This window comes from Miscanthus floridulus, chromosome 16, assembly GCF_019320115.1.
Source record: "Miscanthus floridulus cultivar M001 chromosome 16, ASM1932011v1, whole genome shotgun sequence".
Lineage (NCBI taxonomy): Eukaryota > Viridiplantae > Streptophyta > Magnoliopsida > Poales > Poaceae > Miscanthus > Miscanthus floridulus.
This window is the reverse complement of record NC_089595.1, coordinates 82,028,045-82,098,849: the sequence shown is the minus strand read 5'-3', so window position 1 is coordinate 82,098,849 and position 70,805 is coordinate 82,028,045. Positions and strand designations below refer to the sequence as shown.

At 46.0% G+C, this 70,805-nt stretch overlaps 5 protein-coding genes and 1 pseudogene across 8 annotated transcripts; 5 read left to right on the top strand and 1 right to left on the bottom strand.

The window, feature by feature from the left end:
* The first annotated feature begins 7,731 nt into the window (after positions 1-7,731).
* LOC136510924 (probable E3 ubiquitin-protein ligase ATL45) lies at positions 7,732-8,606 on the top strand (annotated as a pseudogene).
* Positions 8,607-11,307: 2,701 nt separating this feature from the next.
* On the top strand, positions 11,308-14,733 carry LOC136511893 (actin-1). The gene is made up of 5 exons (XM_066505911.1): positions 11,308-11,457; positions 12,540-12,607; positions 12,688-13,081; positions 13,173-13,786; positions 14,305-14,733. Exons 2-5 carry the CDS (start codon positions 12,551-12,553, stop codon positions 14,368-14,370), a joined length of 1,131 nt encoding a protein of 376 aa, XP_066362008.1. The 5' UTR covers positions 11,308-11,457; positions 12,540-12,550; the 3' UTR covers positions 14,371-14,733.
* A 23,707-nt stretch (positions 14,734-38,440) lies between these two features.
* Positions 38,441-38,803, top strand: LOC136512639 (uncharacterized). The gene has a single exon (XM_066506599.1). The coding sequence runs from the start codon at positions 38,441-38,443 to the stop codon at positions 38,801-38,803; it is 363 nt and encodes a 120-aa protein (XP_066362696.1).
* A 9,086-nt stretch (positions 38,804-47,889) lies between these two features.
* Positions 47,890-49,997, top strand: LOC136512638 (hexose carrier protein HEX6-like). 2 transcript variants are annotated; one of them, XM_066506597.1, is made up of 3 exons: positions 47,890-48,155; positions 48,238-48,563; positions 48,669-49,997. In XM_066506597.1, exons 1-3 carry the CDS (start codon positions 48,020-48,022, stop codon positions 49,737-49,739), a joined length of 1,533 nt encoding a protein of 510 aa, XP_066362694.1. In that variant the 5' UTR covers positions 47,890-48,019; the 3' UTR covers positions 49,740-49,997. The 2 variants fall into 2 exon arrangements, with proteins under 2 accessions (XP_066362694.1, XP_066362695.1); XM_066506598.1 differs by having other exon boundaries at positions 48,025-48,155; positions 48,270-48,563.
* Positions 49,998-54,654: 4,657 nt separating this feature from the next.
* LOC136514415 (fructose-1,6-bisphosphatase, cytosolic-like) lies at positions 54,655-58,435 on the top strand. Of its 3 annotated transcripts, none has more exons than XM_066508382.1 (11): positions 54,655-55,258; positions 55,612-55,686; positions 56,234-56,338; positions 56,426-56,509; positions 56,872-56,985; positions 57,079-57,165; positions 57,276-57,346; positions 57,420-57,485; positions 57,686-57,772; positions 57,856-57,905; positions 58,049-58,435. In XM_066508382.1, the coding sequence occupies exons 1-11, from the start codon at positions 55,052-55,054 to the stop codon at positions 58,054-58,056; spliced, it is 954 nt and encodes a 317-aa protein (XP_066364479.1). In that variant the 5' UTR covers positions 54,655-55,051; the 3' UTR covers positions 58,057-58,435. The 3 variants fall into 3 exon arrangements, with proteins under 3 accessions (XP_066364479.1, XP_066364477.1, XP_066364478.1); XM_066508380.1 differs by having other exon boundaries at positions 54,658-55,258; positions 57,856-57,931; positions 58,049-58,431; XM_066508381.1 differs by having other exon boundaries at positions 54,664-55,258; positions 56,234-56,295; positions 56,443-56,509; positions 57,856-57,931; positions 58,049-58,428.
* Positions 58,436-59,291: 856 nt separating this feature from the next.
* LOC136510923 (uncharacterized mitochondrial protein AtMg00810-like) lies at positions 59,292-59,768 on the bottom strand. Its single transcript, XM_066505208.1, has one exon. The coding sequence runs from the start codon at positions 59,766-59,768 to the stop codon at positions 59,292-59,294; it is 477 nt and encodes a 158-aa protein (XP_066361305.1).
* Positions 59,769-70,805: the final 11,037 nt, after the last annotated feature.

The following is a 70,805-nucleotide window of genomic DNA, read 5'->3' as shown; positions in this document are numbered from 1 at the left end:
CTGACGCCTAATCCAAGCTTCAGTCTTCCCTGGAAATTTGGATCATAAGAACTCCTTATGTATCTCGATGTACGGATGCACCAATGACGAGTTCTGAAGAACTGTGTAGTGTGCTTTATTGAAATAATCATCTTCCATGCCGATATATGTTTTCTTCCCTAAAGTTCCTTTACCACTGAGTCGCCCCTCGTGTCGTGATTCGGGAACACCAATCGGGGCAAGGTCAGGAATAAAGTCAACACAGAACTCAATGACCTCCTCTATTCCATAGCCCTAGGCGATGCTTCCTTCAGGCTTAGAACGGACTTTCACATATTTCTTCAAGACTTCCATAAACCTCTCGAAGGGGAACATGTTATGTAAGAACACAGGTCCAAGAATACTAATCTCCTTCACCAAATGAACTAGGATGTGTGTCATGATATTAAAGAAGGATGGAGGGAACACCAACTCAAAGCTGACAAGACATTGAACCACATCATTCTATAGAGTAGCTAGTTCCACTGGATTGATTGCCTTCTGAGAAATTGCATTGAGGAATGCACATAGCTTCACGGTGGCTAGACGTACATGTGGAGGTAGAATTCCTCTTAAAGCAACTGGAAACAATTGCGTCATAAGCACGTGGCAGTCATGGGACTTTAAGTTTAGGAATTTCTTATCTGGCACATTTATTATACCCTTTATATTGGAGGAGAATCCCGATGGGACCTTGATGCTGCTTAGACATTCGAACATGTTGTCCCTCTCTTCTTTGCTAAGCGTGTAGCTAGCAGGACTTAAGTAATGATGTCCATCATCTGTCTTCTCTGGATGAAGATTGTCTCGTTCTTTCATGCCCTACAAGTCCTGGCGTGCTTCAAGTGAATCCTTTGGCTTCCCATACACACCCATGAATCCTAATAGGTTCACACAAAGATTCTTTGTTAGGTGCATCACATCGATTGCGTTGCGGACCTCTAGGACTTGCCAATAGGGTAGCTCCCAAAAGATGGACTTCTTCTTCCACATGGGTGCGTGTCCCTTAGCATCTTTGGAAACAGATTCACTGCCTTGTCCCTTTCCAAATACTATTTTCACATCCTTGACCATTGCGAGTACATCTTCCCCGGTTTGGTTATGAGGCTTCTTCCGATGGTCTGGCTTACCTTTAAAATGCTTCCCTTTCTTTCTTACTTGGTGATTCAACGGAAGTAATCGACGATGGCCAAGGTACATGACCTTTCGACATCTTTTCAAATATATACTGTCAAGGTCATCAAAACAATGTGTGCATGCATTATATCCTTTGTTTGTCTAACCTGAAAGATTACTTAAAGCAGGCCAATCATTGATTGTTACGAACAACATTGCTCGTAGGTCAAAGTGTTCTTGTTTGCACTCATCCCAGACATGTACACCTGGTTTGTTCCATAAAACTAGAAGTTTTTCAACTAATGGCTTCAGATAGACATCAATATCGTTGCTAGGTTGCCTCGGACCTTGGATGAGGATCGGCACCATAATGAACTTCCGCTTCATACATAACCATGGAGGAAGGTTGTAGATACATAGAGTAACTGGCCAAGTGCTATGACTAGTGCTCTGCTCTCCAAAAGGATTCATACCATCTGTACTTAAGGCGAACCTTAAGTTTCTAGCCTCATTTGCAAACTCTGGAAATTTCCTGTCTATCGCTCTCCACTAGGACCCATCAGCTGGGTGTCTCAGCATATTGTCTACCTTATGGTCTTCTTTATACCACCGCAACAACTTTGCATGGTCTTTATTTCTGAACAAACGTTTTAAGCGTGGTATTATAGGAGCATACCACATAACCTTGGTAGGGATTTTCTTTCTAGGACGTTGTTCACCCTCGACGTCACCAGGATCATCGCGCCTGATCTTATACCGCGATGCTTTACATACCGGGCATTCATCCAAATTCTCGTATTCATTGCCATGGTAGAGGATGCAGTCATTAGGACATGCATGTATCTTCTGGATTTTTAATCCCAATGGGCAGACAACCTTTTTTGCTTTGTACGTAGTGGTGGGCAATTCATTTGGCTTCGGAAGCATCTTCTTTATGAGGTTCAATAAATTCCCAAATGCCTTGTCGGATATACCATTCTTTGCCTTACACTGTAGCAATTCCAGTGTTGTACCTAGCTTTTTTTGCCCCTCTTCGGCCGTTGGGTATAGCAACTTCCTATGATCCTCAAGCATGCGCTCGAACTTAACTTTCTCTTTTTCACTTTTCCATTCTTGTTGTGCATCACGAATGGCATCGCCAAGAGCATCACCGAGATCATCTTCTACCGCTACCTCTTCTTCATCTCCCCCCATTGTAGTATCATCAAAGGCACCATACTGAGCAATAATGTCATCAATGTCTAAATCTTCTCCTTCACCTTCTTTCATCATGACCCCGCTTTCTCCATGCTTAGTCCAACATATATAGTTTGACATGAAACCTGACTTAAGCAAATGTGAATAAAGACTCATTGAGCTTGAATATTCCTTTAAATTCTTACATAGGGCACATGGACAGCACATAAAACCATCCCGCTTATTTGCCTCGGCCACACCTAAGAAATAGTGTAAGCCCTCAATAAAGTCTTGGGAGCGGCGATCGGCATTGTACATCCAATGGCGTGACATAATCTGTATTACACGACAAATTATGAAAACCTTAAACATAATTTAGTATTTTATTACACAACATAAATGACACACACACGGTTGATTAATTAACTAAGTCTGGCTACAACGTAAGCAATCCCAACTATCACTAAACAAACTAAAACTACAATGCACTTCAGTAACATAATTATTTCGTGATCATACGCAACTAAAACAGACAAATCATTCTTCTGTTGAATATCAATAAGCTTCTCCTGCTGGCTCACTGTCTCATCAGCAGCAGCCGCTACCTCAAGCGCACCCAAATTCTGCACGTATGTAGCATAATCTTCCTCCCAGTACCAACCATCGCATCCATTGCCCTCCCACTGTAATTAAAGCCAAAAAATATTTAGTCAAAAATATTCAAGAAAAGCAGGTCAATTAGCCATAAAGATAAAATGCATAAGAAACTCACATCGCGATCCGGGCACTTATAGAAAACATGGCCCTTGTTGGGTCCCTGTCTCTTGACTCGGTACTCTATCATAATCTTCTGCTTACACTTGCCGCAGATAATGAGAGGGAGTTCTGGCCTCAGTCGTTTCGCAACCGAACAAGAGGCCGATGATCCGGTACCAGTTGTCATCTACTTTCTATACTTATTTTTGCAAACTAGTGTAAATTTCATATTTTCTAAAATGATATATTTAAACAAAACTAGTACGGATTTCACATGTTTCAATAAATAACCATCCGTACTAGTTGACCTTGCTTACGTGATCATCTCGGCCAGCATTTCTCCACCGGACGGCACCGTACTTGGCCAAGGAAGAGCTCCGATTCTACGAGAAAGGGAACATGGTCTTCCACGACCGTTGTAGCTCTCCCTCGTAGCATCAAAGTTCCTCGTTGACGTCCGTTACCGCTCGGCAGAGAACATGTTGGCCGAGCTGAACACGGTCCGCAAGTTCAACTAGTACGGATTTTCTATAATTTTCTAACTATTTACTAAGTTTTTCATTTCATGGAAAATTTAATTCTAAAAAAAGGCATGATTTCTATGTAGTTCATTTCATGGAAAAAATAATTCTAAGTGACCTGCTCGATATCGGCGAGCTCGCGGACGTTTAGGTTGCCGAGGATAGTAACATTTATAGATGACATTTGTAGGTCTGAAGTTATCAAATATCCATCAAATTATAGCTCAAAAATATGTTTCAATAAATAACCATCCATACTAGTTGACCTTGCTTACGTGATCAACTCGGCGAGCATTTCTCCACCGGACAGCACCGTACTAGGCCAAGGAAGAGCTCTGATTCTACGAGAAAGGGAACACGGTCTTCCACGACCGTTGCCGCTCTCCCTCGTAGAATCAAAGCTCCTCCTTGACGTCCGTTACCGCTCGGCAGAGAACATGCTCGCCGACTTGAACACGGTCCGCAAGTTCAACTAGTACGGATTTTCTACAATTTTCTAAGTTTACATATAAAATCATAATAAAGTCCAACATATAAAGTTACACATGCATCTACATCGCAAAATGAGATAAGCTACTGATAAAACATAAGAGGATTAAGTTTGTTACCTCCAAAATCGAAGAGCAACACCAATAGAGGGGGAGAGAGCAAGAACAACAGCAAGCTGAAAAACAGAGGCAGTGAGTTTGAATGGAATGGCTCGGACTCGGGGAGGAAGAAATGAGCTGAATTATAGGCCGGGATTATTAGTCCCGGTTAGGGGTCCAAACCGGAACTAAAGATTAATCTTTATTTCCGGGGCATCACCCAAACCAGGACTAAAAGCTTTAGTTCCGGCTGGTATTACCAGCCGGGACTAAAGGCCCCTACCCCACGGACGATCGTTGGGCAGGGACCTTTAGTCCCGGTTGGTATTATCAACCGGGACTAAAGGGTCCTTTAGTCCCGGGGGCAAAAAATGCCGAGGCTAATGCCAAATTGGCACATCGTTCTAAAGTCTGTTCTCTAGTAGTGCAAGCATGAAGTTGATGTCTACAAGTGGTAATGGTCCAAAAAAGAGAGAAAAGTGGATTATGGATTAGACTAAGTAATGATAAAATTTATAGGAATCCATAATGACACGTAGGGACTTTTGTAAGGGCAAGATTGTCTTCGATTGGTATCTGAGTAGGATTTTCTAGCATCATATAACCTTGCCCTTTGCATTGCATCCTAGCAAGTAGGTAGTTTTTAAATTTCAAAATCTCTATCATTTGCTTGCTTTGGTCATGTTGTCATCAATCACCAAAAAGAGAGAGATTGTAAGGAAAATGGACCCTAAGCTCATTTACTTTGGATTTTGGTGTTTGATGACCAACACAACCAAATTGGACTAATGAATTTGCAAGTATTTGTTTTGTAGTCCAACAGGGTGCAAGACATGACTTGGACAAAGGCGACGTGATGATCAACACCTTAAGAAAGACCTTAGGAGCACAAGAAAATACTCAAGATATCAAGCAAAGTCCAAGCATGAAGATATGAACCAAGCCGTACGCAAGATCGCGAAGAAACGAGCTCGCAGAGGCGACCGGACGCTGGACCGGACGCTGGAAGCGTGATCGGACGCTGGACCGGTGGCTCGGCAGACAGGCGATCGGACGTGAGGACCGGACGCTGGCGGCAACCGACCGGATGTAGAAACGTAGCGTCCGATCGAGTACAGAGAGGTTCCAGGCGCGTGAAACTGCAACCGGACGCGTCCGGTGGCAGGCGACCGGACGCTGGCAACGTCTGATCGGTGGTTCGCGGCTGCAACGGTCGGGACGACCGGACGCGTCCGGTCAGGACGATTCAGCGTCCGGTCATTAGCAGATTTGCGGGAGTTCGACCCCAACAGCTACTTTCTCAGTGGGGCTTATAAATACAACCCTCAACCGGCCATTTGAGTAGTGTGGAGCTGAGGAAACATACCAAGGGTGTTGATACACCATTTTAGTGATCTCCACATGCATAGTGCTTAGTGTTTTATTAGGTGATTAGCATAAGTGCTTTGCGAAGTGCTTAGGTTGATTAGACCACCGCTCATGCGCTTGCTCTAGGTGTTTGCCTAGTGTTTAGTGAGGTTTGCATACCTCTTGCCACCCCGTGCTTGCGAGCACAAGTGTTGTATATCAGAGGGGCTTGAAGTCTTGCGAGATCACACCAACCACGTTTGTGGTGTGGCCGCCACCGTGTACCGGAGGGAACAAGGCCCGCGGCGTTTTGGCCGGAAGCTTGATAGTGAAGAACGGCGAGGAGCATCCGGGAGAGGCTTGCCGGAAGGCACGTCGGAGACCCACTTGCGCGTGGGGAAGGCCCGAGGCTATCCACGGAGTTACCCGACCGGGAGCTTGGCCCCTGCGAGGGATTCCTTGCGAGGGGCTCCAACAAGGACTAGGGGAAAGCTTGCGCGCTTCTCGATACCTCGGTAAAAATACCGGAGTCGTCGACGGGAGTTTGCATATCTCTACCTTGCTCTTTAGCTTCCGCATTTACATTGATTACTTTACTACGTTTGCGGTAGAGATAGCAACACATTAGCAAAACCATAGTTGCACATCTAGATAGCTTATCTATTGCATAGGTTTTGCTAGGGTTAGAAAAAGAGGCCATAGTTTAGAGTTATAATTTTAAGTTGTCTAATTCACCCCCCTCTTAGGCGTCACGGTCCCTTCAGAGATTAGTAGTTGGTTTTGTTCTATACTCAAGGACGCCTCTGGATGGTAGATCACCAAGCTTCGCTTCCATGATAGAATAATAGTGTTTTGATTATTGTTAATTGTATCCAAACTATTGTAATACAACTATTTGTGCACTCTGATGTTGTATAACTCTGTAATCAGCTGTAAATTGGGTGTCCGTGATAGCTGAGATATCCTAGGACTATCATAGAGGGGCAATAAGGTCAGAATTTCTATTTTTTGAAATCCCGGTCTGTTACACCTCCAAGCTCTATATTTGAGTAGTGAAGGGAAAAAACGCCTTTAGTAGGCTACCTATCTGGTCCCTCTTAAAATTTGTGGGCTATAAGGCTGGATAACGAGTCGGCTCGGCTAGGCTCGTTATCCTAACGAGCTAGAAAGCTAGCTTGGCTCGGCTCGTTAAGCTCGCGAGCCAGGTATAAAAAAATACACAAAATATAATATTTGTATTTATCTAAAGTTTGAGAATAATAATAATACAAAACAAATGCATCTAACAACCTTAAATCAAATAAAAAAATTAATATGTACTAATATATATACAAGTATAATAAAATATTATAGTATTTATGCATCTAACAACCTTAAATGATACTTTTTTTTCTGTAAGCTAGGCTCATTTAGCTCGCGAGCTGGCTCGAGTTGGCTCGTTATAGCTAACGAGCTAAAATCTTGGCTCGGCTCGGCTCGTTATCATAACGAGACGAGCCGAGCCGAGTCGAGCCAGCCACGAGCCGAGCGAGCTAACGAGATTCGAGTTTTTCGTCCAGCCTTAGTGGGCTACCTAAATATCCTCCCCCTCTACACATTCCCACGAGTGAGTAGGGAGGCAGGTCGGTTTCTTCCTGTGCCACATCCAAACCACCACAACTCCTTGGCCAATCACACATTTTCGCCGTTGTTGCCGCCATGCTCGCATCCCGCTGCTTCCCGCCTGATCCCGACTTCTCCCCAACCGATCCTGTCTGATCCCACCTTCTTCTTGCCCGACGCCTCCTTCGCATTAAATTATATTTCTATATAATAAAGGCATGGTCATTTTGTAAAGCACGGAATTGGTAGTATCCTACAACCAATAAATTTAACAAGATGTTAAGTGGATTGACCCATATTTCCCTCATGTTTTTGCTTTCTCAATTTTAAGATATGACCAGTACCATTCCTGATTCATGATTTGATATAGAAAATCTAAGTTACATTTTGCAGTAACATTTTAATATAGCCATTTGTTGTGAATTGGATCCATTTCTTATCCGATCTGCAGTATCTCCTCTGTCTCTGAAACTGACAGGACAAGAGACCCATTTTTGCATTACCCTGCCAAAAAAGAGATAGAGAAAGTTGAGGATGGTGTACCTTAATCTTGCTGCACGTCTGCACATCGATGAAGAGCTCTCTTGGCCCAAAGCGCTACGACGAGGATGGTGAAGGCAATCCTGGCGCGTTGGAAGGAGACGTTGCATGTCTCCCACTCCCAGGTCCCAGCCGTTGAAGAGCAGCACAATGTGGCCGCTGAAGCTGCAGGTGAGGCTGCCTATGCGAGCCCCACTCCCCGTACGCAGTAGACACCTGCCAGCCCAACCAAGCCGCACAGCCTGAAGCCCAAAAGGAGGAGTACGGTCTGGACTGCCTGATATGGCCGGAACAATCCAGCCCCACATTGACCCTGTTTACGAGCCATATTATTTTAGCGAACAAATAATATTTTTCTCTCATAATAAATCAGTGGAATATTTTTAATCATAGCTTTTCAGCAAAAACAGGAGCATTGACAAGTCACTTCCGTGCCGGCCACGTGCGGCCCCGTCATGTGCCGGCGAGTCGCGGTTAGTGGCGGGCCCCAGGGGCACAAAAACAGATTTTTTTTTTAGTGGCGGTTAGTGGCGCGTGCTGCGGCGGAGCCGACCGCGCAGAACGACGACGACGACGACCTCGAGGAGCAGGAGCAGGAGCAAGAGCAGCAGCACGCGGGCGGAGGCGCGGGGCCGGCGCAGCAGCTGCAGGCCTCGGCAGCGCGGCACGGGCACGGGAGGAAGCAGCCGCGGCGGCTCCCGGAGCTGGTGCAGGCGCTGCCGTGCCTGGCGTTCTCGGCGGGGCTGGAGCTGGCCGGGTCGTCGCGGTCGGAGTGCGCCATCTGCCTCGCCGAGTTCGCGCGCGGGTAGGCGGTGCGCGTGCTGCCACGCTGCAACCACGCCTTCCACGCGCGCTGCATTGACCGCTGGCTCGAAGCGCGGCCGACGTGCCCCACCTGCAGACAGGCGCCGTTTGCCGAGCCCACCGCGTTTCTGTAGCCAGACAGCTCTGGCCTCTGGCCAGCGTCGTGCTTGTGGAGCCCGTATCACTTGGCGATCACGTGCATGGCCCGCCTTGTGCTTGTGGTGCCCGTATCACTTCCACTTGGCGCGATCGTTAGTAGTGTTTGTACATTAGCAGCGTGCTAACGGAATATTGGCAGCGTGTTACATGGTTTAAGACCTTGTGAGTAGAATATATCGGTGGTCTTAAATTTGAGAGGCAGTATCATTCAGACACTAAAGTTTCATTTTTGATTTCTAGGTCCCAATTTGTCTCAGGCTTCAATATTAGTCCATATAGGTTTTAACTCCCTCTTTGATTCGAATATGGCATGTTGGGTTCAGTAACTACACTTGCATAGTAGTAGTCATTTAGGTAAGTTTCAAAACTTGCTACACGAGATACTAAGGCCCTGTTTGGTTCCAAATAAGTCACCTACTTATAAGTTAAAAAGTGAAAAAAAGTGACTTATTTTGTCAAACACCACAAACTTATAAGTCACCCCTGCTTATAAGTTTTAAGTTGGTTCACCCCTGCTTAAAACTTATAAGTCACCCTTTTTCGCGTGGGGCTCACACCTTTAATGAGCTTATAAGTCATCTACAACCAAACAGGCATGACTTATAAGTCACTGATTTTCAGTCACCTGACTTAATAAGTCACCTGACTTATGGAAACCAAACAGGGCCTAAACTTGCACACTCGTGCTATATGCTCGTGCTATATAGGTTGATAACTTCCAAAAGTACAGATCTAAGTCCCAAACTTGTTAATCGGGCCATATGATGTCTAAATTATCGTTGTTTGCGATAAACCGCTTACATGCCCACATTCATCCCTCTCTCATCTCTTTCCCCATTCCCTCCTGTGTAGGCCCCCATGTCATCCATTTATCTCATCTCCTTCACCACTCCCCTCATGTGCTAAAGCAATTTCTCCCCCTACTACCACCGCCCCCTCCCCTTGCTAAGAACAATCTTTGTTCTAAACCAATTCCTTCCTTTAATCTCTCTTTTCTCTTCTCAATTCTTCCCCCCAAATTCCCCTAAAAAAGTTCAACATGTCGCCTTCCGCTTGCCAGATTGGCAGTAGAACCCTGCCGCCGCCTCTTTTTCCCTTCCATTAGAGGGCCAACCCTAGTGCAGCCGCCCTTTTCCCTTTACTCTCCCCCAACACCCCCCCCTCCCCAATTCTACCTCTAGTTTAGGCGGGTGACAAGACGCAAAAAGGCAAAAACAAAGAGAAAGGACAAAAGATAAAAAAAACGTATAAGTATTCTATTTCATTGGACGCTCTCAACTGACTTAGCCTTGTATATGCCTTCAATGGTTCATGATCCTTTATATTTATAGGATAGGTGGACTTATCCCAAGGTGATCGAAACTCTCACCAAATCCCCATGCAAAAATATAATTTCAACTCGGTTTTAAGTCGTCCAAACCGCTTAACCAGAATAGCCGGTTTTGAAAACAGGTTTCCACGAGGTTGATCTTCCTGAATACATAAATTTAGATTTCTATATATTCATTTTCAAACGTAACATGTGCAATACAGTCACTCCAATGCGCACCAAATCAACCGAGTCCACCGTGCAACGCAAATTCACTCCAATGCGCGTCGCGTAGTATGTGCCTGGAAATGTGTGTTTTTTTTTATTATCACAAAGCACCACGTGCATTGCACTCCATGCCTCGTCAAAATCGCCAGATTCAAGGTTCATTGCATACGATGGCACTTGGCTCATTAACAGTCCAACGCATAAGCTCCATAGAGAGTTAAAATCTGCAACCTTACAACAGGATCCATTATATATCGCGACAACAAACAAGATAACTCTGATTGCGAAATGTCTTGTATCTGAAACACCAGAGCACCAATTCGGTCTAATCTTAACAGCTTGAGAGCATTAGCAAGCACCATGGAATCCGTCTCTAATATGATTCGTGACATGCTTAATCGTGCTGCATAAAGAACGCTCTTGTAAGCAGAAATCGCTTCAACAATATGCAAGGCTGATGAAGCATTAACGAATGTTCCCTGCCCCAGCCGCAAGCACGAAATGTACTGACTGGGTCCATAAGCTCTGATCAATCATTGATCCAAGTGATGTTGGCCCTTTCTGCCTTTCCCCAACTGAGTGAGTGAGCCCAGCAAAAGGCCACTTCATCGGGCCATCGGACACGCCGAATCCTCCGTGCAGTGCGAGAAGTCGATGCTCCCCGAGAAAAATTGTCGCGTCAGCACTCAGCCGGCAGCGACGGACCAGCAGGCCGTAGCAGTAGCCGCCTAGCCGGCGGCCGCTAGGCGCCGGCGTTGGGGCCCTAACACTTGCCAAATTCTACGCTGGCCCTACCACTTTGGGCACCGAAAGGTCCCTGCGACGGCGACGGCGACGGCCGGACTGATTGAGCCTTTCGGGCCCTTTCTCTGCCGTCCCCCGAATGGCCGAATCATCAGGCCGGACCGCGGGCCCAGATACAGAGACGAGTCCTGCACGTCTCAAGCTGCGGGTACGCTCCGACGTGTCGATCGAGAACAACACGTGCCGATTCCTTAGCGTTACGTGGATACAAGCGGCTTGTGGGAGCAAAAGGCACGGGACCGGTCCCCGCGGGCCGTCACGCTCGCAGCACCGGCCGTTTTCTACGGGCGGTGCAGTGGACGCACCCTTTGACGGCCGCGGCGTGTGGTATAAACCCCCCCGCCCGTCACGCCGCCCCGTCCGTGCGTTTCCTTTTGTCTCGCTTGCTTGAGTTGCTTCCTTCCTTTCGAGTCCTTGCGGTCACTGCTCGCCGATCGAGTTTCTCCGGATTCCAGAGAGGCCGAAGCGATCGCCGCACCTCTTCGACCAGGTGATTCTCTCCCTCTTGCTCTTCTGTTCGATCTCAAATTGTCTGCGGAATCGTACTAGTTTTTATCCCCCGACAGATCGCCTCGCTCACCAGTCACCAGGCCTCCGACTGGTGGTGTCTGGTAACTTTTTTTTTGTGGTTTCTGCGTCCGGCGCTGCTGATTTTCCGTGGTTTTGTTTGGTTTGTGGCGATTTCGTTGGAGGGCAAAGGAATTCGCTGGGATAGTAGGATTGTGCTAAGGCTTGCTGTAGGCTATGGTAGGATTATGCTATTGCGCCGTGCCACCGATCGACCCACCGTCAGTACTGACTACTGAAACACTACTAGTAGGTTCACCCGCTGCCAGTGGTGTCGCCTGTGGTAGGATTATTTTTTTGAAACAACAGCCTACGAATTAACTGGCTACTGAAATACGTATCTTGTAGCTCTTCGTATTGTTACTCCCTGCCCAAAACCAAGAAATCAGGATTGACTTCAAATCGTAGAAACCGCTGCCATGGAGCTTTTCGGTTCCCCGTTGATCTCTAGTTGCCTGGGATAGTAGGAGTAGTGATTTTTATTTTTTTTATATTAGAAATGCCCGTCAAGAGTTATACGGTTCTACCAAGCATATGTTGATGGAGCAGGGATAATACTAATTTTATTGCGTGGTACACAGCAGCAGCAAGGCCAGATTGTGTAGAGACAGTTCTTGTTGTTTTGGCAAATATCCCAAAAGAAGTTGGTTCCTGTGAACTTATCTGTGACCAATGGTGATATATGCTTTATTTTAGAAAACTGAGATCACCGGAGAGCATAATTTGTCTGACTCCGCATCTACATTTATACGCAAATACTGCATATAGAAGTATCTTAGGCTGTTGTACTCCCGTAGTAGCTTTATAGAAGTCACAAGTAAAGGAAAGACAATTACAGAAACAGAAGGCTTTTCCTTGAACCATGAGCAGAAAGTGTATTTTGATTCCCCTGACCAGGCTTGATAACTATAACTAGTACTCAATTACTGCAGTTTTCTCTGAATGTGTACTCAACGCTTTCTCTGAATGTGTACTGAACGCTGAACATTGGTCTCTTTGTTACAGAATAGTTGAGAATGGCTGACGAGGATATTCAGCCTATTGTATGCGACAATGGCACTGGAATGGTCAAGGTTGTTATCTCAAAAGTCTTTTCAACAAAGCAACTCTACTCCTGTGACCTAATTGTTCTTCAACTCCTTAATATTTACAGGCCGGTTTTGCTGGTGATGATGCACCAAGAGCTGTCTTCCCCAGCATTATTGGAAGACCACGCCATACCGGTGTCATGGTTGGCATGGGCCAAAAGGATGCCTATGTAGGTGATGAGGCTCAGGCCAAGAGAGGCATCCTGACACTGAAGTACCCGATTGAGCATGGCATTGTCAACAACTGGGATGACATGGAGAAAATCTGGCATCACACCTTCTACAACGAGCTCCGTGTTGCGCCTGAAGATCACCCTGTACTGCTGACCGAGGCCCCTCTCAACCCCAAGGCTAACAGAGAGAAAATGACACAGATTATGTTTGAAACCTTTGAATGCCCAGCAATGTATGTTGCTATCCAGGCTGTTCTTTCCTTGTATGCTAGTGGGCGAACAACTGGTAAGATAGTTGCCGCCTCAGAAATAGTAGATGCACTACAAATATCATACCGTAATCCTGACAAACCTCTTTCTCAAATATCTGTGTGCAGGTATTGTGATGGACTCTGGTGATGGTGTGAGCCACACAGTTCCAATCTATGAAGGATACACACTTCCTCATGCTATTCTCCGTTTGGATCTTGCGGGGCGTGACCTCACCGACCACCTAATGAAGATCCTCACAGAGAGAGGGTACTCCCTCACTACGAGCGCTGAGCGGGAAATTGTCAGGGACATAAAGGAGAAGCTCGCCTATGTTGCCCTTGATTATGAACAGGAGCTGGAAACTGCCAGGAGCAGCTCCTCTGTTGAGAAGAGCTACGAGATGCCTGATGGTCAGGTAATCACCATTGGGTCAGAAAGGTTCAGGTGCCCCGAGGTGCTGTTCCAGCCATCTCTTGTTGGTATGGAATCGCCTGGCGTACATGAAGCCACATACAACTCCATCATGAAGTGCGATGTTGATATCAGGAAGGATTTGTATGGTAACGTTGTCCTCAGTGGAGGATCTACCATGTTCCCTGGGATTGCCGATCGTATGAACAAGGAGATCACGTCCCTGGCCCCTAGTAGCATGAAGGTTAAAGTGATTGCACCACCTGAAAGGAAGTACAGTGTCTGGATTGGTGGCTCTATTTTGGCTTCTCTCAGCACTTTTCAGCAGGTAGGCTTTTTTCTTTATTACTTCCTTTTTTATATAAGTAGTAGGCTTTTATCATTCAATTATTCATGAGAACTTACAGCAGCCTTGACCATGTGGGTTTTTTCCAGTTAAAGTTGAAATAACCCATTATATATACCAACTCAATTTAGGTTAAACTTGCAGGGTATGCACTTCTCTTTTCTGAGAAATGCAATTGGAATACAAATATATTCATGATTTAGTCAATTACTCCAGTTGTCGAGCATAGACGATCAACTTCTCTTCATAGGCACTGCACATGTTGCTCCATCCTCCATGTGGTTGTTTAATCAGTAGACATATATTTCAGTTGGATAGTAACATCTTTTTGAGGAAATGAAAAGATTTAAGGCCTTTTTCTTCACAATAGATACAAGTGGTTTGTGGAAATGGAATTACTTGTGTGATAGCACTGGACATTTTTCTTGCATTGCCATTACTTCCACTTGTTTTTTTCATTCCATTTTCAACTCTTTGACAATCGGTAACTGTGTTGGCAGATGTGGATCTCCAAGGGAGAGTATGATGAAACCGGTCCAGGCATTGTCCACATGAAGTGCTTCTAAGTTTTTTTGTTAGAGTTTTCCAAAAAAAAAAAAGTTTCTGGGGAAGTTCGACATAGTTCGTATATCGTAAGGCGCTACCGGCTCCTGTGAACCAATACATGATACTGCCATGATAAGGGTTATAAGCAGTCAATCAGAGTAAGCAGAAATATCAGTAGCAGTGACTCCGATTCGTTACCTGCTGTATGAAATGGGTCACACTTGTATATTCGTTACCGCGCCGTACTGGTGTAACGTGTTGCCTCAGAGTTTGTCTTTAGCTGGTTCCGTTCTAAAAAATAAGTACTGTTTTTGGTTGGTTGCAAGTCATTTTGAACTTTGGTTACAAATTATTTTATGTTGTGCTTGACTATTTTAAATTTTTATTTAATGTTTGCTTTTTTCATAGTTGCAAAATGATACAAGTGGCGTGTAGAGTTTTGATATATGGCTCTGTTTCCTAGAGCTCTAGCACTAGATGGAAATATGTGGATTTCTTACAACCGATCATAGGTAGCTCTAGAAAATCTTGGATCCGTAAGTATGTCATGTGCACTTATATGATCAATTTTGTTTATAATTAGATTAATAAAAATATTCAAACCACTTTAATTTAGTCTATTAACTAAGGGTCTGATTGGTTGTATGCACAACTCTTCTCCAGGCTTCCATGATGCAAACTGGATTTGATTTGTTGCAGCCATGAGGAACGTCTATGTTAAGAGCGCAAGAATCATGGATTTATTTGAAAAACTCTGCTTTGGCTGTTGTTGATCTTCGAAATTCAAAAGGAAAGCGACGAGTGGGCCAGCATTTTTTTAAAAAATTACACAGTACATCCAGTGGCAGATGCACGATGCGGGACAAGGGGGGCTAAAACAATGGAGATGTTGATTTATATGAAGATTTAATGGTGAAATCAAGCTTTTGCTACAGTAATTATGCTTAAAATCAAGCCATTAGGGGGGGCTGGAGCCCCCCCAGCCCCCCCCCCCTTTGGATCCGCCGCTGAGTACATCGTATGCACACAACACGCACGTATACTTACTTCTATGAACACACGTACGTAAATCCTACCCCTATGAGCACCTCCATAGGCAGCAATTGATTGGTGTGCAAATTTGCTTTTTCTCTTCATTGGAGTAAAAAAGACTTTTTGGTAAATTGAGTTAGTTGTACATGTGCTAATTCGCCTGTTTGTAGGACTTAAAATTGTCTGAAGTGTAGCGCTGTATGTCTGAAATGTTACTGGGAACTTGCTATGTATGTGTAGGACTCAATTCGGCTGTATATGTTGCTGGCAGCTTGTGGTAATAGAAAGCCTAGGAACACCACTTGTGAAGTCAAGCTAGAGATGGGTTAAGAGGGGTGAGATATACCTGAGGTAACCCAAAACACCACTTGTGCAGTCAACCAAACACACATATTTGCACTCTCCTGTGCCTAGGCATGGAAACCAATCACGTGCACAACAGTATACATCTATCTATCCAGTCCAACCAAAAACTGTAAGTTGCATGTAAGGATACGTTGCATAGGGTCTACATGCTATGCAAGTTTGTGCGAGCAACCAAACAGACCCTGCAGACAGTCTCATAGTACAAGCAGACATGTACAGACCCATAGAAAATAAGGGCCAAGACAATACTTACCTATTTATGTTTTATCCTTCTATAAATTTTTAAAGCTATAGTTTATTTTAAGAAGGCTATAACATCCATAATATACAAGCTAATGTTGGCAATAATATGACAATCTCTTATTAAGTATTTATCAAATTTAAAATACAATCTTGATAGATTTTTTTCTCCTATTGCAAAGCATGAACATATTTAATTATAAAATATATCATAATTTTAATTTCATATTATCTATTCGTTTGTATAGTTCAATATCGAGTTCTGATGACTTTCTTTGTGTACCCATAAAATTTTGTAATTTTATTTTTGAATATAAATAGTTAGCAGGAGTTAGTTGCCGACATGTCAAGGACAACTGGCCTATCTGCTTTTGATTACAATAGAGGAACCCTCCCAATTTTCCACATGGTAGCCCTCGTCACGTCTTTCACGGATACATGCATAAAGTTTTAGAGTCACATTTGTCTAGACTAATCTAGGCAACAAACTGCTCAAGATTTTAGTTTACAATTTGATTAATTGGACCCTGGCTATATCATGCTATAATAAGACAAATTTTGTTTTAATTTAAAGCTATATCAATGATTTACCACATCAATAATTTAGTGGTGAAAATATCTATTTTATTAAGAAAGAGGTCGAGTGCTCAAGTATCATAATATCTATTTATTATTAGTTTTTATATTTATGCTGAAAATAAGAAAAACAGTAAATAGAAATGGAGAAAGAATATAACATAAGACATTCGGTAAATAATAGAAATGACTGAAATTTTGACTCTTTAATATTAGATATAGATTATACATGGATTGGAGCTCCAAGGCTATCCTTGTAGGACTTGTTTGAATCCGAATATTTGATGTGAATCCTGATGGAGCCTTCTACCATTGAATCAAGACAAGAAACCTTTTTAGGTAGAGATGGATAAGAAAACAGATATATGGAATATCACACATTTTTCTTTGAATGTTTATCAGTAGTGAACTGGTTCTTTCTCACAAATCTAACATAGCTTATTACAAAACTATCACTGAAGCAATTTTTGCCATATATATATTTTTAAATAGTTTCAGCACCAGAAAAACTGCTCCATGAAAAAAGTTGGACTGCCAAACTGTGACCCTTTTAATCACGGCCCAAGTCTTATTTTTGAAATCATCACAGGCCAAGTCGGACGCCTCCCATCGGGCTACTGCAGCCAATCGGAACGAAGGAAACCCCCACCCATGGATCGCCCCCCACGATCCGCGTGCGTCCCACCAAACGCAATTGCAACCATCCATCGGCCACAGATCCAACGCTTCAAACCTCTCTGCTCCTCCCGAAAACGAAACCCGCCGTCGCCGAAAACACAAAAATTTTGAGCCTTTTAACTGTAAACCATTATGAAAGATGCTTCAGGCTTACGTGTCACTAAAAAGTTCAAACGCATCTTGGTGTTATAACACTTTACTTTTTTTTGTCCTTTATGCTATTCCGTCCACTTTTAGCTCTAACGGTGTCAAACTGTGCTGAAAAATGTCTAAACTACCCTCAGATCTGCTAGCATAAGTGTATGTGATCTTTTAATCTTGGCCGCAGATCCAGAGAGGAACGGTGCAGGTTCATTGCCAGTATAAGTGTATTTCTAAAGTATTTCCGAATTTATTCTTCTAAAAGAAAATGGCTGTATAAGGTGTAAGCATGATTTTACGGTGAGGTAATCAAGCTAGCAAGGCAGAGTTCCCTCTGTTGTTCGCTCCGGCCGCTCACGCGGCGTTGTGCGCGTGGCGTTGTCGCAGAAGCCAGCGAGGACAACAAGCCACGTAGAGCTGTGCCACCCCATCCCCAGCCACCGATGTCACCGCGACAGAGTTCGACACGCTCATGGACGTCCAGTTCGGCGACCCCAACGGGAACCACGTCGGCCCGGATCTTGGCTCCATGGTCTCCGCCGCGTCCGCCAACCTTGGGGACGACACCACCAGCGGCGTCGACCTCACCTGTGATAGGACCGTCAATGCCTAGATCGACTACTGTCCCTCCGATTCCAGCGACGGGAAAGGAGGCGTCTTGGAGGTGTTCGTGTCCTACGCGCCACAGGCTTCCTCGTGTGGCGTCCGGAGTTCTGCTCGAGCACGGCCATGGCAGGGACGTGCGCGCAGCAGTGAACGAGGGAGGACGACTTTGGCAAGCAAGCACTTGGTGCAGAGGAGAAGAAGGCGGAGCCAGCAGCGGTTTTGGTTGGGGCAGAGGACGCGGCAGGCAGTGGGACACGGCGGCACTACGAGCTCTACTCGCCGGCCATGGTGGTTGCGGCGGTACTCTGTGGATCTCTATCCCTGAGCTATATTCGACCAAGGTAGGTAGTCCATCAGAACCCCCTTGTCCTCCTCTCCCTCCCCATGCTCTTGGATTCAAAAATGGTGAAGCTTCTGCTCGCTGGCCATGGTGGTAGCGGCGGCGCTGTCGTGCCCGTGACTCTGCTCTCTCCTCTCCCTGTTGCGCGGCGGGTGGCGGCGTGGCCGCGGTAGCTTTGCTCGCTCGCTCATCCAGACTGGCCGAAGCATGCGGTGGTGGGGGGCGCATAGCCAGCGGCGGCCTCGGCGCATACGTACGCGCCACGCGCGAGGTCAAGGTGGATGCGCGCCAGTGCTAAGCCGAGGGGTTTGGCCTAGGCGCACGGCGTCGCCTTCGCCAGCGACAACGCTCGCCGCAATAGTATTGTTTGACGTCAGCTTGCGGTATGGCGTGTTGCACATGCCAGCGTTCATGCTCGATGAGGGCACCAAGGTGCTGCTCGCGAATCTAGTGGCGTTTGAGCAGGGAGGTGGCCGCGCGGCGTGGCAGCTGGCCACGGGCAACCTAGTGACGGGCTTCGCGGCGCTTGTCAGGTCGCTCGTGAACTCGAGGAGGGACTTGGAGGAAGACGGTGACAGGGTCACTTACAGCTTGGCCTCACCGGCCAGAGAGATAGGGAGAGGATATGGTTATGAGAGAAGAGTATTCTGGACGTTAGGATATTTAACTTTTTACCATCATAACGGATGGCGCCTCCTCAAATAACAGCTTTAGGTTTGGCGCTATGTTTTTAGCAGCAGAGAGAGAAAAACGATACACATTTACCATTTTTACTCGCGTGGCACGCCAGCTCTGCTTTCTGGCTTGAATCTGACTCAGCATCCTCAGGTAAAATGACCGCCCTTGCCCCTAGCTTCTCCCTCCCCCATTACTGACACACGGGCCCCATAAGTCAGAGTCTTCCTCCACCTCCGGCCATCACCACACAATGAGGAAGGGGAGGAGCTTGTGCAGTCCATGGTGACACCGCCCGTCTCCACCCGAGACGCCAGTGACCCCGATGAGGCCGCGTCCATCGCTAGAGCCAGGGTCACGCCAGACGGAGCAGACCGCGCTCGTTAGCCGATGCATGCATAGCAAATAGTTAAGGTCACGCCTAATCGAGAACAAATCTACTAACTAGCATCCTCCAATCTACAATGCCATCAGTGGGGATCGATCGGATCCTTACAGCCATAATAGTGAACTATAGACAAGATTCAACTAACCAGCAAACCTCTTCAAGATCATACACGCCTTAGCCGCGTACTATGCACGATCAAGATCGAAATAGAACAGCCGATGAAACATAACCCGCCGCTTAGAGTAAGAAACATCATGTTGTGACAAAGCAAACGACGAACTAACAGAATATGAGGCCGATCTAGATCGATCTCGATCAGGCAGATTGATGTTGCTGCAAACTAATATCAATAAGAATATCAGCAAGATTGGTAACTTAATGAATCTACCCGAAGGACGCCACCCTTAGGTAGAGCCGATAACTTGACCTTAATCTAATTCAAGCAGTGGAGATCGACCGGATCGATGCAGCCGTACTTGAATTAGATAAGAGTCGATAACTAGCTTATACTAGAGTTCACAGTGGAGGTCGAACTTAACCGATGCAGCTATACAAACAGAAGTATAAGCCATGACGGTACTTACAGACAAGCCGGAGGTCGGTCAGACCGATGCAGCCCTACTTGTTGAAGAACTCATCGAGATCTACTCTACTCCGACTCCTAAGAGTTGGCATGGAGCCAAAAAAAGTAAATTGTATTTGATTGATTGGATGCCCCTTTTACAATAGCCGAGGTCCAATATTTATACCCGGAATCTAAGTATGAATCCTACCTACGCACGACTCATTACAATCTTTGGTATAAAAGAAAATATTCCTATTTTAAGATAACTTGGACCCTAATCTTTCCCTTTTTGTAGAGTCTGACATGTTTCTCCCGACGCCAACCACAGCTTTTGTCATTATCTGCTGGCATCATCTGAAGAGAGCCAATTTCAGTGTTGCATTTGAATCAGCTGATATCGACCTTTATGCAATCGATTCCACGATCTTTGGGAGCTTCGAGTTCCCACATTCTTCTTCCCAAATTTTGGTGTAAACACATGCCCCCTAATTTTGGGATAAAAGTAATTTTATTCCAAAATTATCATGCCTGTACCCCCAATAGGTCTGTAGTCATGGGTAGAGAATCTTGATCTGGGGTCTATTGTCTGTCACCGTCTTTGCCTGCTTATGAGCCCATGCTTTAAAGCTTTACAAGAGCATCATTGCTTCACAGGCGCTTGGATCCATCTTTCCAGGCCGACTATAAATGTCTATCCGATTCTAGCGAGAGCAACTCAACAACTTCAGTTATGTTTCTCCTCTGTTTGCTTCGTCGAGTGCCCCTGTTTCCGCCAGACCCTCCATGGTCTAATTTCTTGCTATGAGGATCTTGAGTTGTTAGAAGAATTCTTGTGCATAGGGTTATTGTGTCGCTCATTTTAGCGCCTTGTTGAGCCAGAGGATAAGCTACTACGGTTAGAAGAATTCTTGTGACATCACCTGAGTTTTCTCACCATGATCGTAGAGCTGTTCTAGTGTTTGCAAGGGCTAAAATGTGTGGACACCTTTCCCTTGTTCACTTCATCAAATACCCATTGAGAAAACCACAGACTTCTTTCCCATGGTTTTCCCAGCCACCGATAAATGGGCATCTCATAATAGGTGGCTTTCTTTCCCATTATTTCCCAGTCACCGAGAAATCGATTGGGTATACGGGCATCTTTTAAGCAGGCGGCCTTTCTTCTTCCCCTGATGCTATTTTATCAACGGTCCATGATGACCTTTGACCTTGTAGGGATCCGGACTCCCTTCAATCCAAAGAAGTTTTGGTGGGTTGATCGTCAGTTAATGTAAACCCTTTGTATCAATCCCATGATATTTTGTAATTATGGGAAGTAATAAGTCCGAATCTGTTGTCTCTTCATGATCCGTCCCCTAAATTTTTGGAGTGTTGATCCGTTTCCATATCTGACTTTAATTCCACAACCTTGGCGAAGCCTATCTTCTTATCTCCCGGGCTATATATACGGGCCACGGTTGTGGATCAAAAAATAACCTACTTCATCCCAAACCTTTTCTTATCTTTGGTGTGGTTCTGCTTTCTCATAGTTTTGAAGGCATGGAGAACGGCAAGAGGTCTGCTAAGGAGGCCTTCAACGGGTTTATGTCACCACGCCAGCGTCTTTGTCATCAGGATGGTGCAACCCGGGATGCTCTCATTGTCCCAGAGCATGGGGCTGACTCTGCTCAACTTCTGGGGTCGTCCTCATCAACAATTCACCGCCAGCTCCCCTGCTACCCAAGGAGGTGGATCGACAACGACAATCTGATTGCTTCCATCGATCGGGCTGGCTAGAAGCTCGTCAAGTGTCTCCATCGCAGAATCGGCTCTGGCCATGGTTCAGCGTCGATCACCCTCCGAGGCTAACCAGGTGGAGGAGAGGTTGGCCAAGGCCGAGGCCAAAATCACGGGTGAGATGCCTACCACAATTTTCTGTCTCTCCTTAGTTTTTGTCTTCAAGATCTTGATCATCCCTTCCTCGAATCTTTTTAGATCTATCGGCCTAGCTAGAAAGCCTCCGATTAGCTACGAAGCACGCAGTAGGATTCGTTAACGCTAGGGGCGTCATGCTGGTGGTTCGCTTGTATGATATCCCAAACCATGTTAGAGAGGTCGCTCTTCATGGCGTTCGCCATGGTGCTGCCATGGCACTGGCTGCTGCGCAAGCTCGCTCTGGCCACGAGCTTTGACTTCTTTCCCATGGTTTTCCAGCCACCGAACACCCTAGGGATCATGAGCGCCTAGTCGAGGATTTCTTCGACGCCGCCAACTCTGTAGCCCTTGCTACCCAGGCTGAGGACATAGTGAATAAAGTGTTCCCCGACCTTTAGCTTGTAATAGGAGAAGCTGGCAAACAATTTCTTCGTTTTAATTGGTTTCTTGTGCTCATATTCCATGTACCAATTTATCCATGTTTGTTTTGCTCTTATAGGTGATACATATCATACTAGCTTTTACCCCTTTGGGTTTATTTTTGAACTAGAGGTGACACCCTTCTGGTATCGGCTATTAGAGTCGATGATCGAACAAATCGGCTGTTAAGTATTAATCCAAACGCTAGGATAATATTTCTTTAGATATTTTCCATTGATTGCTCTGTCAAACTCTTCTTCTCCTCCTAGTGTTTCCAAAATATAAGCATTGCCAGGCGCACAACGTTTAATCCGATAAGGTCCTTCCCAATTAGGTGACCATTTGCCAAACTTGCTGTCCTTTGACCCGATCGACAATTTTACTTTCTAGACTAAGTCTCCTTCAGAAAATTGTTTGCCCTTGACCTTTTTATTGTAATACCTTACAATCCTCAGTTTATTGGCTTCGATATTCTCAAGAGCACGCAGCCGATGGCAACTCAAGTCCTCTAAGTCGTCTATCATAAGATTCTTGTAGACTTCGGCTGATAAATTATTTTGCAATGTGACATGCCTCGATCTAGTTTGAATTTCCCAAGAAAGGACTACATTATGACCATACACAAGTTCATAAGGTGACATTTTAATTGATCCATGACAGGCCATTCTATATGCCCATAGTGCCTCATTAAGCGTTGAATGCCACTTCCTTGGCTGCTCCTCAATCTTTTTCTTGATCAGCTTAATCATAATTTGATTGGACACCTCTGCCTGGCCATTAGCCTAAGCATAGTAAGGAGAAGAATTTAGCAACTTTATTCCCATACTGATAGCAAAATCTTCAAACTCTTCTGATGTGAACATTGTCCCTTGATCGGTAGTGATAGTTTGAGGAATCCCAAAACGGTACACAATATGCTCCTTGACAAAGTCAACCATGTTCTTTGATGTTACCGTCTTCAAAGGAATTGCCTTAACCCACTTAATGAAGTAATCCGTAGCTACCAATATGAACTTATGTCCTTTACTTTAAGGTGGGAAAATCTGGCCAATTAGATCAATTCCCTAACCTCGAAACAGCCATGGTTTGATTATTGGATTCATAGCCGATGCAGGTGATTTCTGAATATTACCAAAACATTGACAGTCCTGGTATCCCTTATAATATTCAAAACAGTCTTCCAGTATTATTGGCCAGAAATATCCAGTCCTACGAATAATTCATTTCATCTTATAAGCCGATTGATGAGCTCCACATATCCTTTCATGTACTTCACCCATGACACCTTAGCTTCTTCTTGATTTAAGCATTTAAGCAACACCCCATCGACTGTTTTATAATACAGCTGATCATCTAGTAAAACATACTTAGTTGATTTATACCTTAGTTTCATTGTAACCTTCTGTGATGGATTCCTAAGGTAATCGGTTATTTCAACTCTCCAATCATTATTCGAGGTTTCACTACTTAAGACTTCTTGAAACACTCGATAACCTGACGCACTTTGACCTAAACGATTAGCCTCTTGATTCTGTGCTCTTAGAATATGTTGAAGAGAGACATGAGGAAATTCCTTGAGCAATCTTTGGCACTCATCATAATATCCCCTCAGAGTATCATCTTTGCACTCATATAGGCTGATTAACTGATTAATAATTAACTGTGAATCTCTAAATATTTCAATTGCTTCGGCCTTTACTTTATGAAGAAGTTGAAGCCCCTTAAGAATAGCTTCATATTCTACCTGCTTGTTGGTAATCATTGGCTCTATTGGAAAAGCAAACTCAAAACTTGTCCTCCGAGGCAAAATAATAACAATACCAACGCCACCACCTTGCTTGCATGATGACCCATCGAAGAACAACGCCCAAGGTACCGGCTCTATGTAGTCAATACTTGGCTTATGATGCTGGGTGATAAAATCCGCTATTACTTGCTCTTTGATTACTTTAGCCGATTCGTATCTCAAGTCAAATTCCGATAATGCAAGAATCCACTTCCCCGTTCTTTCATTTTAATATTGGCATTGATAGCATGTGTTTGATTACATCAGCCTTGGAAATAACTGTACACTCAGCCGATAACAAGTAATGTCACAACTTAGTGCAAGAGAAATATAAGCACAAGCATAACTTTTTGATGGGAGAATATCTTGTTTCTAGATCCAAAAGTCTTTTACTTAGATGAAAAATAACTTGTTCTTTTCCTTCAAACTCTTGTATCAAGGCCGATCCAATTGTCTGGTTATCGGCCGATATGTACAACTTAAAAGGCTTACCTTACTAAGGACGGACTAGCACAGGTGAATATTTCATATATTCTTTTTTCTCCTCGAACGCCTTTTGTTGTACGTCACCCCACTTAAACTCTTGATCATTTTTCAACTTCAACAAGGAAGAAAATGGTAGAACTTTTTTTGACAAATTTAAAATAAACCTCCTGATAAAATTAATCTTACCAAGCAAAGATTGTAACTCTGTTTTAGTAGTCGGGGGTACTGCCTCATCAATTGCTTTCATACTCTTTTGACCAATTTCGATTTCTCTCTCGTGGACCATGAAACCCAAAAAATTGTCTAGCTAATACTCTAAAAGCACACTTATTAGGATTCATTTTTAGACCATGTTTTCTTGTGCACTCCAAAGTCTCTTATAAATTAGCTAGATGCTCCTTATACCCCTTGGATTTTACCATCACATCGTCAATGTAGATTTCAACAATCCTACCGATCAACTTGTGAAAAATATAATTCATTGCTCTCTGATAAGTTGCACCGGCATTCTTCAAACCAAAGGTCATCACAATCCATTCGAACAAACCGATTGTGCCAGGGCATCTGAAAGCTGTTTTTGCTATGTCTTCCTCAGCCATGAAAATTTAGTTATATCCTGCATTATTGTCCATGAAACTAATAACCCTATGCCCGGCTGCTGCATCTACCAACATATCGGCTATCGGCATGGATGTAGCTTTGTTTAGATCTCTGAAATCGATGCAAACTCTTAACTTCTCATTTTTCTTATACACAGGAACAACATTCGATATCCATTTTCATATCGGCACGGTCAGATAAATTTCACTTCTAGCAACCTTTCAATCTCCTTTTTGATATCATCAAGAACGCTTGGGTTAAATCTCCTCGGAGCTTGTTTAAACGGCTAATATCCAGGTTTGATTGGCAACCGATGTTCGACAATCGATCGGTCCAGACCAGGCATCTCATAGTATTCCCATGCAAAATAATCTTTAAACACCTTTAATAGATCTATTAACTCTTGCTTATACTTAGGATCTAACTTGGCACTTATATACGTCGGCCTAGGCCTATCTCTAGAACTAATATCTATCTCTTCTAATTCATCAGCCGACGTAAAGCCATGTCCTAGTTTACCATCTGTACCATTTATTGGATTATCCATTAAAACAAACTCTCGGAGCTGATTGCTTGGATCGACTGTTGGCTTTCATTACTGATCTTAATGAAGCCTCCTTTCCATAGTTTGCCAAAAAACACTCAAAGTCTACCAGCTCCCAAAATACTAGATCGGCTGTTGTGATATTTACAGAATCATCAACGCGAACCAGCTCAACATCATCTCTATGCCATTGAATCAAACATTCATGCATGGTTGATGGCACACAACGGTTCGCATGAATCCAGTCATGACCAAGGAGCAGACTATATGACCCTTTTCCATCAATGATGAAGAATGTAGTGAGCAAAGTTTTACTTCCGATTGTTAATTCGACGTTCATTGCCCCTCTGGTCTTAGATGCATTACCTCCAAAATCCTTAAGCATCATATCAGTTTCAATCAAATCTCCTGGTCCCTTGCCAAGCTTATGAAAAGTGGTATAAGGCATAAGATTGATAGAAGCACCTCCATCCACCAACATCTTGTTCATCGGCTTCCTATCAACAAAACCTTTTACATATAAAGCCTTTAAGTGCTGATGCTTGACTGGCTTATCGAATATAGCCTGCTGTATAACTATCAACTTGGCAACTATTTCCTCATACTCTGATTCATCAAAATCTGAATAAACTTCTTGGTCCGCGGGAGCTCTAAATTCTGATGGTAATAGAAAAGCCATCTGAATATTAGCCGATGATTGCCCCCTATCGGCTATTTGCTTAGCACGCCATACTTAAGGTTTACCAGACGCCTGAGCCTGTTCTAGCTCTCTGTTCCTTAAGCATTGCACTCTTCTTTTCTGGCTTCTTGTCAGACCTCCTGGACACCATTGGCCTTCCTGCCAAACATATTCTTCATCATTACTTTCTTCTTCATAATCAGCCCAATTTTGATTAACAACTCGTTTCCCAAGCCGATCATGAACACTTCTATTTTTTAAGCACCAATCTATATTATGATGATACGCATCTCAATCATGGATAGACCGGCGGTTGGCTTGAGATTGCCTAAACTCCCAATATTGCTCACTGCACTCCGGGCAGTTATTCTTGGTAGGCAATTTCAAACCTTTATTTCAGCAATGCCTGAAGAAAGGACAATTCCAATGTGATTCAGCTTACTTTCTTTCATACATCTCTTTTTCCTATTGACGCTGGTATTCTTGCTCTTCTAACCAATGCTGATAATCCTTTTCCTTCTACCGCTGCCATTTGTTCAACAAAATTCGAGATGTAACACGCAACCTTGTCGCCCCATCCTTCGACGTTTCTCCCTGCTCATATCAACTCTTTTGTTGGTCATGATGCCTTCTAACTTTTCTATATTCATCAGCCGATATTTGCATCTCGGGATCGACTGTTCCAGTTTCTTTTGATCTAACTGATGTTAGGACTTTAGTCTTCTCTTTGAGCAGACTAACATCAACCATGTTCTGATCTCTTGGGAAAGGATTATCATCAACTTTCATCTTTCGAGGCGTATCAAATTTGAGCCTTCCTTGCTAAATAGCCCTCTGTATATGTTGTTGGAAAACTCTGCACTCATTAGTGGAATGAGAAGTGGCGTTATGAAATTTATAGAACTTCTTGTTCTTCAACTGATCACAGGGCAACATAACATGATTATCGGGCAACTGGATCTGTCCCTTCTCAAGAAAGAAATCGAAGAGCTTGTCTGATTTTGTGACATCGAAATCGTAGCTCTCTTCGACTCCTCTTCCCCAAGGATTTGGCACTATTACTGTCTTCTTACCCCAATTCCATTCGACCGCAGCAAACTCTTCTTCTTCATCGTCTTCATAGCCATCATCAACTGAATATGGATTATAGGTTTTGGTAATTGCGGCATTCTTCTAGAATCGGGTATCTCCGTGCATGTTCTGAAATTGGCTATTGAGCGCTGTCACTTGTTGAGCCAACTAACCTAAATTGTCAAACTCTTGTCCCACCAGCTTCTCTCTCCATGTTGGTAATATTCCTTGAATAGCCAAAGCAGCCAGCTGATCATTAGTTAAGTTCAGTGAGAAGCACAAATTTCTGGTGTCTCAGAACCTCTAAAGAAACTCGATGCCTGATTCATTAGTTCTCTGCCTTATAGTTGTCAAATTGGTAATCTTTTTTTCTCCTGTCCTAGTGTAAAAATATGTATGAAACTTCTTCTTTAGGTCAGCTCAATTGGCAATGGAGTTAACTGGCAGTGATGAAAACCAAGTGAAGGCTGGCCCCGATAGGGATAAGGAGAAGAAACAAACTCGATGGGCCTCTTCAATGGATGCTTCACCCAACTATGTAAGATACCGACTGACATGTTCTATTGTGCTTGTGCTAGCTTAGCCAGTGAACTTGGCAAACTCTGGAAGCCTATAATTTATAGGAAGAGCGACCAAATCATACCATTCTGGATATAGGCATTTGTACGAGAAGGTCTCCCATTTTGGCTTCAAACCGAACTGATTCTTTGTCATCTCGGTCACTCTAAGCAACAATTCATCAGCATTTGAATTTGGATTTCTCTGTAATTGCTGACCCATCTGTGGATTAAAATTTCGAGTACCTTGATACCCCAGATTTGGAATCATGTGAAGGGTGTTGTAATCTGTGCCATAATGATACCCTTGTGGAATCTCTATCTGCTAGGTTCTTTGTTGGTTTGCTGCTTGAAGTCTCTGGTTATAGATATTAGGATCTATATCTCTACGAATCCTTTGAACTAATGGCGCTATTTTTTGAGCCGACGACGATATCTAGCCTAATGTGCCAAAATTGACCATTTGATTCCAAACTTGCCCCGTCGGCTATTGCACATGTTGTTATGACGATCCAGGATTATATTGTATCTGATTAGTAGTAGCACCCTGAACTTGCTCAGATGAGCCCTAAACCACCTGGACATCATCATTACTAGCTGGTGCTGCTTTTAATGGCTAGTATCGGCTTGATTAGTCCCCTAAGTCGATAGATGTGGAATGTTGTTATGAGCCAGCCCAACCTGATCAACTAGAAACCCATGAAACACTTCTTTCATGGTGTTGTGGAATGTGTTCAAGAAAACTTCATTATGATTCGACATGGCATCATGAACAAACTTATTTACAACCTCTACGAAGAAACACATGTCTTCAGCTTCATCTGCATCTGTCTGCCCATGCAACAGAACTCTCGATAGTGGATATTTCTAAACAATTTTATTGTCACGTGTCTTGATGTAGGACAACAAACATTTGTTCTAAAATTCTTCTATAGCTTTGCTGATGACATCTTTATCTTCATTAGGTAGGTCTTCATAAGGCACCATAAGGATGTCATTGTTGTTGTAAGTCGCCATAACGATTGTGGTGTCCCACTGGGCGTGCCAAAACGTGTGTCGGCACGAAAATGTCAACACACAGCAAGCCAGAAGGATCTGCTTAGGATGAGCCTGGAGATCTGCTTGGCTTCAATGCAGGGTTAACCAATCCTGCGAATTTCTCCTGAGACATGCCAGTCAATTTAACCTACAATTGATAAGAAAAGAAAGTTTATCAGTAATTTAAGGTGGAACATGCCGGTCTTTGCCCAGACAGTTCCAAGTGTGTAGCTTCAGAAGCAGCCAGACGAGAAAATTGACTAAATAGTCAATACGTGCAGAAATCGGCTGTTACGAACTGCAAAGCTCGTGGGTAGCAATTGATTTTATGCCAATAGGTATAGTACACGTAGATGTAAGTGAGATCATCAGCTAGGTGGATATTATCAGTATAAAGCATTGAGAATCTAACGGGAAAGGATATAGCATGCGAATAAATCGACCGTCTAGTACAAATGATCCTCCAAACGCTCTGAATCTAATCTGTTACCATCAACAGTGAGGTTCGGCTGGATCGATGGCAGCTATGATGATAATAACAAACTAAAACCGAAAAATCCATAAAACCATTCATACTTCGATAGGCTTTCCGAAAGACATGATATACGTGAAGGCTTAGGTGAATCGACTGAAATAGCCGATTCAGGTGAAAAGATACTACATCATGTGAACAATCGACTATTTCACATGGACAAACCTATAGACTCATCAGACCTAACCTGCTATATCTAATAGTCAGGGTCAACTGGATCGATGCAGCCATGATAAAAACAACAAATCAAACCTTTAAAGTAGACAGATCTATTCATGTTTAACAGAATCATGAAGACACACCGTAGGCGTTAAAGCGTAGGCGATCGGCTATTTAGCCGATGCAGGCATAGCAAACAGTTAAGGTCACGCCTAATCGAGAACAAATCTACTAACTAGCATCCTCCAATCTACAATGCCATCAGTGGAGATCGACCGGATTGTTACAGCCATAATAGCGAACTATAGACCAGATTCAACTAACCAGCAAACCTCTTTAAGATCATACACGCCTTAACCGCGTACTATGCACGATCAAAATTGAAATAGAACAGCCGATGAAACATAACCCATCGCTTAGAGTAAGAAACATCATGTTGTGACAAAGCAAACGACGGACTAAAAGAATATGAGGCCGATCTAGATCGATCTCGACCAGGCAGATTGATGTTGCTGCAAACTAATATCAATAAGAACATCAGCAAGATCGATAACTTAATGAATCTACCCGAAGGATGCCACCCTTAGGTAGAGCCGATAACTTGGCCTTAATCTAATTCAAGAAGTGGAGGTCAACCGGATCAATACAGCCATGCTTGAATTAGATAAGAGTTGATAACTAGCTTATACTAGAGTTCGCAGTGGAGGTTGAACTTAACCGATGCAGCTGTACAAATAGAAGTATAAGCCATGATGGTACTTACAGACAAGCCAGAGGTTGGCCAGACCGATGCAGCCCTGCTTGTTGAAGAATTCGCTGGGATCTACTCTACTCCTACTCCTAAAGGTTGGCACGGAGCCGAAAAAAGTAAATTATATTTGATTGATTGGATGTCCCTTTTACAATAGCCGGGGTCCAATATTTATACCCGGAATCTAAGCATGAATCCTACTTACGCATGACTCATTACAATCTTTGGCATAAGAGAAAACATTCCTATTTTAAGATAACTTGGACCCCAATCTTTCCCTTTTTATAGAGTCCGACATGTTTCTCCCGACGCCAATCATAGCTTTTGTCGTTATCTGCTGGCGTCATCTGAAGAGAGCCGATTCCAGTGCTGCATTTGAATCAGCTGATATCGACCTTTATGCAATCGATTCCATGATCTTTGGGAGCTTCGAGTTCCCGCATTCTTCTTCCCAAATTTTGGTGTAAACAATACTGTATCAATGTTATGTGTCCTGTGTTGTTAATTAATCAGAGGTAGACCTTTTAGCTATAAGGATGTCCTATTTGATGTTGCATATGATCAGACATCATATTTTCTCATTTTTTCAGAACTATAGAATTTTGGAGAGGTAATTTGTGATGTTTGCGTAGTGGAGATTTGTAGTAAAGGTTCCTAGATCTGAGTAGGCTTCATCTTCATGGCTGCATGATGTTAAATTTGAGCTCTTCAATACCTCTTTATGTTTGTGCCATAGCCTCTTATTTCAATTAACTACTTCGAGTATTCCCTAAGAGTAAGGTGCATCTCCGGTCCCTAAACTTACGCCAATGTGTCATCCCGATCTACAATCTTGTAAAACACAGATTTAGGTCCCTAATCACACAATTTGGGTCTCATCCCCATCCAATCGGGTCTGCACGCACGTAACCAGCTCGTGATTTTTTTTCACGGAGACCCCCGAGCTCTCTCTCTTATCTATTCTCGGCCCCATTGCCCTTCTCCTTCTCGATTTCATCATTTCAGACGGACGCCTCTTTCCCTTCTCTATTTCGGGGCGCACAGCGGCGAGAAAATTGCTATAATGGGACTCCAAAGAACTGGCTTCGCTAAAATAGGAATCCTAACATTTGCTTCTCTAAAATGGGACTCCAAACATTAACAATTTGTTTTCCATGACATTTTGATACTTTTAATCATATTTGGGTTCTTAAATACGTGTATTTTTCTTTAATGACCGTATTACCCTTTTGTCTAATCTCATCTATCGATTCATCTACCTGTACGGAAACAAACGAGACCGACGTCTTCCTCTCCGTCACGTACGAGATGCGCCACCGCCCGCTGCTCGCCCGCCAACTGCCGGCCGCCGCCCGTCCTTCCCTCCCCACGCTGCCTTCTCCTCTCCATGGATGGAGAGCCTCCACCCGACGGAGTCAATGGAGGGCCGTCAGCCATGGCCAACGAAGCTGCGCCTGGTGCCCTAGACGAGGCTGCGCCTGGTGCCCTGGTCGCGGCGGTGCGTGGAGGGCTCAACGTCGCTCCTGGTTGCCATCCCGTGGTGCTCGGAGGCCTCGCCGCCGCTCCTAGTGGCCATCTCGCGGCGCTAGGAGAGCTGGCCGCGGCGCCTGAAGGCCATCCCGTCGAGGTTGGTGCTGGAGGCCTGGCCGCGGCTGATGGTGGTCTGGCCACGGCTACTGGTGCCCTGGCCGTGGCTCCTGGTGGCTTGGCCGCCCAGGCCGGATCAGCTGATGGCCTTCCACAGCTTGCCATGGAGAACACCAACAATGATGTAGCCCTAGCAAGAGCACTGCTGCCTGCTGCTCCTCTTCCGGCAATAGAGTACAACCTTCCTGTTCTTCAAGTGGAAAGGTAGTGATAACTTATTTATTTGGGATACATGTGAATTTATTAGGGCGTTAACCACAATACTCACCCATCACTTTTTTATATGACATTAGGTATCAATTTGCCACAATTTTAGGGCTATAGTGTGAAGGGTGTCGTGTATGCAAGCGTAGTGTAGTGTATACATAATTTTTCTTGAGAGCTGCTAGCTTCAGCTTGTTGGTGCACAGCTCATAAAAGTAACTTGTACTTGTAATATGTTTGCTTATCATTTATATTAAATAAAATCAAAGTTGTTGTTGGATCTGAAGTATTTATAGTTATCTTCTTCCTGTCTACTTTATGTCGCTATTATGCAGTTCCCAAATAAATAATTAGTGCACATCATTTATATTAAACATATAATTAGTGCTTGTTTTATTACACTAATATGTCCCTATTATGCAGTTCCCAAATAAATAATGTGGAAAATATGGAAAGAGTTGATTGGGCTACCATACAAATAGTTGAGACTCATGATGATGAAGGTCGAATTCAACTTATGAGTGAGAGTAAGATGTGTGAGATTTTAGGCTTGACAGATGAGGGCACACCAAATATACCTATACAGGGATTTGATCGTCGAATGGATGAACAAGGCAATGATAATGACCGTGGGGAAGATGTTGATGGTGCTGCCATTCCTACTAATGACGACGTACCAGGTGAGATGGTCATTTCATATGACAAGAACAACCCATGCATGGAGGTAGGGACACAGTACCCAACAATGGAAGAGTTCAAGCTGGCAGTTCGCCAATTCGCCATCAAGAAGGAGTTCCATTTAGGAGTAGAGAAGTCATGTAAGAAGAGATATAGGGCTTATTGCAAGTCTGGTGATGAGATGACTGGCCCTTGTCCTTGGAAGATAAATGGCAACAAATTGGATGGTTGCGCAACTGTGGAGGTGAATAATTTTTTGTATGACTTCATTCATTGTTCTTGTTATGTAAATTAATATCATTTTTTTTTGTTTTGCATGTAACCGTTTTAGTTGATAAACATGAATGTGTGTCTAGCCAGAGGATGCAGGTTACAACTCCAAGTTGCAAGTGGGTATGTAGCAAGGCTGTGGATATCCTTAGAGTTCAACCAAACATTGGTACTAAGGAACTGCAAACGAGGTTGGAGAATGATCTGAATAATAAATGTACAATTGGTTATGACACCATATGGCGGGGTAAACAAAGAGCTCTTGAGCAGGTTTATGGCAAATGGTCAGAAAGTTTTGAGCTATTGTTTAGGTGGAAGGCCGAGGTGATGAAGCGGAGTCCTAGGAGTGTCGTTGAGATTGATGTTCTTGAGGTGGATGGTGAGGTATATTTCCATCGTTTTTTCTGTGCCCTTAAACCATGCATTGATGGTTTCTTGGAAGGTTGTAGGCCTCATTTGAGCGTAGATGCTACAGCACTTAATGGGAGGTGGAATGGTCACTTGGCTGCAGCTGTAGCAGTTGATGGTCACAATTGGATGTATCTAGTGGCTTATGGCTTCATGGCTTCCAAAAAAAGGTAATAAGTTTTTTTCTTTATCAAGAAACAAAAATGAACATGCCTATACTAATTTAATTCATTACTTGTAGCAAGCGTAGGCAACCTTGGAAGAATGTGACAAAAGAAAGGCCCGTAGAACCTAGCACCCCACGAAGGCCGACTAGGGAAGAAATCCTACAGGATAGTCCAGGAAGAGTCACTAGAAGGTAAGGAATATTAACACATTTACTATACAGTTATTTTTCCATACATCTAATTGTCGATCTTATTTTTGTGCAGCAAGCTTTCGATGTTATTTGGAGAGGGCACATCTTCACAAACTGACAACATCACTAGCCCCGTGAGGATGCCTACCGTGGTGCCGCCAAAAAAGATGATTCCAAAGAGAAAGCTACACATTGGATGATGAGTTAATTTAGTTGTGATGAGATGTAAACTCAAGATTTATTTCATATGACTTTGATCTCGTTTGGAACTACATTATTGTCTTCTGAGATGAACATGTTTATGTTGTTTATGCTACAAACATGGTTTTACGAGATGAACTTGTTTGTGCTAAATTCTTGTTATTATATATTGCTTGTAATTGTGTATGAATCACTTTGTTAATTCATGCTGTTATATAACTGTACATGGCGGCAAGCCAGCCATGGTCACGGCCAGCCAGCCTAGGCCAGCCATGACCACGGCCAGCGACCCAGGCCAGCACGGCCGGCTAGACAGCCACCACGGCAACCAGCAAGCCAGCCAGCACGGGCCAGCCAGCACGGCAACAAGGCAGCTAGCCCAGGCCAGCCAAGTAGCGGCAGCTAGCAAAGCCACGCACGGTGTTTAATGACTCAAGGGTAAAATAGTCATTTCAAGAAACAAATACATGTATTTAGATAAGAAAAGAGATTAAAAGGACCAAATGTCATGAAAAACAAGAAACAAATGTTTGAAGTCCCATTTTAAAGAAGCAAACGTTAGGATTCCTATTTTAGCGAAACGACTTCTTTGAAGTCCCATTATAGCAAATTTCTCCACAGCGGCGGCGAGGGTGTTATCAGAGCCGACGATCGGGGGCGGCACTGATGCTAACGAGGATGGTGTGAAGTGCGGTGAAGGCTGGAAGCAAGCGAGGAACCTGGACGCCGGTGCTGCAACCGATGATGGTGGCGAGATTGCGAGGAAAAAGCGAAGCGGTGCCCATGTATGGTGAGTTCATCTTTTTCATCCATCATTGCCATTGCAGGTTATGTTGCTGGTCAATTTTAGTCTTGCTTGTATGAAGACTTGATCTTTCCTACGGAAATCCTTAGGTTGCTTGTGATTGGGCTTGTGCAAAATTCATAGGGTTAGGTATGGATTGGTTGTGATTGGGCTTGTGGCATTCTTTTGAGAACTCTATTCTTTTTCATCTAACGTAGGTGCTGGCACAGATGAGTTCACAATTGAGGTTCACCATGGGGGGTTCTTTGTTGGTCATGATCATATGAGGACTTATATGGATGAGAGGGTTAACTGGTTTGATAATGTGGAGGCTGAGACATGGTCACCACTGTGGTTTGAAGATTTCGCTGAGCAGTTAGGTTATGAGAAGGATCAAGCCTGAAGTTTTACTTGTTGCTACCAGGAAAGGGATTAAATGATGGGTTGAGGGTAATAGTTTCAGATCATGACCTGGTTATGGCCTCAGTAGCGGAAGAGCATAGGAATTTGGTTGTGTACTTTGATCATGAGGATATAATTGCCAGTGCTAATTGGGATGATTTACTAAGTAATCCAATTGCTGAATTGCCTAAGGTTCTTAGCCCACATAAGATTGTGTTTATGGACAAGCAACCAGGCGAAAAGCTTCCAGTTTTCTACACTGATTTCAGCAGCAGAAGAGTTGATCAGGTGGTTGTTGATGGGGCTCATGAAGATGAAGCAACCGGAGCTGATGGCAGTGCCTCTGAACAAGAGTTTTTAGACAGTGACTATAAGATAGAGGAAGGAGATGACAATTTGCAGGAAGACAATGTCATAGAGGAAGGCATAAAAGTGAAGGACAACAAGAAGGCCAAAGGTAGTAAGCTTAGGACATTGCAGACAAACAGACCAGTGCAAGCTGTTGATGATGAGGAGACAGATGATGATGGCTTGGAACTTCCAGAATCAGATGGTGAAGGAGAAGGCAGGCTCAGGTTTAATTCTTTCAGTGAGGAGGACATGAACAACCCATCTTTTTCTGTGGGACTTGTTTTTCCATCTGTTGAGAAACTAAGAAAGGCAATAATAGAGTACAATGTGAAGAATAGAGTTGAGATCAAGCTACCTAGGAATGACCAGAGAAGAGTAAAGGCTCATTGTGCAGATGGATGCCCATGGAATTTATATGCTTCACTGGATACTAGGGTCAAAACATACTATGGGGGACACAACTGTCACAAGGAATGGGTTCTGAGAAGGTGCACAGCCAAATGGTTAGCTACTAAGTACTTGGACTCCTTTAGAGCAAATGATAAGATGAGCATAACCAGCTTTGGCAGGACAGTCCAAAAGGGGAACCTAACACCTTCTAGGAGCAAACTTGCAAGAGCAAGAAGGCTAATCATGGCATCCATACATGGAGATGAGGTGCAGCAGTACAATTGCTTGTGGGACTATGGTCAAGAATTAAGGAGAAGCAATCCTGGCAGTTCATTTGTCATGGTCGGGCGCACGTATACACGTAGACGCCGGGCCCGTGACATCCGGCGCGACGCGGAACGCGCCGAGCGCATGCAGCGCGCACGCGAGGAGCAGCCACGCGCGATCACCGCGAGCAGTGGCTGACTGGAAGGCGATCGGAGTTTCCTTTCTTTGGCATAGCTTTCTGTTTTGTTTTGCATGGGCCGGCCTTGATTGTAGGAGCGTGGCTCCCGGTTAGTTAAAGCCGTAAGGCTATAAACTCTCGGTATCAGCGTGTTAACAATTAAGCAAGATCAATTACTCCAATCTCTTTCTTCCTCCTTGCGCACTCTCAAGCCCAGGCGTTGCGAGGGGTATAACCTCCACTCTGGAAGACACGGCACGAGACTACGAACTACGTAGTCGAGGGCCAGCTACCCTAGATCGCTACGCCCTTGACAAGTCTGTGCATTGATGTCAACAATGTTCTGGTAATCCCTGTATTGCACTTGGAACACTCCTTGACCTGAAGGCACAGCAAAGCACATATTTGCAAACTCAGCATTTTTGTTCAGTTTCTTTCTTATCTTTGGACAGAATGCCCCCTGCATCTCCTCCGTCAGCTCTTTCTGCTTGCTATAGTGCCTTCTCATTAGCTGACATTTGATTCTCTCAAACATGGTAAGGATAGGCAAATCTCTTGCATCTAGAATATATTTGTTGAACACTTCACAATTGTTATTCAACAAGATATCACATTTTGGGAATTCAGAGAAATATGCTCTTGTCCATGTATTTGGAGGCATCTTCTCAAGCCACTTGTATGCATCTACATTTAAACCTTTCATCTTTTCCATGTTTCGGGTCCACTGGGCAACAGAAGATGACCTTGCACATGCCCATAACTGCTTCTTCAATATTTCTCCCTTAAACTTCTCTTGGAAATTGGCATAGAGATGCCTGACACAAAACCTGTGTTCTGAGTCAGAGAACACCTTTTCACTGCTGGGATTAGTCCCTGCAAGCACAAAATAGTAGTGAGGTCACAATTGTATACTAATTAGTCCCTGCAAGCAGAAAATAATAGTGAGGAATCAGCGAGTACCTTTTGCTTATCTGTCATAATTGTCCAAGGGAATGTGTTGTCGATTTTAAGGTCATCCTTGAGTGTTTCCAAGAACCGTACCCAAGATGCATAGCTCTCCACCTCAACAACAGCCATGGCAATAGGATAAATGCAGTCATTTGGATCCATTCCTACTGCTGTCAATAGTTGCCCTCCATACTTTGTCTTGATATGGCATCCATCAAGACAGATTACTGGCCTGCAACCAGCTAAGAAGCCTCTCTTACATGCATCTATTGACATGTAGCATGTACTGAACATATTACCAGTGAGGTTGAGGAAGAATGATGTCATGGTCGGGCGCACGTATACACGTAGACGCCGGGCCCGTGACATCCGGCGCGACGCGGAACGCGCCGAGCGCATGCAGCGCGCACGCGAGGAGCAGCCACGCGCGATCACCGCGAGCAGTGGCTGACTGGAAGGCGATCGGAGTTTCCTTTCTTTGGCATAGCTTTCTGTTTTGTTTTGCATGGGCCGGCCTTGATTGTAGGAGCGTGGCTCCCGGTTAGTTAAAGCCGTAAGGCTATAAACTCTCGGTATCAGCGTGTTAACAATTAAGCAAGATCAATTACTCCAATCTCTTTCTTCCTCCTTGCGCACTCTCAAGCCCAGGCGTTGCGAGGGGTATAACCTCCACTCTGGAAGACACGGCACGAGACTACGAACTACATAGTCGAGGGCCAGCTACCCTAGATCGCTACGCCCTTGACAACTTGGTATCGCGATCCACTCGATCCTCGTCATCATCCGCCGCCGCGCCGCCATCCCCAAACCCTACCTCATCCACCACAGCACCCGCAGCCGCCACCCCCACCTCGCGCACCATGGCCGAGCCAACCCTAGCGGAGATCATGGATATGCTCAAGAACATGAACTCCAAGATCACCACCGTGGAGTCCGACTTGGCCGCCATGAAGGACAAAACGGAGTCGTCCTCCGGCGCGGGCGACGACCGCCGCCACGAAGGCGGGCGCGGCCAAGAGTTCCACCCCAAGCACAAGAAGTGGGATTTTCCCCGCTACGATGGAACGACCGATCCGATGCTCTTCCTCAACAAGTGCGACGCATACTTCCTGCAGCACCGCACTACGCCGGATGAGAAGGTGCGCATCGCGGCGTACCACCTGGACGACGTCGCGCAACTTTGGTTCACCCAGGTCCAGGAGGACGACGGCACCCCCAACTAGGCGCACTTCAAGGAGCTCCTGCACGTGCGGTTCGGACCTCCTCTACGTTCCGCTCCGATGTTCGAGCTCGCCGAATGTCGCCGTACCGGGACCGTGGAGGAATACTCCAATCGGTTCCAGGCTCTACTCCCCCGAGCCGGCCGTCTTGAGGAGAAACAGCACGTCCAGCTATACACAGGGGGGCTGCTGCCACCGATCAGCAACGCTGTACGGCTTCATCACCCGACGACCCTCGCGGAGGCCATGAGCCGGGCCCGACAGGTGGAGTTGATGGAGGCCGAACGGCCAGCGCCGGCTCCTCCCCGGGCTCTACCGCGCGGGGCTCATGCAGCGCCACCACCGCGTCCTGCCCTGCCGGCACCCCAGCCCTTGCTGGCCTTGCCCGCGCCACCGGTGGCCTCGCTACCGGGACGCACCGAGGGCCCCCAGCGGCGCCTCACGCCCGAGGAGATGGCCGAGCGACGTCGCCAAAACCTTTGCTTCAACTGCAATGAGAAGTACTCCCGCGGCCACAACCGATTCTGCAAGCGTATCTTCTTCCTCGACGGCGTGGAAATCGACGCCACGGACGACAGCGCGGCCGCCGAGGACACAGGCGGGGCGGACACTCCTGCGTTCTCCCTCCACGCGATCGCTGGCGTGGCCGTCGGCAAGACCATGCAGCTGAGGGTGTCCGTGGGCGCGACCTCGCTCACCGCCCTACTGGACACAGGCTCCACGCACAGTTTCATCGCGGAGGCGGCGGCGCGTCTGACCGGGCTCGACATCCAGACGCGCCCACGTCTGACCGCTACCGTCGCCAATGGTGAGCGAGTCCACTGCCCGGGTGTTCTACGTCGCGCCCCGCTCCACATCGACGACCTCCACTTCGAGGTAGATTTGTTTGTCATGCCCCTTGCAGGCTACGACCTTGTCCTGGGCACCAACTGGATGGCCACCTTGGGCAAGCTGGTGTGGGACCTGGCCAGCGGGACCGTCGCCTTCCAGCACGAGGGGCGCTCCGTGCTCTGGGAGGGCGTTCCAGCCCCCAGTGCGCCGAGCCTTCGCACCACGACAGCCAGCGCCTCTCTACTTGAGGAGCTCCTGGCCGGTTTTGGTGATGTCTTCGTCGAGCCGACGGGCCTTCCCCCGCCTCGAAGTCGCGACCACAGCATCACGCTCAAACAAGGGGCCCAACCGGTTGCTGTTCGACCATACCGGTACCCGGCTGCCCACAAGGATGAACTTGAACGTCAGTGCGCTGCCATGATGTCCCAGGGCATCGTCCGCCGCAGCGACTCGGCGTTCTCGTCTCCGGTCCTCCTCGTCAAGAAGCCGGACGGGACATGGCGGTTCTGCGTCGACTACAGGGCGCTGAACGCACTCACGGTCAAAGACGCTTTCCCCATCCCCGTCGTCGACGAGCTGCTGGACGAGCTCCACGGAGCACGCTTCTTCACCAAGCTGGACTTACGCTCCGGGTACCACCAAGTCCGCATGCGCCGTGACGACATACACAAGACGGCGTTCCGCACCCATGACAGACTCTATGAGTTCCTCGTCATGCCGTTCGGACTGTGCAATGCTCCAGCGACGTTCCAAGCTCTTATGAATGATGTCCTTCGAGCTTTTCTTCGTCGCTTTGTACTCGTGTTCTTTGACGACATTTTGATTTACAGCAAGTCTTGGGCTGACCACCTCCATCATGTCCGCGCCGTCCTCGCCGAACTCCGCACCCACAAGCTGTTCGTCAAGCGCTCCAAGTGCGCTTTCGGTGTCTCCTCCGTCGTCTACCTAGGCCACATCATCTCCGAGGCGGGGGTCGCCATGGACCCGGCCAAGGTGCAGGCCATCCACGACTGGCCGGTCCCTCGTTCGGTGCGGGCGGTCCGCGGCTTCCTCGGACTGGCGGGCTACTACCGCAAGTTCGTGCACAACTACGGCACGGTGGCGGCTCCGTTGACAGCCCTCCTCAAGAAGGACGGTTTCTCGTGGGGGCCGGAGGCTGCCGCGGCTTTCGACGCCCTCAAGGCGGCAGTCACCTCGGCGCCCATCTTAGCCATGCCGGACTTCTCCAAGACCTTCATCGTCGAGTGCGACGCATCAACACATGGCTTCGGGGCGGTACTCATCCAAGAGGGCCACCCAGTCGCCTTCTTCAGTCGGCCTGTGGCGCCCCGTCATGCTGCCCTCGCCGCTTATGAACGTGAACTCATCGGGCTGGTTCAAGCGGTGCGCCACTGGAGGCCGTACCTATGGGGCCGCCGGTTCCTCGTCAAGACGGACCATTATAGCTTGAAGTATCTGCTCGACCAGCAGCTCGCCACCATCCCTCAACATCATTGGGCGGGGAAGCTGTTGGGCTTCGACTTCGCAGTGGAGTACAAGCCGGGCGCTGCGAACGCCGTGGCGGACGCGCTGTCCCGCCGCGACACCGAGGAGGCGTCCATCATGGCGGTGTCCGCCCCGCGCTTCGACCTCTTGGAGCGCCTCCGACGCGCGCAGGCGTCCGACCCGGCCTTGGTGGCCATCCGTGACGACATCACGGCCGGGTCGCGCGGCGCCCCGTGGACGGTGGTGGACGACTTGGTGCAGTTCGCCGGACGCCTCTACGTCCCCCCAACCTCCCCGCTGGTTCAAGAGATCACGGTGGCACTCCATGCGGAAGGCCACGAAGGAGTCCAGAGGACTCTTCACCGCATTCGCCGCGACTTCCATTTTCCAAAAATGAAACCGCTGGTGCAAGACGTGGTGCGCGCCTGCGACGTATGCCAGAGGTACAAAACTGAACATCTACATCCCGCTGGCCTCTTGCTGCCCTTGCCGGTTCCCCAGGGTGTGTGGACGGACATAGCCCTGGATTTTGTGGAAGCTCTACCGCGCGTGCGTGGGAAATCGGTGATCCTCACGGTTGTGGACAGGTTCAGTAAGTATTGCCATTTCATTCCACTGGCTCACCCGTACTCCGCCGAGTCTGTCGCGCAGGCGTTCTACACCGACATTGTTCGTCTCCATGGCATCCCAGTGTCCATGGTGTCGGACCGAGATCCGGTCTTCACGTCCACATTCTGGAGGGAGCTCATGCGCATGCTGGGCACGAAGATGCGCCTGACGTCGGCGTTCCACCCGCAATCCGATGGCCAGTCAGAGGCTGCCAATCGGGTGATCATCATGTACCTCAGGTGCCTCACGGGTGACAGGCCACGCGACTGGCTGCGCTGGCTTCCTTGGGCCGAGTTCATGTTCAACACGGCATACCAGACATCGCTGAAAGAGACTCCGTTCCGCATCGTCTACGGTCGTGATCCCCCGTCCATCCGGTCATATGAGCCAGGGGAGACACGCGTCGCGGCTGTGGCCAAGAGTATGACGGAGCGCCAAGAGTTTTTGGCCGACGTCCGCTATCGGCTGGAGCAAGCGCAGGCCACACAGAAGCTACACTACGACAAGGTACATCGTCATGTGGCGTTTCGGGTGGGCGATTGGGTACTTCTGCGGCTTCGCCAGCGCGCGGCATCCTCTCTACACCAACCCACCTCCGGCAAGCTCAAGGCCAAGTTCTTTGGGCCGTACCAGGTCACCGAGCTCATCAATGAGGTGGCGGTTCGTTTGGCACTCCCTCCCCGTGCCCGCATACACGACGTCGTCCACGTCGGCGTGCTGAAGAAGTACCACGGCCCGGCTCCGGATGCGCCACCACGTCTACCTCCGCTGCTGCATGGTGCCGTGGCTGCTGAGCCCGAGCGCGCCGTCCGCTTCCGCCTGGCGAGGGGCGTCCGCCAGGTCTTGATCCACTGGAAGGGCCAATCTCCTGCATCGGCGACATGGGAGGACGTCGAGCCGTTCATCGCAAAGTACCCGGAGTTCCAGCTCGAGGACGAGCTGCCTCTCGACGGGGGGAGAGATGTCATGGTCGGGCGCACGTATACACGTAGACGCCGGGCCCGTGACATCCGGCGCGACGCGGAACGCGCCGAGCGCATGCAGCGCGCACGCGAGGAGCAGCCACGCGCGATCACCGCGAGCAGTGGCTGACTGGAAGGCGATCGGAGTTTCCTTTCTTTGGCATAGCTTTCTGTTTTGTTTTGCATGGGCCGGCCTTGATTGTAGGAGCGTGGCTCCCGGTTAGTTAAAGCCGTAAGGCTATAAACTCTCGGTATCAGCGTGTTAACAATTAAGCAAGATCAATTACTCCAATCTCTTTCTTCCTCCTTGCGCACTCTCAAGCCCAGGCGTTGCGAGGGGTATAACCTCCACTCTGGAAGACACGGCACGAGACTACGAACTACGTAGTCGAGGGCCAGCTACCCTAGATCGCTACGCCCTTGACAGACTTGTGATTGCAGGAGATGGCAGCTCACAGGGATTCCTTGCTGCCATGCTATAGCATGCCTGAGACATGAGAGGATTAGGCCTGAATCTGTCCTTCCAGCTTGCTACTCGGTGGAGACATTCTATAAGGCATATGGTTTCAACATATGGCCATGCAAAGAAAAAACTGAGTGGGACAAAGTTGGTGGGACAGAAGTACTGCCTCCAGTCTATGTGAAGAAAGTAGGAAGGCCACCAAAGTCCAGGAAGAAACAACCTCATGAATCACAGGGAAGGAATGGTCCAAAGTTGACAAAGCATGGAGTCACAATGCACTGTACGTTCTGTTCAGATGCTGACCATAACACAAATGGTTGTACGCTGAAAAAATGGGCTTCACTACTGAGGAGGCCAAGTAGCTAGTTGCAAATACTAGAGCTCAACTGGAGAAGGAGGCTGAAGAATCTGCCCAACAAGCTGCTGCAGTTCAGGAACAAACAGTACACCAAACAAGTGCACAGGAAGAACTGCTAGGAAGAAATGAGCCAATCAATCAGGTTAAAATGATTCCCTCTTTGGTCCTCTCTGTTAATTGATAAAGTGCATTCTTCACGTTATTTTGACTGTCATCCTGTAGGAATTGAGACCTGGAGATGCTGAGGTGTACATGACACAAGGAAGTACATCTCTGTTGAATGATATGCTTTCACAGGTATCACTCGCACATGTATTCATATATTCTACTGCTCACACTTAAATCTATTGGGTAACAATAAGAATATCTCAGCAAACACAATCCAGCATGCTAAGTCAGCCTACTGGGCCATTGCCAGACTCTGGAATTCATCTTGACAAATCAACCAATCCCTAGATCAGTCCCATTGACAACCTGCACCAAACAAGGCAAAGCAGCAGCAACAAAGAAGAGGAAGCCACCTACAAGAAAGGATGCAAGGTCTGGGAAGGGAAGAAGCAAGGCTCTGTTCGGCTGCTCGTAAAACCGCTTATGCTGATTTATATGGCTGATTTGTTGGGAGAGAAAAATACTGTACGGTATATTGTTCTTTTGCAAGGAAGACATTAAGTGATATGACAATCTCTTTTGTAGTCATTGTTTAAGGCTCTGCCTAGCTGCCTTAAGTTACAGATTCGAACTGTTTATGGCCCTCAACTTGTAAAATTAAACATGGAAAAACTCAGCCATGCAAATTGTTCTTCTGTAATGGTGAATCATTCAGACACTTATTATGTTGCTGTCAGGATCTCCGGTCAAAGGGAGCAGAGAAGGAGAACTCACCGTTTTCACTTTCCCTTTTCCCTTCCTCCTCGAAATGAATTTTTCTGGAGTTCTGTGATTTATGGTTGAATCCATGCCAGGATCTGACAGCCATGAACACAGTTTACTGACGGCAGTGCCCGAGAATAGACAAGAGAGAGAGAGCTCGGGGGTCTCCGTGAAAAAAAATCACGAGCTGGTTACGTGCGTGCAGACCCGATTGAATGGGGATGAGACCCAAACCATGATTAGGGACCTAAATCTGCGTTTTATAAGATTGGGGACCGGGATGACTCACTGGCGCAAGTTTAGGGACAGGAGATGCACTTTACTCATTCCCTACTTTAACTGTTCTGAGTATTTCTGTTTCAGGCAGCCTATGTGAAATTTTTTCATATTTTCAGGCCAAGTGGTTAATTGATTCTGTCAGGTTAAATCCATCTCAAATCAAAGCCACTGCTGGCCTCAACAAACCTTGGTCGGCAGTTCCTTTTGCTGCTGATCTGCTGTTTGTGCTTAAGGGTTCTGAGTAATTGCGAGGAACGCTGTAGGGCTCTAACTGTTTGATACTGCAATTGCTTGCTGGAAATTATTCATGCGATTTGTGTTAATTTCCTCTATGACATGATTTCTTTCTAAATTTATCTTTGGATAGCTAAAATAGCAAGGGCGCGATGCTAGCTGAGGCACTTGAACGTTGAATGGACAGGAATGTGTGGAGCCTCGTTTCCAAATAATGGTTCTGGTACAGTTTTCACATAATGTCTCATCCTGAGACATTCTTTATTTGCTTTGGCACTTGCGTAGTATGCTTGATTTCATAGGTTAAGGGTACCCGCAATGGTATAAGTCAGTTATTAGCTCTAAACCAACCTCTCCAATAGTGCTAGCTCTTAGCAATGACTAATAGTATGATTAGGCCCACATAACACTCCCACATGATCTTGGAATGTGTGTATGAGCCTAGCTCTTGATTAAGAGCTAACTTTTCTCTCTCTTCTATTAAAATATAAAAAATGCTAAGAGCTAGCTTATGAGTCAGCCATTGTGGGTGCCCTAAGTGCGTATGTTTCTTGCAGTGGCACCATAGCATGTCCGTATGTCCTATGCAGCAATATATGTGGGAGTACTCCTTTTAACCCTTCAATCATAAACTGAACCTTCATTCTTTGTCCATATATCAAATTCCATCAAATGCACATAACCATCCCTTTGTCCGTAAAATGTCTAGTCTACTCATTTGCCTTGCTTTTATGCCAAATAATTTATTTTACAATGAAATGCACAAGCATTCATCCTCTAAAATATTACACATACATGTAAAATCCATATGGTTACATGTATGTCCATAGCGGTTTCCTTGATCGTGATGTGGCTGTGGTGTTCTACAATGTCATTTTCAATGGAAAAGTTTATTATCTTTACCTGTTCTCTTTCAGCGTGTTTGGCCATTTGCGTGTGGATGAATGGTCTTGTTTATGCCCTTGGTTAACTACTATCTGATACTGCATTTGTAAGCGCACAGTCATTATTGCTGGTTTTTGTTATTTGCCTTTTCTGTTTGGGGTGTTCTTTTCAAGTTACTGTATCAATGTCACGAGTCGTTAAATCAGAGGTGCTGGTCCTTGATATTGTAACTGTTAAGATTATGAACTTTCAATCATAAATGTCCATAATGTCCTATTTTCCTGAAATTCGAAGCATGTAAGATGGATGCTCCTATAAGAAAAAATAGAACAAAGTGGCTATTTTCTTGAAATTTGTAAATGGAAATAATGAGTAGAATGTTTCTGGTTTAGAGAGTTTCTGGTCAATCTGCTCTTTCAGTGAAAGGAGAAGCTAATATAAACCCAAAATCTAATCCTGAATGCACACATATGAGCACAAGCATCTTTCAGAGGCAGGTTATGCTGCATAATTTAGCGTTGGTACAGTACATCCTGTATTTTGCATGACATTTATGATGATTTAATTAATTCTGTAGGTGTTCTTTTTATTTACATATTGTTCGTGATTGAGGTATAGCAGATTAGCAGTACCCTTTCAACTCAATCTCAGTATTGCTCACAAACAAAATCTCGGTAATGGCTCACATCTCTAGTTCTTTTATCTCCCCTGAAAGACCTTTCAGGTCTCCAGAGTACTAAAATGACCTTTTGCTTGCCCCCACATTGATGTATTTGCCATTTTTTCCTCTGCAAAAGTAACCACTTTGATTGTGAAATTATAAGAGAGGTGCTTTGTAGTTGCCTATGCTATGTCGTGATGGCATGGTGAGGTAGCGGTTTCCTTGTTTGTGATGTTGCTGTGGTGTTCTACTATCTCATTTTCATCAGCAGTGGAATAGTTGGTTATCTTACCTGTTCTCCTTCAGCGTGTTTGGCCCTTTGTGCGTGTGGGTGGATGGTCTTGTTTATCCTTTTGGTTAACTATAGTATCTGATATTGCATTTGTAAGTGCAATCATTACATGTTGAATTGTGTGTTGCTGTTTTTTGTTATTTTTTTTAAAGTTTGGGCCTTTGGGGGGTGTTCATTTTAAGTTACTGTATCAATGCCATGTTAAATCAGAGGTGCTTGTCCTTGTTATTGTAACTGTCAAGATTATGAACTTTCAACCATAATGTCCTATTTGATGTTGTATATGGTCAGAGAAATCATATTTTTCTCATTTGTGCTATGTCAATGCACTCCTCTGTAAACCTTGTGAAACTTACGATATATACTTTGACTTAAGACAAATTTATATCGCTTATATTTCAGGACGAAGTGAGTTGTAAGATATATTTTTTTCCATACAATAAAAGTGATAACATATCTTGTGCTATGCATTTATTCCTTCACAATTTCTTTTCTGACAACTATTTCATTGTTCTTTAATATAATTGGGATTACACGTAATTTAATTACGAATAATTACCTGCTTTTCAAGTCTTGTTTAAGAGAACATACATAGAGGGCCGGGGGAGTAAGTAGTCTACATGTTCTTTCTATTAGAGACATGTGAGTTTTACCCCTATTCCCCTAAATAAGTTCAGAAAATCATATCAGCCTTGTAGACCAAGGCAGTACTTTTGTTCGGATCGGAAATACATGATACGAATTAGTAAACTACTACTAGTCCTAAAATTATATTGTTCTTGCTTCTCGAGAAATTTGACTAATTTTATATAAAAAGATATTAATATTTATGGTACACAATTAATATCATTATATAGATCTTTGAATTTATTTTCATAATAATTTTACTTGAAGATATAAATTTTGTAAGTATTTTCTATAAATCTAATTAAATTTACGGTACAGAAACCTAAAACGACAGTTAATTTAGGAACGAGGGAGTATGTATAACCAGTCAAAAAAAAAATGACAACATGTGCATCACAAAGTTACTTTCATCTCACATATATGTATTTAAAGAGTTTTTAAAGTTGCGCGCAACATGCCGTGCTGCTGCGTCTGACAGTGACCAGCTCGAGCTAGTCAACAGAACAGTGAGACATGTACGACAACACAGGGAGTGTACCTCGTGGTCCAAGCCGCGGCCAAGTCTTGAATCGACAGCCACATATCCAACGAGGGAGATAAGCAAGCAATCAACAGCATTACAGCACCGTACGTCGCAGTTCGCACCGCTCCAGTTCAGTCGTCATGGCGCTCGGCGGCGCCACTCCGGAACGCCAAGAGCCACGCCGCTACAGCGGCCGCATCACGGCATTCGTCGTCCTCTCGTGCGTCGCCGCCGGCATGGCCGGCGTCATCTTCGGCTACGACATCGGAGTCTCTGGTAAGTGGTAACTAGTCGTAGTTTACAAATATCGATCGATCCGTTAAGGAGGAAAGAGTACCTACCACCACTGTTTTCACAGGCGGCGTGTCGTCGATGGACGCTTTCCTGCAGCGGTTCTTCCCGGAGGTGTACAGGCGGATGAAGGGGGGCGGCGAGCGCGTCAGCAACTACTGCCGCTTCGACAGCCAGCTGCTCACCGCCTTCACCTCCTCGCTCTACGTCGCCGGCCTCGTCTCCACGTTCTTCGCCTCGTCGGTCACCGCACGGTGCGGCCGCCGCCCCTCCATGATCGTGGCCGGCGTCGCCATTATCGCCGGCGCCGCGATCGGCGGATCGGCCGTGCATATTTCCATGTTGATCCTCGGCCGCGTCCTGCTCGGCGTGGGCCTCGGCTTTGGCAATCAGGTCTCTCAAGCCTCGTACCGTCATACGTGTCTGGATGTTATCGCCATATACGTACGTGTTTTTAGAAGAAGATAATCTAATCATTCGAGCCAAGCTTCAGTTCAGGCGGTTCCTCTCTACCTGTCGGAGATGGCGCCGCCGTTGCGTCGAGGTGCGTTCAGCAACGGGTTCCAGCTCTGCGTTGGCCTCGGTTCCCTGGCCGCGCAGCTGGTCAACTTCGGCACGGAGAAGATCAAGGGTGGGTGGGGCTGGAGAGTGTCGCTCGCCGTCGCGGCCGTCCCGGCCGTGTTCCTCGCCGTCGGCGCGGTCTTCCTCCCCGAGACGCCCAACAGCCTCGTCCAGCAAGGCAAGGACAGAGACGAAGTGCGAGACTTACTGAGGAAGATCCGGGGCGGCGGCACGGACAGCAAATGGGTTGAGGACGAGGTGGACGACATGGTCGCGGCGGCCAGGTCGTCGTCGTCCAAGGTCACGGCGTGGCGAGGTCTTAAGATGATGGTCTCCAAACGGAGGTACCGGCCACAGCTGGTGATGGCCGTGATGATACCCTTCTTCCAGCAGGTGACGGGGATCAACGCCATCGCGTTCTACGCGCCGGTGCTGCTGCGCACGGTCGGCATGGGCGAGAGCGCGGCGCTGTTGGCGGTGGTCGCCAAGCAGACTGTCGGGGTCGGCGCGACGCTGGCGTCGATGTTCGCCGTGGACCGGTTCGGCCGGCGGACGCTGTTCCTGGCCGGCGGTTCGCAGATGCTGGTGTCGCAGGTCCTGATCGGAGGCATCATGGCGTCCCAGCTCGGTGACGACGGCGAAGTAAGCAAGGCGTGCGCAGTGGCGCTCATCACCCTCATCGGCGTGTACCAGGCCGGGTTCGGGTGGTCGTGGGGCCCGCTGGGGTGGCTGGTGCCCAGCGAGATCTTCCCGCTGGAGGTGAGGTCGGCCGGGCAGAGCATCGCGGTGGCGGTGAACTTTCTGCTCACGACGGCCGTGGCACAGTCGTTCCTGGCCATGCTGTGCCATATGAAGGCCGGCATCTTCTTCTTCTTCGCGGCGTGGTTGGTGACTATGACCGTCTTCGTTTACCTCTTCCTGCCGGAGACCAAGGGCCTGCCAATCGAGCATGTCGAGAGGCTGTGGGCGCACCACTGGTTCTGGAAGAGGTTCGTTGCTAGAGAGTAGAGACAAATCATCCGAGACACAGGAACAGTCGATCCTAGCAGAATGCAGAATACAGATAATATAAAAACAGATACAGCTGAGTCATAGAGATGATCCTCATTCCAAACTACATCACATTCGGAATTTCGGATCATCCCCGATCCTGCTATGCTAGCACAAAGAAAAAAACCGATTTCCTGACAATAGTTAAAAGAAACAAATTTGACCATTTGTAAATAATTGGACAACAACAAATATATTGATGAATTTGTTTGAATAGAGCCACTCTGAATTCATGTTTTTATTCATTCTTTCAATCTAAACTCATGTGCTAATAGCCCTGGGCACAAAATACCGATGAGAGGGGACCGTGACGCCTACCAGAGGGTGAATTAGACAACTTAAAATTCTAACTCTTAACTATGGTTTTTTTTTCTAACCTTAGCAAACCTATGCAAAAAGATAAACTATCTTAAATATGAAACTATGGTTTTCCTAGTGTGTTGCTATCTCTACCGCAAAATAAGTTATACAAACAATGTAAATACGGAAACTAAAGAGTAAGGTAGAGATATCCAAACTCCCGTCGACGACTTCGGTATTTTTACCGAGGTATCGAGAAGTGCGCAAGCTTTCCCTTAGTCCTCGTTGGAGCCCCTCGCAAGAAATCCATCGTAAGGGGCAAGCTCCCGGTCGGGTAACTCCGTGGATAGCCCCGGGCCTTCCCCACGCGCAAGCGGATCTCCGGTGTCTCTCCCGGACCGCTCTCCGCCGTCTTCACTATCAAGCTTCTGACCGAAACGCCGCGGGCCTTGTTCCCTCCGGTACATGGTGGTGGCCACACCACAAACACAGTTGGTGTGATCTCGCAAGACTATAAGCCCCTCCGATGTACAATAATGGTGCGCGCAAGCACCGAGTGATAAGAGATATACAAACCTCACTAAACACTAGGCCTAAACCTAGAGCAAGCGCATAAGTGGTGGTCTAATCAACCTAAGCACCTACGCTAATCACCTAATGAATCACTAAGCATTATGCAAGTGAAGATCCCTAAAATAATGCATCAACACCATAGATATGTTTCCTCAGCTCCACACAGTCCAAATGCCCGGTTGGGGGATCTATTTATAAACCCCACTGAGAAAGTAGCCGTTGGGGACGAAATCTCGTTTTTCTGCTACTGACCGGACGCTGCTTTCGTTCTGACCAGACGTGTTCGGTCGTCCCGACCGTTAGAGCTGCGATCAACTGATCGGACGCTGATGGCGTCCGGCCACATGCCATCGGACGCGTCCGGACGCAATTTTGCCGCTCTAGAACCTCTCTGTAGTCGATCGGATGCTGCAGTTCCTGCGTCTAGTCGATTTGCCACCAACGTTCGGTCAGTACTGAGTGTGTTGCCAGGATGATGAATAGTGCCATCGATGTGTCCGGTCACTTTTAGTACTCAGCGTCCGATCGCTGCTGCAGACGCCTGATGTTGCCGAGCCTCTTGATCGGAGCGTCCGGTCGCTATGCCTCCAGCGTCTGGTCAGTGTTGTGAAGCTCGTTTCTTCGCGATCTTACGTCCGGCTTGATTCCTATCTTCGTGCTTGGACTTTGCTTGATATGTTAGGTCTTGTCTTGTGCTTCTATGGTCTTGCTTATGGTGTTGATCATGGGATCAATGTGTCGCATTCGTCCAAGTTACGTCTTGCACCCTATTGAACTACAAAACAATCACTTGCAAATTCATTAGTCCAATTTAGTTGTGTTGGTCATCAAACACCAAAATCCAAAGTAAATGAGCCTAGGGTCCATTTTCCTTACAACTGAGAACCGAATACTGAACCGAATTTTTCGAGGTAAATTCGGTTCTTTACCCCGGCAAACCGAATATACCGAACTATGTGAAATTTGTTGAGTATGAGTGTTGTTATATTATTGATTATACTAGTTTAGACTATTGCATAATGTATTTGTGGTACTCTACTCTTATAGTCTTGACTTTTATATGTATGTATTTAGTACTATTATTCTCTATGAAATCATGTCCACATTATGTCAAAATTGGCTTTTGAACATGCCATTACAAGTCTCTGTTATCAGTTCGGTATTTTTTGGTATATACCGAAACCGAATTTCCTTGGTACCGATTTTTGGAAGGAACCGATCAGTACCTGTTTTCCAAGGAACCAAATTTGTGTGAGAACCGAAGTACCGAACCGATCGATTCGGTAATGCCGAACGCTGAGGTTGAGATGCTAAGTTAAGTAGAATGTGAGTAATACGCTTTAACCAAATAACAAGTAACCATTTTCTAAATTTACCACTTATAATCTTAGTCCTGTTCCATCGATTGATGAAATGACTTTGAGTGTTTCTACATTGCTTTAAGCTCTTGTCTCTTTTACTCGACTCTTTGGTTGTGTTTAGTCTTTGTCCTTTCTTTGGGAATCAAAAGTTTTTAACTAGGGCTTACTTGATCCTTCCTCGTATCAAGTGGCCTTGTGTTTCTTTTACTTGGCTTTTGAGCATGCTCTCATTGTGATTTAGCAAAGAGCAAGTATATTGCTACATATTAGCGGCCCCATAGGAGTAATGCAAAGCCATGTAGGAAATTTTATTATGTTGAAAGATAGCGAGGGTGAGAGAAAGAGTTCATTGTTCCACGAAACAACCACATAATAAGCTAAAATTTAGGACTATTTGGTCTAATACTATTGTATGAATTACGATTGCCATGCAACTCACAATGTTCCTTTTATTCTGTGACATGCCCGTGATACTTACTCGATGCTTACCAAAGACCATAGAAGAATCCCAAATGCTTACTCGAATGGAGATCGCATCCGCTGAGGTACAAGTGGGGAGAGTGCCAACATACCCCATACTTTCCCAGCTTCCTCCTTACTCTCTCCTTATTCTCTATAATACTAAAGAGGTAGATCTTCGCCTTGATACTAAGGGGGGTGTATGGCAAGGCTCCTCCTTAGGGACTTCTTCGGAGGAGCATCCAAAATCATCAAACATGATTCACTTCTGATATGGCACTAAACCCTAGAAAAGTTAGCCCATTGATCGAAATCAGGTGTTTTACCACAAGATTTGCTCAATTTACCATTCTATCAATTGACATTCCCGAATAGACCTTATTTGGTGCGTGCATGGAAAAGGCAAAGGGGCTTGCTAGCGCTGGCTCCGGACGGACGCGGCGTCCAAACGCTCGCGCTTGCAGCCATTTCTCACGTCGTTTCGTGCGCCCACGCGGGGCCCACACAGTCCTGAATGTCACCAGCATCGAGAAAGAGGGGGAGGGAGCGGCGGATGCCTAGCCGACGCCAAGAGGATGAGGAGACACCGAGGCGAGGCAGTAGAAAGCAAAGAGAAAGATGTAACACCTGATCTACTTTTAAAACATCTAAATGAAACATTTAGAAACATGGGTCTGACGCACTTGCAAAAAACACATGGAAACACTTGAAAAAGTCAATACAAAACATATGCAACATTTAGATAAAACACTTGCAACATATGTGTGAAACATATGTAACATCCAAATAAACACACTTGCAACATACATCTAAAAAATAGATGAAACATTTGGAACAGACGCTTTGCAACATATGTGTACAACTATTACAACATGTGCAACACCTCGATCTACTTTTGCAACATTCATGCGAAATATTTGCAACATACCTCTGAAACATTTGAAATATACGCTTGCAACATGTAGTTTCAACGCAACATCTCCTTGCAGCTTGGAAGAATGAAGGCTCGTCGTCGTGTGAAGTTCACTGATATAGAGCTTGCCGGTGGCGCGGACCTCGCCGCTCTAATGGAGAAGGCCGCGGTAGGTCCGGTGGAGAAGGCCGTGGCAGGTCTCCATAATATGCGGGTGGAGCGCGAGCTGTGCGCGGGGTGAGGTCCGCTGCGAGCTGTGCGTGGGCGAGTTCCATCCCGGCCGTCGCTAGCTGCGCGCGGGTGAGTTCCGCCCCAGCCACGACGAGCTGGGCAGGCGGAGCGCGAGATGTGTGCGGGCGGGCTCCGCCCGGGCTACCGTGAGCTTCAAGTGGGCGAGCTCCACCCCGGCTATGGCGAGCTAGACAGCCTCCGCCCCGGCCGAGGTGAGCGTGGGCAGCCGCGGCAAGCACGGGATGAGCGCGGGCGGCCTCCGCCCTGGCCGGTCGCTGTGAGCTCCGCGGATGGACCGTGCGCCCTGCTTCGTTGATTTTTTTTTTTAGAAACTATGGTGACGAACGGATACGAATATTTGGGCTGGTTCGTGGCCCACCAACCAAAACATGCGGCCTCCGCACACCCTATTCCAAGAATTATCCAAAGGCAAATTGGACCCAGCAGGGACACGGAATCTAACGGCATGGAGGCAAAGCCAACTTTTGGCCCCAGGCCCCAACGGATCGGGATGGCATAAAACCGTCTCATTCTGTCGCTGCCAAGCGCGAGGTGCTGTGTGTTGCGTGTCCCGTATGCCAATTGCCAGCTGAATCAGGTTCGCATTCCGTCCCAACGCGATAGTCTGCTACCGACGCCCGTTTGCAGCACAGTAGTACAAATGCAAATGGTGGCCTCGTCAACACGAGAACACTCCGCCCGGCATCACAGGCCACAGCGAATCATCCAACCGGGGAATCCAGTCATTTCCACCTAGCCCAGTTGGCCTTGCCCTGTTTTCTCGGGCACGCGTTGCTTTCTTGACCCGCGCCGTGCCACCCATCAATGGCATGTTCGCTTGGCTGATAAAGAACACTCCGGCCAGCATCACAGGCTACAGCGAATCATCCAACCAGGGAATCCAGTCATTTCCACCCAGCCCAGTTGGCCTTGCCCTGTTTTCTCGGGCACGCGTTGCTTCCTTGACCCGCGCCGTGCCACCCCACCAAGTCAGCCTCAGCTCATATCGCGCGCGGTAGATATCCGCGCCCATGCGGCACAGACGTGGAACCCGCACCCCATCGCATTCCCCATCCACCGGCCTCCACCGTCCCCCGCCCAGCACCGACGCGCCGGCGCCTATTTCAAGCCACGGACACCCTAGCCTACGGCTGTCAGATGCCTCTCACTTGAAACCATCCGCAGCTCCTTCCCACCACGTCCCGACAACTTGCCAATCCGCGAGAAACGGCGCCACCGGACAAAGGCGTCCCAACCGCCGCCCATCCTCCTATCGTCATCTGCCGCCGATCCCCTCAGGTAGCCTCACCTCCCCCAACACAGTCTAAAAACCCGTACAGTCCGGGGCTCCGGGCAGTACAAGGCGGTGTGGCTGATCGAGAGCGAGCGGGCGAGAGGGAACCGGGTGGCCGGCCGGCGGAGGGCGAAGGAAGATGGACCACGCGGCGGAGGCGCAGCGGACGGACCTGATGACGATCACGCGGCACGTGCTCAACGAGCAGAGCCGCCACCCGGAGTCCCGCGGCGACTTCACCATCCTCCTCTCCCACATCGTCCTCGGCTGCAAGTTCGTCGCCTCCGCGGTCAACAAGGCCGGCCTCGCCAAGCTCATCGGCCTCGCCGGAGAGACCAACGTCCAGGCAAGCAAGCAAAGCACCACCACACGCTTCCACACTTGCCCCGAATCCCCGATCACCGCGCCATCCACTCCGCGCCTTTCGTGTGCAGACACGCGTACTCTGAGTTACTGCTACTGATCTCGACTTGAGCCCCTGACGGTGGGCCTGGGGCTCCTCAGATGGACATTTTTTTAGCTGCATCTGCAGAGTTGATCTAGCTGAACCTACCATGCATCAATCACTATGCTGTCTTAGTCATACTAGAAGAGATTGATCTTGCTCTTCAATCAATACAATATATACATGCTCCAAAACGATATTCTTCTGGTTAAAATCTACTTGCTCTCGTTAACATTCAAGAGCAAAAATTGCAGGGTGAGGAGCAAAAGAAGCTGGATGTCCTGTCCAACGAAGTCTTTGTCAAGGCGCTCGTCAGCAGCGGCCGCACCGTAATCCACTAACTCTCCTACACATCCGTACACGTCCCCTCCCATGTTTATCGCGCGCGCGTGTATATATATATATATATATATATATATATATATATATATATATATATATAACTACTATCCTATAGCTGGCTGCAGAATAACTTATTCTGTAGCCACTTTGAGTTACGATAATTACTATGTTAATTTACGAGATTTACAGTAACTCCTTACTAAGTGGTTTACTATAACGTTATGGTAAATATTCTCATGTGTTATAGTAACCCAACTATCGTAAATATGTATTGACATTATGGTAAATTAGTATATAAAATTATGGTAAATAGAGGTGGCTACAGAATAACTTATTTTGTAGCCGGCTGCTGAATAGCCTCTCCCTATATATATAACTACTATCCTGTAGCTGACTATAAAAATAACTTATTTTGTAGCCACTTTGAGTTACGATAATTACTATGTTAATTTACGAGATTATATAACCAACATCGTCTACTTTTTCAACACTAGCTCTGCTGAACTTAGACATTGACTCCGCGCTTGCGTACAGTGTGTCCTTGTGTCTGAAGAGAACGAGGAGGCCATCTTCGTCGACCCGGCCCTCCGCGGAAAGTTCGTGATTTCTGCCACCCCTACTAATTCTTCTGAGCTGCTCGTTAGTCGTTGCTAATCCATCTGAGAATCTGACTTGCAAGTTCCACAACGTCATACTGTTGCTTTCCCTGATCGTGACGTGCATTAGTTTTTCTCTCTGTTCAGGTACTGCGTTTGTTTCGATCCGCTGGATGGCTCCTCCAACATCGACTGTGGTGTCTCCATCGGAACAGTATGTGTCATTGTGACCTTCAGATTCAGATTTTTATCCCCACCTGTGATCTGTACTAGCAAATGAGTCAAAATAGATCAGAAGACAAAAGGATGTACTGATCGATCTGAGTTCCAATGATATCATCATGTTTGCCTTTCTGACGATAGTATATTAATCATCTGCATCCTCGCAAAAAAGAAAATAAAAAATCATCTGCAAGTAAAAAATTAATCTTAGTGGGTTCGTTCCATACTCCGATACTCAATTTAGAACGCTGTCGACTTATGTTCAACCAGTTTTAACTAAGTGACCATATTTGAGAAACATTACCCTCTTCAAAGCTTACTGTCGATACATGCTATTTCGGTTCTGCTCTGCAGATCTTTGGGATTTACATGATCAAAGATAAGGACAACGTGACTTTGGAGGATGTACTGCGGCCTGGAACAAACATGCTTGCTGCTGGCTATTGCATGTATGGGAGTTCCTGCACGGTAATTATTTTTTTTATGTCATATCCATTTTACCACCAGACAATTCGCTTCGACTTGTCTTCCTATATTGACCGCCCTTATGAATTATGGCAGCTTGTATTGAGCACTGGAAATGGAGTCAATGGTTTCACTCTTGATCCTTCCCTTGGAGAGTTCATTTTGACTCATCCGAATATCAAGGTTAATGATAAAAATGCTGCAGTTCTTTCCTTTCCTGGTTGATTGATATTCCTGATTAATGTAAAAATACTTGAGTTTTGGGCATCGCGTTTTATGCTTCTTTTGTGCAGATACCAAAGAAAGGGAAGATTTATTCAGTCAACGAAGGGAATGCCAAAAACTGGGATGGGCCTACAGCAAAGTATGAGGGCTCATCTGTGTTCAAAATCACTGTAATTTCCTAAGAAGTCAAGCTGAATTTTATGCCATTTCAGATTTGTGGAGAAATGCAAATATCCTCAGGATGGTTCACCGCCTAAATCCTTGAGATATATTGGAAGGTGATTCACTGCTCATTCTCGACAAATGCATATCAGTATTTCACATTTTGCTTTCTTCTACAGTTAAGAACTGATTGTGTCTGAAGTTTTCTTAAGAATAAAATAATAGGGCTCAAGCTATTGGCATCTACTCGTTATTTCTTTTGTTTCACTAAAATGGCTGAATTTATGCTGTTATGGTCCTTGTGAATGAATTACAGTATGGTTGCTGATGTTCATCGTACCTTGCTATATGGGGGCATATTTTTGTACCCAGCAGACCAGAAGAGTCCAAACGGAAAACTACGGTATACCAAAGCTAACAATCTTTTCCTTCCCGGAACTGTAGTTTAACTTCCTATCCTCACATTAGTTCTATGTGGAATTGCAGTGTTCTGTATGAAGTCTTCCCGATGTCATTCCTGATGGAACAAGCTGGAGGTCAGTCCTTCACAGGGAAACAACGGGTGTGTTTCAGACTTTCAGTTCTTTTTCTCAGATCCCAATGTCCAACTGAAAAATCTTGATGCTACAAATATCACATCTGCATAGCTGAAAACGCTCCTGCTAAATTTACAATGCAGGCCCTTGAACTTGCTCCCACTAAACTTCACGACAGATCCCCAATATTCCTAGGGAGCTACGATGACGTTGAGGAGATCAAAGCACTGTACGCTTCAGAGTCAAACAATGCTTGATCTTTCTGCCTGAGGACACGTCGTGGAGATCAAAGCATTGTATGCTTCAGAGTCAACTGCTTGACCTCTAAATTATAATAAAAGAGTTGTAAAAAAAATAGCACTGTTTGATCTTTCTGCCTGAGGACACGCGCATCATTTACCCGGGTGGATATCCACACTGTAACCGTATTGGTCAGATATTTATTATATGTTCTTGCCTTCTACGAAAAAATCCACTCTACGGCCGGACACGGTACAGCTCAATAGTAAATACAGGCTTATGTTCTTCACAAATTTACATGCTTTCGTGATTCCTTGATACAAATTTGGATTCATGTGAGGAGGGAGTTTATGTGGAGACATATTACTTGTGTTGGAACCAAAGCACAAGTTTAGAGCTAGAATTTTAGTTTCGTTAACCTTGCCACAACTATGGCAGGTTGGAGATACATATAGAGTAGCATACTTACAACTTAAGAAAGTTACATCATATTCCAACTACTAAAATAGATGATAAAGTAGGATAAGATATATGATAAGGGTGCTGACACAGGCACGGACTACTTTAGATAAACACAAGATTTATAGACCAGTTTATCATTCTCTTCCTAAGCCTTGTGTGACGCCTTCTGGGGAATTTGAACCATCTCCTAAGGGACTTGGTGAGGAAGTCGGCAAGCTCATCTTGGGTGTTGATGTAGCCGACCTTGATGCTCTCCTCATCCAAGCAGCTTCTGATGAAGTGGTACTTGATGTGGATATGCTGGCTGCGCTCACGAAAGACGGGGTTCTTCGTCAAGGCCAAGGCAGACTTGCTGTCCACCCTGAGCTCCACTGCTTCTGTGTCTCTGCCCAGGAGATCGCCTAGCAGCCGAGCCAACCAGAGAGCTTGAGTCGAAGCGGTTGTGGCAGTGATGTACTTCGCCTCGCAACTGGACAGAGCCACCACTTGCTGCTTGACCGACTGCTAGCTGATCAGACACTTGCTGAGGAAGAACAGCGTCCCGCTGGTGCTCTTGCTTGTGTCGATGTTGCCTGCGAGGTCATTGTCGCTGTACCCAATGAAGCGTTCCACGCCGGGGCACCTCAGGTAGTGCAAACCGTAGTCGGAGGTGCCCTCGACATAACAGAGGATCCTCTTGACGGCCTACTGATGCTCCATCGTCGGTCGCTGCATAAACCGACTGACGTAGCCAACGGCGAACCCCAGATCCGGCCGTGTGTGGATGAGGTAGCGAAGGCTGCCCACAATGCGCCGATACTGCATGGCGTCGACTTCCTTCGCCGTGCTGTCGTGGCTCAGCTTCAGCCTCTCCTTCATGAGAGTGTGGGCTGGGTTGTAGCTGGTGAGCCCGCCCAACTCGACGATGCGCTTGGCGTAGGCGGTCTGGCGAAGGGAGATGTCGGATCTATCCTGGTGGACCTCGATCCCCAAGTAGAAGGAGAGAAGGCCCAAGTCGCTCATCTGGAAGGTGGCCTTCATCTCTTCCTTGAGTGCTTCCACCTCGGCCTCTTTGGTGCTAGTGATCACCAAGTCATCGATGTAGACGCCTACCAACAGGGCATTGCCTCCCTTGCCCCGTCGGTAGACTACAGCCTTGTGAGAACTCTGCTGGAACCCCATTTGCTTGAGGGTGGAGTCCAGCTTGCTGTTCCAATCTTGGGGTGCCTACTGCAAGCCGTAGAGGGCCTTGCGCAGGTAGAGAACCTTGTTCTCCTTGCCGAGGATGTCAAATCCCGGTGGCTGGTGGACGTAGACCTCCTCCTTCATGTCACCGTTGAGGAAGGCAGACTCGACGTCCATGTGGGGCACACGCCAACCCTCCTGGGCTGCCAATGCGAGGATGACACGGATGGACTCTATTCGCGCAACGGGCATGAAGGCGTCGTCGAAGTTGACTCACTCCTGTTGGATGAACCCGGATGCCACTAGACGCGCCTTGTGCTTGATCACCGCCCTAGCCTCATCCTTCTTGAGCTTGTAGACCCACTTAAGGGTGATGGTACGGTGGCCAGCAGTAAGATCCGCTGGCTCCCACGTCCGATTCTGCTCGATTACATCCATCTCCTGCTGCATCACGGCGTGCCATGCCATGTCTCCCTCTGCCTCAGCGAAGGAGCAAGGCTCGCCGTCCGTGTGCGCCAGGTGCAGCTCTGCCTCAAAGTCATGCATCTCCAGTCCAGGGATGGGCTGATCGCCGAAGATGTTGTCCAAGGTGCGGTAGCATAGAGGCTCATTGTCATGGTAGGCATCGACTCGGTCCTCATCGTTGGATAGTGGAGTGGTGTCGGGGTCATAACCCCAAGGTGCCTCAAGGCACCGATTAGTTAGCAGGCCATGTGGCCTACAACGTAATAGTCAGCAAGGGCCCAAGTGACCGAGGCCTAGCGAAGCGGGCTAGTCGCCAAGGCCAGGGTCATCCCTGACCTCCTCCACCCGCCTTAGCACACAACGCTTACAAGACGCATGACCTCTCCCCGTCCCAACCCCCGGGAGGGATGGGGGGAGGTTGAGCACAGCTAGGTGCGCTTGCTCTAACAAGAGGAAGCATGTCGTGCTGACCCTACAAGGACCGAGGGGACAACAGTCACCTCGGCCCAGTCAGACACCATCCCTACGCCACACCGCGCCGACGAGACAATACCGCATAGCAAAGGCAATGGGTACAAAACCCACCATCCAGATATGGATTGACAAGATGTATGTACAATCCCACCCACTACAGGATGGGATCCACAACGAAGGTCTCAACATAGAGGCCATCTAGACGGACTAAAAGCCCCGACCCCGACGAACGGGGTCATGACCCTTAGCCCCATGAAGCAACCAAGCGATCGATGACCTAGGGCGGCTACCGACTCCCGTACGACACCCCGAAAAACCAGGAGATGGTAACAAAGGCCATAACGGATACCGCGCCGCACTAGATAGATGACGAACCACCATCGTGGCCTCAAAACCATGATGATAGCCACACCTAGACAAGCACCAGAAGATGGCATAGCTTGCAAGCCAAGTTAGCTAGGACCTCCCTCAGGCTCTCAACCCTTCGGTCGAGAGAGCCTCCTGCTTTGTATGCGCCCTGGTCCCAAACTCTATATAAGGACAACCAGGGCATCCTCTCTAGACATTTTGAATCATCTACCATTCCATTCATTCACCATTATAGTAGGGTTCCTAGAGCTTCTCTTCGGGCAGCCCATCTCCTAGCATAGGTCCTCCCATCTCTTCCACCTTTCTTGCACCCCCATTGTAAGAAGTTCAGAGCATTCAAGTGAGGAACATGCACTCGATCATCTCTGAGACTAGACGTAGCACTCTAGCCTAAACCAGTATAAATCATCATGTCTATTGGATGCTACCATCATCTTTCTAGAGCAGCGCGACAATCGTATAAATTTACTAGTCCGATTTACAAAACACCGACAGTTGGCACGCCAGGTAGGGGACAGTCACACACTCTCGATTATTGAGAAGGAAGCGATGGCTCCTCATATCATCGGTGAATTCGCTGGTGGAATGGCCCGTGGCGGCCACATCCACCGTGAAAACTATGGATTTACCGGCATCAAAGGGCCAACACCCACGCCCGTCTTTAGCCACAGTCCAGACCTCCACCTTAGGAATCTAGGTCCCATGGCCTACGGTGGATAGACTCTCAGAACTACCCACGGTGACGAGGACATCACTCCTTATGATGTACCCGCTGATCCTGTAACACCTCTGGTGTTTTAAACACTAAAATATGCCATGTCATCATATGCATTGCACATCATTCTTGTGTTAGTGAAAACTTTGATATGCATTCACTAAAACAAGTTTACTTTTATGATTATATGTGTTGACTTGTATGTGATGAATCAAGTTCAAAACCTTAGTGTTAAATTGGAATTCCAAAACCCTAATTTCCAGCATTTAATTCTACCCTGGAAAAACCTAATTCAAAATCTAAGCACAATTTGGGGTTGAGCCTAAAAGAAAAAGTGTAGAGCTTGTCAATGTGTACAAAGTTGGTTTTTGGAGTTTTCAAAGTTGTTATATAAAATTTGGAGTAATTTGAAAGGGGATAAATTCTTAAGGTGTCCCCTTTTGATTTTAAACTTGTATTGTTAAATGTAGACAGAATATGAGTATGGTTATTAAAGCAAAGTTGTATAACTTTCAATTTGGAGCAACTTTTATTTTTGGAGATTTTTGAGTTACCATACAAATTTAAAAGTAATTTGAAAAATGAAGCGAGTGGCAATTCGGTAAATAGCTTGAACAGTGCAAGCAGGCAGCTCTCGCCGTAGGCAAGCTTCCACCGGCTTCCACGCGCGCCTGCGAGTGACACCTCCTGCTTCTACGTGTCCATCTTGCTGCTATGTGTCAAGCGCACCTCTCCCGCCGCTCTCCGCTCGCCTGATAAGTTTGAGAGCGCCCTCCGTCGCTCTCTCATTTCCTCTGCTTCTCGTCAGCGCCGCCTAGCTCCGACGAGCTTGCGCCAGAGCCGTAGAGCCCTCCTAGCCTTAGCTGAGCACGTCACCATGATCGCCATCACCTAGCGCCTCCATATCACCCACTTGCGCGGCGTAACCTCGTCTCCTCCAACTCCGGCGAGGATTCGCCGAGATCCATTCCACCTTGGATAGGTAGTTCGGGTGGGTCTCTTGCTTCATCTTTTGCTGTTTCTTGATATTCATTCTCTCATGATATTCATGAGCTTAATCATTGATCATTTGGTCAGTTGCTTTCCTCAGAATGGAGCTTCACCGTGAGTTCATGCCCCCGCTGTCGTCTCCAACACCGATGACTTAGCTCCGCCTCGCCTTAGCCGTCGTTCTCGCACGCATTAGCTTTGGGGTGAGCCACTAATCATGTCTGTGTGATCTATTTTACCTCTACCACGCCATAGCCATGGGATCGCGGGACGTTGGTGAGTTTTGCTCCGCCGTGCCGCTGCGCGTGTCGCTGCTAGTGTTGTGGAGCGTTGTTGATTCAATTAGGTGCTCGGTTATGTTCGTTAGGATGTGCTGCCTACGCTGGAGACTTTAGTTTTGTCGGCGAAGTCGTAGATCGCCGTCGCTATCTTAGTAGGACACTGCCATGCCGCCATCGTCGCCGGCGAGGACTCTGCAGTAGTCTAGATGTTCAACCAGTACCCTTAGTCGAAGCGCAGCACTAGGGAGGTCATGTTGGTTCCATCCATACCGCCGGAGACCTCACCGCCGGCGAGTAATCGTCGAACAGAGGGCCTCGCTGTCGTGGTCAGAGCGGGCTGACCGGTGGGGTCACCCTGTTAGTGGCAGTTTAAGTAAAAATGAATTATTCTATTTTGCAGAAATGGTTAAATAGTGCTATGATTTGTTTATTTTGTGTAGAAATAAATAGAGCTCCAAAAATTAGGAAAAAATTTGTGTGACCTCTCTGAGATGTGAACTATTTAGGAAAAATATTAAATGTTACTTTTCAGTATATTTTGAATGGGATAAAAATTGCTCAAATTAATTAATAAATGGGATTCCATGATTTTTCTAGGTTTACATAATTATCCAAAAATTATGAAAATTGTTTTTCCACTTATTTATCATGTGATGAGCCTTCACAAAAATTTGGAGCTCATTTGGAAAAAGTTGATTTATTTCTTAATTTTGAATTAGTTAATTCATTAATTAAAACAAATAGTAAACCTTAATGACTTATGTTTTGTTTGAATTTAGGATTGAGTGATGACCTTGGGTAATTAGCATAAAATGATCCTTGGTACTTTAAGTAAGTGTTTGAGTTTATGATCAAGTTGCGGTTAAGAAACGTGGGCATTAGTATTAATCTAAGTAAACCCTAGAGAAGGTTTAGTTAGTTGTTAGTAACTATACCACCAAGGAAAGTTGTATTCAAGTTATTAACTTTTGCATCCATCGTCAAGTATCATGTTTTATATCTCGCATCATATTAAACATGGCATTGTTACTACGTGTAGTCAACGAAAGTGAGAACTTGGTAGTCAACCAAGTTGTTGAGGAAGTCAACCCACCTATTGAGGTCGGGTTTGATATCTGTGGAGCATCTCCAGAACCTGACTATTCCGACAATCAAGGCAAGCCCCAGATGCATTTAAACCTACCTTATGTTTTACAAATTTTATCGCTTTTGTTTTTTTTTAAATGTTGCATTAAGTGATTAGGAGTTGAGTGGAAACCTAATTGGTGCATTACCAACCTTGTTTTTCCATGTCAACCTTGTTACCAGTTTTAATTTGAGAATGCCTAATTATGCTTAGCCATGCTTAGACCAATAAAAGTCAGGCGATTACTTGTCACCTACGAGATATAAATGATTTATTGGATACGATTGATTATTTATGAATCATGAGATATAATCATGTGGAGTAATAAATCTAGACCGGGTGGACTCAGTGTATGAGAGCCACAAGACATGGATGCCTTGTGAGCGGGTTCTTTCTGCCTGTGTTGATTAAGAACGGTCCGTTGTTGAATTGCATGAGGTGAGACTTTGTAGTACTGGCCACATACTTCGGTAAGCCTTAACTCGGCTATTCTATTACGAGAATGGCTACTCGCGCACTGGGAGTGGAGAGATGGCAAGAGTAGCATGTACCCACGTGGCAATGGGCTGGATTGGTAGAGTACTGTGCTCTCAGGTGGTGCGGACCCGTTCTTGTTTTAGAGAATCTGAGGATAGGTTGGTATATGTAGGTCAGGGACCTACATATGTCGTGTGGTTGGGAATCCCCAGCTGGGTTATAATCGGTTCGAATCGTCGTTGCTCCTCGGTTATGGAGACTCAACTCACTGTTCATCATCGTAGCTAACAAATAGAACTTGAGTAAGATTTGAGAAAGAGTTTGATATGAAGTTCATGATCTCAATGTGGATCATGTCAGCTTTATATATGATCTTTATGAAGATTTAAATGTTGAAAGAAAGAATCTTGTTGGAGAGCTTTTACGCAAAAGAACTTTGATTCTTGCTAAAGCCTTACCTTGAATCCCTGAGCTTGCATTCCTGAGTCTTCTCCGTTTTTACGTCGGTTAAGTCTTGTTGAGTACTTTCATACTCAGGGTTCTTTAACCCTTGTTGCAGGTGAGCCTCATGAGCAGGTCTGCTTTGGACCGTGCTGCATGACGGTTATTCAAATCGAAGATGACAAGTAAATGTGTGGCCTTTAGGCAGGGCACTTTTATTGTGTGTTTTGTTTTATGTTACTAATGCTACTCCACTACTATGGTTTGTAATAATAATCGTACCTGGTTTGTAAGCTTTGAAACAACTATTTTGTAACTAATTTATTATAAGACTTCCGCTATTTTACTCTGATGTAAATTAATGAATAAACTGTTGAAATACTGCAATGACTCTGTAATGGATCCTGCTCAAAAGAAATTATGGATGATTCGGGTTTCCCGAGGACACCCGACAGGCTTCTTAAGTTAGTGAGAATATACGCATAGTCATCAAGGGTCATTGGACAATGACAGGTGCATGTGGGCCCTATAATTTAGGAGGTTCTGCCACAGATCCTCCAACTGTCATGCAAGGTCCAATGACCTAAGCTCGAATGCGTCAACTCAATTTAGAGGTGAGCTCGTTGTGAAGCGATCCTTTTCATACTTTTGAGAATAGACTACTACCTAATGATGTTATATTGCTTAGGAACATTGGAGAAGGTCATGAGGGACTTAGAGGAAGAGGTGGAGGCATTGATGACCAGCAAGGACGTTCAACAGAAACCGGAGGCCTGGTCCAACATGATTTCAAGTCTGCCTCAGTCTCCAGAACCAGTCTGCCTTAAACTAGTCACCCAGGATGCATGCAAACTCCATTTTCGATGATCCATATATGGTTGGAAATATAATTTGATACAGAAGCCAATCCAAGTGGTCACATATCAAAAGGCCCTCAGAATCAATGGGAATCATCGAAACAAGTTAGCGTCCAGAATCTGCCAGGGTGCTGCAACACCGTCTTTTGGTCCGTTGGACCGTGTATCGTGTTTGGGCCCATTAGGGGGCATGTCTAGGGTAGGCAACGACCCTAAGACCTTTATAATCATATGCCATTGCCATCATTAGGTTTTGGGTTTTGCTTAGATTAATCTATCAAGAACAGTTTCGCCGTTCATCAGTTTATGAGACCCTAACTTTGTGAGATTAATCATTCATCTACAATTTGGTTGCTTTCTTTCTTGTTCTTTCTTGTGTTCTTCATTGCGTAGGCAGGGATTAGCCTTCTTGGTGAGGTCAACCAGATCTGTGTCTCGGTTGATAACTAGAGGAGTTATGGTGCTAAGATTGCAAGGTTCGGTCTTTTGATCTGAAGCCAGATCGGTGTGCCATTCTCTGCCACAACGATAGTTATCACTACCTGACGGAAGATCGGGACCCTATTCCCATTACACAAGGGCTGCATCCTAGAGTGCACCCATGTGAGGGACCCAATGCCCTCTCTCATTACTGGCCATGGCCGAGAGCTCCACCCGAGAAACAGGATGGCCATGGCTCACGGCTATCTCACCCAAGGACCGCGGTGGCCACATCCTTTTCAAGAACCACGAGATCATCCAAACTAATGGGGAAATGCCCATCATCTGTTCATACCCTGTCCAAACTCGTCGCATGGCAAAACCAAACCCTACAGTAGAATCACGCCTCGAACAACATCTCTGCCAGCGGGACGCGATGAGTTAGAGCGCGCATGAACGACGAAACTACCTGCCACCACATGGCGTCATCACGAGTGATCCAGTGGGTAGCCAGCGCCACACCACATAGGGTCAAGCCTAGAACTAGGGACCAATCCCACATAATGGCCTAGTTGCATGACACACCAAGGCAAACTGTCAGCTGTCGCTTGGAGGCGCGTGCATCCAAGGAAGCAGGCTCCTTGAGCGCACCGCGTGCCACAATGAGCGGATCAAACCACGTTGCACTCAAGGCTAGCTCCCATAGTGATAGATCATGATAGTTCTTTGTCAGATGTGGTAGCTACATCTAGAGATGGAGATGTGGCGGCAGTGGCAACATCGAGCTAGGAGAACCCGGGCACCAAAATGCACGAGCCCTCCAGCCAAAAGCTACAACAATCTAGACATAAGAAGGCCACCCTCAGGGGATCGCAAGCCCTTGAGGATGTCAGGCCAGCGCGGACTAGCCCAAGTGAAAGCTCTAGTTTGATTTTGGTGAATTGATGAAACCCTAAGCGCTAACCTAGTTTATCAAAGTGATCATGAGATAGGTAGCACTATTACTAGTGGTGGAGCAATGACGAAGATCATGATGATGGTGTAACCATGGTGATGATCAAGTGCTTGGACTTGAAAAGAAGAAAGAGAAAAATAAAAAGCTCAAGGCAAAGGTGAAATTTGATAGGAGCCTTTTGGTTTAGTGATCAAGACACTTAGTGAGTGTGATTACATTTAGGACCGATAGCCGTACTATTAAGATGGGTGAAACTCATATCGAAATGGGGTTATCAAAATGCCATTAGATGTTCTAACTCATTGCATATGCATTTAGATCTAGTGGAGTGCAACACCCTTAAAAATGTTTGTGAAAATATGCTAACACACGTGCACAAGGTGATACACTTGGTGATTGGCATATTTGAGCAAGGGTGGAGAAGTGATGTAGACTAGGCCCGATCTTTCGAAAGGTATGATAGCGTCGATTGGTGGAGACTCGACATTCACGATCTAGGCTTTGAACCAAGACTGATTCGGACCCCCACAACCATTACACCACTACTCCGTTGGTTATCAACCACACGAACGCGATTGACCTCACCGAGAAGGCTTTCCTACAAGTGAATCGAGAACACAAGCAAGAACGAGATAAACGCAATCTAAAATTACCAATAAATATGAGGCTTATGATAATGAGAAAGAGTTCAAGTATTTATTCGAAAGGACTAATCGCCACATGCGAACAAGATCAAGAACTGGGGCCCTGGTTCACAGCAAGCGGCCTTGGCGGCGACAGTTGCAGCAAAACGACGTCTGTTTCATGAGGAAATCAAGAACTAAACAAAACCCAAACCCTAAGGAGAGCAACGGCTGCTATTTATAGAGTCTTGGGCATCACCCCCTGGACGCGCCCCCTAATGGGCCCAAACACGATACACGGTCCAACGGACCAAAAGACGGTGTCGCAGCACCCTGGCAGATTCTGGATGCTGACTTGTTTCGATGATTCCCGTTGATTTCGAAGGTATTTTGACGTGAAACCAATTGAGTTGGCTTCCTTATCCAATTAGCTTTCCATCCATATGTGGATCATCGAAAACGGAGTCCGGATGCATCCTAGGTGACCAGTTTAAGACAGACTGGTCCTGAAATCCGAGACAGACTCGAACTTGAGTTGCTTTGGGCCTCCACCTCGGGGACTCGAACCGAATTAGCCTCGGACCTCCTTCTTGCTTAGGACACCCTCGCTGATCTCCTTGGTCTCCATATGGTTCTCCAAGCATGGTCATATGTATAGAGGTCATGTCCTTATCATCCTCCCTTTCTTGATGAAAAGCTGTCCTCGGCGTCGATTTTGTTTGAAGTCGATCCTGCACAACACGAGGACAAACGAGGTTTCCAAAATAACGGGAATGGACAATGTTGTGAGAAAGAATATGACCACATGTCCAAGTTTGTAGCATGTCTTGTCCTACAGACATGTAGTCTGCTTGATTGAAATACACATGATCTTTGCCAATACTATCCTGCAAAAGATTAGTACTAACAAGAAATATATGCTCCCTTTCTTTGGATTCCACTTGTGTTCAAAAAGCAAAACTAGAGGAATATGGCATAACAACAATGTTGATTTTACTGTCCTCTAGTTGATCATTAATTTGTACAACAAAAGGAGAATTCGGATTTGTACAAATGTAAACTCGTTGTATCAAATATTGCCCTTGGTTGTTATATTTGCCAAAAACATGATATGTATGTCTAGAGAACCATGGCAAATCAGCATATATATAAAGTTTCTCCTCTAAAGAACTAAGATTACATGGAACATCAAATTCAATGTAACCCAAAGTATTTAAAGAAGACAACAATTTCAGTTCATCAACTTCACTAGCATTATGAACAAGTCTATTTTCGGCACAAGTGCTCGATTTCAGCACATATATATCATGATCATTCTTCAATGATTGCATAGGTATAACATAAATATCATCATGCAAGTCATCTTCATCACAAGAAACATCAAGCAAATCATCTTGTGACAAAGGTAAATCAAGCGAAGGCTCCACTAAAATTTGCTCTATCATAGCATGATTGGTGAAAAAAATCAACACATCAAGAGAACTCTCACCTTCTATGAGTTTAGCATCATGGGCATTACATTTGCTCTCATGTTCAACAGGGGTAATAGTTGATAGTTCTGAATTTTCACATGAGGCTGTGAGCTTCTCATTTTCTGTCACGTCATCCTCGCTCTTTTCTACATTGACCTGCAAAAGGTTAGGCATAGCAGGAGGAATAACAACAGACTCTTCCTCTAAATGGTGCACCTCATCATATGAAGTCAAAACAGGAGGTGGATTAACAAAGGTTTCTTGCATAAGAAGTTTCATATCATTCCAAGTTTGAGGCTTATCAGAAGGATCTAAAGACTCCCACCAAGATAAAGCAGAATGTCGCAAAACACTAACTGCATTTTTACCTTCCTCCTTGGACACATAAAGCGAGTTTCAAATATGTTATCGATAGCAATTTCCCACTCCATGTACTCATCAGCACCTATACCATCATAAGTCGGTGGATACGAACAACCTGTCATTGTTAGAATACAGCAAAAGACAACACAAAAGTATGTAATTTCCTATCAGCTACTATAGGATATGGTCAAGGAGTAAAGTCACACACTCTCAAGCGTCTTACCATGGTCTTACAAGTGTTCTTACCAAAGCAACAGGCGGTGCAATCGGTCGGTGACTGTGATACTGTTGTAGCTTGAGTGTAACAGTTGCAAGGCGAACCTGTAGTTGGTTAGAAGAAAGGTTGGACAGGCACACTATAGTAGCAAGGAATAGCAATAATTTAATTTAGAAATTGCAAGATTGAAAAGTAGTCCCAAGCTAGTCTATGTCGCTGGCCTAAACTCGTCCTGGACCTAGTTCAAGCAAGCAATACAATACAACTCAGCACAAGGACTCAAAAGGATGCAAGCACTTCTAAAGTTTTTTCACTTTCTTTTTCTTTTCTTCTTTATTTTTTCTCTCTCTTTTTTAGGTGCGGCTTTTTTTCCTTCTTTTGGTTTTTGCACCTCTTTGCCTTTTTCTTTGTTTTTTTTGTTTTTTTACCTCACAAAAGTGCCGCACATAAGAGATGAGACTTTAGATATTTCCACCGTGGAAGAAAAATACTTAACCAAGGAAGTCGTAGAAGGAATTGCTAGACAAAACAAACTCAATCACGCAACCCACTCCGTGACTATTTTAGATCCAAAGCTGTTGGGATATTCTATGCCAAAATAAATTGAAAAACTCTATCTCAACAATACCCAAAATAGGAGATATTTAAGTCCCAAAGGGAAACTTCCGAATAAAGTTTGCCTTCTCTTTAAATGCAACTACACCGAAGCCAATGGGACGCTGAAAGTCTGGCCGTCCTTGGAATCTTTCTAAAACTACAGATTCACAAGATGTTCACGGATACAGGAGA

Coding starts and splice junctions, on each gene's coding strand:
- LOC136511893 (XM_066505911.1), top strand. CDS start 12,551: ATGGCTGACGAGGATATTCAGCCTATTGTATGCGACAATGGCACTGGA. Junction 12,608..12,687: donor ATGGCACTGGAATGGTCAAG/GTTGTTATCTCA, acceptor TAATATTTACAG/GCCGGTTTTGCTGGTGATGA. Junction 13,787..14,304: donor CTCTCAGCACTTTTCAGCAG/GTAGGCTTTTTT, acceptor CTGTGTTGGCAG/ATGTGGATCTCCAAGGGAGA.
- LOC136512639 (XM_066506599.1), top strand. CDS start 38,441: ATGGCCGAGCCAACCCTAGCGGAGATCATGGATATGCTCAAGAACATG.
- LOC136512638 (XM_066506597.1), top strand. CDS start 48,020: ATGGCGCTCGGCGGCGCCACTCCGGAACGCCAAGAGCCACGCCGCTAC. Junction 48,156..48,237: donor CTACGACATCGGAGTCTCTG/GTAAGTGGTAAC, acceptor CTGTTTTCACAG/GCGGCGTGTCGTCGATGGAC. Junction 48,564..48,668: donor GCCTCGGCTTTGGCAATCAG/GTCTCTCAAGCC, acceptor GCTTCAGTTCAG/GCGGTTCCTCTCTACCTGTC.
- LOC136514415 (XM_066508380.1), top strand. CDS start 55,052: ATGGACCACGCGGCGGAGGCGCAGCGGACGGACCTGATGACGATCACG. Junction 55,687..56,233: donor TCGTCAGCAGCGGCCGCACC/GTAATCCACTAA, acceptor GCTTGCGTACAG/TGTGTCCTTGTGTCTGAAGA. Junction 56,339..56,425: donor CTAATTCTTCTGAGCTGCTC/GTTAGTCGTTGC, acceptor GACGTGCATTAG/TTTTTCTCTCTGTTCAGGTA.
- LOC136510923 (XM_066505208.1), bottom strand. CDS start 59,768: ATGGGGTTCCAGCAGAGTTCTCACAAGGCTGTAGTCTACCGACGGGGC.